Raw genomic sequence first — 60,948 nt, forward strand, 5'->3', positions numbered from 1 at the left:
AGAGGACCTGTGTGGCAGTTCCCTGGGACACCTGCAATTACCCTTCCATTGCCAGCACCTAAAAACAAGGCTGCTCCCATTCCATCTCTCCCACTCTGCAGCCAGCACGACCACACCACACCTCAACCTTTTTCCCCTTTACCCTAACTTTGATTTAATGGACATCTTTAGTTAGTAATTCCTGTGTGGCCTGACTCCTTTGTGTTCCTTCACAAGAGCCGAGGTCGTGACAATGATACACTTTTCAATTTAGACAAATTATGCATTTAACACTCACAGAGGATTTCTGATACAAACTATAAAGGATTTTAAAACACATGTACAATTCTTATGAACTGAAGGAATGCACCAATGAGTCACAAACAAAAGAGCCATCCATCATAGAAACCAAAGATTGAGGAATGAATTTCTAGTTCTTCGTTCTGTCATTCCAAACATTCTCCAGTGTTTTCTAACATTTATACCGTTTTTGTTACTAGTTGCTATCTGCATATGATGTTTTTCAGACACCTTTGCTGGGACAAAGTAATTCATATAGATAGCCTAATAGAGGTTCTCAAACTCTTTTTATGCCATAAGCCCTTACCATTAGCTGAGGGACCTGCGGTCCCCAGGTTGGGAACCCCCGGTCCAATAGCTTCTGGGGACAGAGATCGCTGACAGCCAAAATGAATGCAGCATGGGCTAACACTCTAAGCCACAAGTATCCCAATTATTGATTGATAAACTACACCTGTGACAGTGTTTGATGTGGAAACTGACAAAATCATTCTGGCTTGCAAGCTCCTTTGAACTCAGTCACAATGGTGCAAATAAATTTGCCAGTGTTGTCCGGTTCGGTGCATGCCAATTAACAGAACCCCGTTGTCTTGTGCTGATTAAACATGGGCTTACAAGACCTCGCTGTTTTTCTTTACAACAGGAGGATGAGCAAGGAAAATTAGTTAAAGATTTAAATTTGCTACAAACAACTCTGACCGTTTAGAAAGGTCCTGCAGCTGCACTAGAAAGCTGAGGTTAGCAATAAGCATTTCCGACCCTAGAAAGTGAATAGCTATCATATTAGAACATCAAGGTAGTAGAAGGGAAAAGCAATAAACACAATGCAAAGTAAAGTGTTTTGGTTACAAAGAAAACCTCAGTATAAGAAAGAAGTGTGAACTTTAGATGGTGCAGAGGAGATTTACCAGGATGTTACCTGGAGTAGTTTGTGAGGGTAGGATGAGCAAGCTAGGGCCTTTCTCTTTGGAGTGAAAGAAGAGGAGAGGTGACTTCATTGAGGTATATAAGGTGAGTAAGAAGCACTGACAGGCTGGAGAGCGGAAGACTTTCTCCCATGACTTTATCCCATAGAACACCCTGCCAGGGGTGGTGGTAGAGTCAGATACAGTGTAGGAATTTAAGAAATTACTGGATAGGCACAAGGTAGTAGGCACAAGAAAAGTAGAGAGATGGGTTAGACTGTCCTTAAATTTGGTTAAAATATTGAAGGACCTGGACTGCACTAGAGTGTTCTATATTCAGACTATAAGTCATAGGAGCAGACTTAGGCCATTTGGCCCATCGAGTCTGCTCTACCATTTGATTATAGCTGATCAATTTTCCTTTCAACCCCATTCTCCTGCCTTCTCCCTATAACCTTTCACGCCCTGACGTATGAAGATATATCAACCTCCGGCTTCAATACTCCCAGCGAACTGGCCTCCACAGCCGCCTGTGGCAACAAAGTCCACAGATTCACCACTCCCTGGCAAAATAAATTCCTCCTCATCTCTGTTCTAAACGGACGCCCCTCTATTCTGAGGCTGTGCCCTCTGGCCCCAAACTTCCCCACTACAGGAAACATCCTCTCTGTCGAGGCTTAGCACAACTACCAGCGGCCCAGGTTCAATCCCGGCTGCTGCCTGTAAGGAGTTTGTATGTTCTACCTATGACTGTGTGGGTTTCCTCCCACAGTCTAAAGACCTACTGGTTGGAAGGTCATTGTAAATATCAGGAGGGTTGCTGGGCAGTGCAGCTTGAAGGGTTGGAAGGGTCTATGCTGCACTGTAAATAAATATTCTAGCAAGTAAATGTGATGCAGGCAGGTAATAAGGTGTAGGGTCATGATGTGGTGGATTGTGAGGTCAAGAGTTCACTGTACAAGGGAACCATTCAATGGTCTTATAACGAGGAGGTAGAAGCTGTCCTTGATGGTACGTGTTTTCAGGCTTTTGTATCTTCTGCCCAGTGGGAGGATGGAGAAGAGAAGATATCTGAGGTGGACAGGGGTCTTGCACTAAATTAGCTCCACTATCAAGGGAGCAGGAAGGTCACCAAATTATAGGAAAGATGTCAACAAAATAGAGAGAGTACAGAGGAGATTTATTAGAACGTTACCTGGGTTTCAGCACCTAAGTTACAGAGAAAGGTTGAACAAGTTAGGTCTTTATTCTTTGAAGCATAGAAGGTTGAGGGGGGGCTTGATAGAGGTATTTAAAATGATGAGGAGGATAGATAGCGTTGACGTGGACAGGCTTTTTCCATTGAGAGTAGGGGAGATTCAAACAAGAGGACATGAGTTGAGAGCTAAGGGGTAAAAGTTGAGGGGTAACACGAGGGGAAACTTCTTTATTCAGAGAGTGGTAGCTGTGTGGAACGAGCTTCCAGAAGAAGTGGTAGAGACAGGTTCGATATTGTCATTTAAAGTAAAAATGGATAGGTATATGGACAGGAAAGGAATGAAGGGTTATGGGCTGAGTGCAGGTCGGTGGGACTAGGTGAGAGTAAGCATTCAGCATGGACTAGAAGGGCTGAGATGGCCTGTTTCCGTGCTGTAATTGTTATATGGTTATATGGAAGCGTAGACAGGGTCAGTGGAGGGGAGGCTGGTTTTTGTTAACCAGCCAAGACCCTATGCATGCCAATACATAAACAGCAAAATTAACCTTTACTTCCAGCAATCTAGCTCCACCTGATGCTGAGTTACATCCTTAGGATGTGGTGAGAAACATCCATGATGTCACCTGGGGGTCTTTGGGTGTCTCGGGTCTTACAACATCAGACACTCTTGCCCAGGCAACCCAGCCAGGGCTGATCGGGCCCTGGCTTGAGTCTCAGCAGCATTGGTCCACGGGTCAAACCTCTTGAACCACACCCATCTGGAGGATCAACTTAAGGAACCCCTAGTAAATAAATATTTTCCTTTTTACAAAACTATGTAGACTTTGACAATCAAAAGTATGCTGGAAATCAGAAATAAAAACTAAATGGTGGAAATAAATGGTCAGGCAGCAGGTATAAAGAGAGAATACTATACATGTCTCGCAATAGTAAACCACTTACCAATTTTAAAACCAGGATCTATCAATTTACTTTTAGTGTCAGGGGGGTAGAAGGGGAGCGATTAGGTTTGCTGCTTCTCTCGGAACAACTTTCATGTTCTTTCTTTGTTTCTTGGCTATCTGGAGAAGACAGATTTCAGACTTGTATATGGCAACATGTTTTGATAATGAAATGAGCCTTTGAACCTTTGAACTTTGAACCTTCAAGTTTAAACCAGGAGTCCTGGGAAAGAGAGAAAACAGGTTGGTTTTCTGGTCTTGTGCTGGAGGCAAGTTTATTAGAGGCTTTTAAGAGATGTTTGGATAGGCACATGGATGTAAGGAAGATGGAGGGACATTGCCAAGGTGTAGGTAGGTCGGAGGGATTAGTGTTTGGGTGCTTTCGATTTGTTTTTTAGTTGGTTCGGGTCAGCACAACATTGTGGGCTGAATGGTCCATTCCTGTTCTGTACTGTTTAAGTTGCAGAGAGGTCATGTGAGAAAGGGACAGAGAGGGGGGAGAGAGGGCGGGAGAAAGGGAGACAGAGGTCGAGGGAGAGGGAGGGAGAGAGGGATGTCGAGGGAGAGGGAGGGAGAAAGGGAGACAGAGGTCAGGAGAGAGGGAGGGAGAGAGGGAAAGAGAGGTCAGGAGAGAGGGAGGTCGAGGGAGAGGGAGGGAGAAAGGGAGACAGTCAGGAGAGAGGGAAAGAGAGGTCAAGAGGGAGGGAGAGAGGGAAAGAGGTCAGGAGAGAGGGAAAGAGAGGTCAAGAGGGAGGGAGAGAGGAAGGTCGAGGAAGAGGGAGGGAGAAAGGGAGACAGAGGTCAGGAGAGAGGGAGGGAGGGAGAGAGGGAAAGAGGTCAAGAGGTCAAGAGAGAGGGAGAAAGGGTGGGAGAGAGGGAAAGAGAGGTAAAGAGATAGGGAGAGGGAGAGAGAGAGGAAGAGAGAAATCACCCACCCCATCCAGGTTGGATAATCTCTCTTCCTTTCTCCATCCCCCCCCCCCCCCCCCCACAGGGTACAAAAGCCCTGAAGGCTCAAACGTCGGCTTCTCGTTGTTATTAAGGGAAGAAATAATATATAAACTGCTGGAAGAGCTCAGCGGGTCGAGCAGCGTCTGTAAGGGGAGAAGGAACTGCCCAAGCATGATGAGCTGGAAACCCCGCATCCCTGTAGTGCACACAAAATGCTGGAACCATTCAGCTGCTTTTTATTTACTGGGATGCGGCGCCGCCCAGCAATCTCCTGCTCTAATCGGGGCCTCATCACGGTAAAAAATTAACCTGCCAGCCGGTACATCTTGGGAAGGAAGCCCACGGGATCAGGGGGAAGAATGTACCAACTCCTTCAGGCAGCGGCGGGAATTGAACCCGGGTCGCTAGTACTGTAAGGTGTTGTGCTAACCACTGCACTATCATGTCACCGCCCCCCAAGGTGGGAAAAAGAGTGAACAGCCGACGTTTCGGGCCGAGAACTTCCTTCAGGAGTGCTGAGTTCCTCCAGCAATTTTTTTTTCGAGCGTGTTGCTTTGGATTTCCAGCATCTCCAGAGTTCCTGGTCTCTGCTATATCAGTCGTCGTTAGTGCTCCATCTCTGAGATGCTTAATCAGCCAGAATTTATGTCTTTAGTAACAGCGTCTAACATTTCCTAACCACTGATCTTACACCAAGTGACCCGGGGCTTCCTGAATTGAAGGGCACTCTCGGCCTTTTCCGCGTTTATTTCGGACTCCCACCGACTGCCGGCCGATGTATCACAGAGTCATCATCTGGGGGGGGGAGGATGAGCACAGGAAACCAAACCAGGCTGACGGCGGGATGACAGACTGGGGAGTCACGGTCTCAGTGTCTGCAAAGGTCTCCACCCACCGTGGGAGGGGAGCCACTTCCCACGGAACAGTTCTTAGTCCCAGTGCGAAGCCTCTCGCGAACCCAGAAGGGCTGCGGACTCAGGGCGAGCCGCGTCGTGAGAGAGAAGCCGGCCCGCGATGGAGCTCGTCGTTACCGGGGTGATCGTCGCTCTCACTCTGGCCCTGCTCCTGTATTCCCGCCGGAGCAAAGCGAAGCCGAGCAGGCTCCCCCCGGGTCCGCCCGCCCTCCCGCTTATCGGCAACTCGCTGCAAATAGATAAACGAGCTCCCGATCGCTCTCTCATTCAGGTAGGTTGTGACTTTTTCCCCCCCGAACCTGCCTGTATATTTATGTCGATCTTGTTTCATTCCCAGAATAGACAGAAAATCAATTATTACTGCGATGCTAAAACTTTATGCGTTTCCTTTAAAAGTAAAGTTGAAAACTGCGTGAAGTAGCGCAAAGTTCCGTAAAGCAGCCAGTGGCCACGTGCAGCCACCTGGAATGCAGGTGTGACAAGGAGTATTTTGAATTTTTGCGATAATTTCCCAGTTTTAACCTGTATTTAAGTTGATTTCAGATTGGAGCCTGTCTGTGTTAACGAGATCCGCGAGCAGATTACTTGGGAACGTGCGGGGGGTTGGTGGGGGGGGAGGAGGCAATCAGAAATTAGTGGAATTTACTGTCCAAAATATTTTCCTCTTCGTCTCTTGATTTTGAGCATAACTTGCCTTTACGTATTCCTGTTGTACACGCAATACTGAAACCCCAAGACAACACACACACTCACACTCTCATACTCACACTCTCACACTCACACTCTCACACACACACACTCACACACACACACTCACACACTCTCTCACACACACACACACTCACACACTCTCACACACTCTCTCTCACACACACACATTCACACACACACTCTCACTCACACTCTCTCACACACACACACACACTCTCACACACACACACACTCACACACTCTCTCTCTCTCACACACACACACACACACACACACACACACACACACACACACTCACACTCTCACACTCACACTCTCACACACACACACACACACACACACACACACACACACACACACACACACACACACACACCACACACACACACACACACACACACACAACGCTGGAGAAACTCAGCAAGTCAGACAGTCCCAATGGACTGGCAGATCATTTATCTTTGATCCCCACCGGACACTTGGGGGTGGGGGCAGCACTTCTGGTGAATGGGGCTTGCCGTGGCCATTCCTGGGCGACTCGCCCACCTTCGGTCCCCGCCAGACACTCAGCTCCCCCCCACCCGTGCCTCCAAGGAGCTGTGTGCAGGCAAAAGCGGCTCCCGCCGGCACACCGCCTCGACAGGCCAGCTGAACCGGGTGAGGGAGGGTAGCCGGCGGCCTCGGATGCCGGTGAGATGGGGGGGGGGGGGGGCCTGCCTGAGCTCCGGCGGACTGGGCGGATGAGACCGGCAGTGAGATTGGGCGGCCGGGACGGTTGTACTGCAACTCTCCGTGGTCGGAGCGAAGCGACGGAAGATGTGGCGATCATTCACCGCAACCCAGCGTGTGAGGCTTGTTCGTACCACTGGTCCCGGACTCCCGGACTTCAGAGCGGGAAGCTACCCCGGCACAGCGGTCTTTCCACTTCAAAAACTCTCCCGTTCAGCTTTCCTGTCATCGTCTGACACGCCGGACAACCAGCACTATAGTGTAGAGTCAGGGGAGTGTGGGGAGAACAAGATGTGGGAATAATATTAGACGGCCATGATAGCCTCACTGGAACAGCTCTTGATGCTGCGTGGTGCCTGGACCCCGGTGAAAGTTGGAGGTCATTACTGAATTAAGCTTTTCGTATTCTCCGCTCCCGTGCGAGAGCTCACCGGGGCGAGCGCGCCTGGATTAGGAGCCTGAACACGCCCCCAGGATATCACCGCGTCAGGAATATCTGGGTCTCTCCATGCCTCTCTGGTTTCTGTGGTGAAGTAGTGTTTGTCTTCTTGGGTGTCTGTTTACCCATGGCATCCTGTGTGTTGGTGGGGGGCGGGAGGACTCATTCCTTCTTTACATAATCTGCAAAAGTCCCCATTTCCTAACAGCTGTCCACCTAGCAACACAGATTTTTAAGAAGTCCCGAAGTCTTTACTCATTTTTTTTGGTTTGCAGAGCTGACAAAAGAGTCCAAAGACCGTCGGAAGCTTTGAACCTGGGGCAGCAGGCTTCGTGCACGTTGCCAGCTCCTTTGAGTGGCAGAGCTGGGCTCAAAGCGCCCGAGCTGGAGAAGGAATCAGGCAAACAGATGCAGTTTACGCCGGCCCCCCTCACCCGCGGCCAAATAGCAACTTACACAACCTCTCCAGATGTAGTAATGGGGGGGACAAAGAAATGGCAGACCAACTTAGTACATACTTTGCTTCAGTCCTTACACCTGCAGAGATCCCTGAGCGTCAGGGAGCAGGAGTGAGAGCCATTGCTATTACAAAGGGAAACGTGCCAGGCAAACTCACAGGGCTTAAGGTGGACAAATCACTCGGGCCAGATGGACAGCATCCCAGAGTCCGGAAAGAGGGTGCTGAACAGATGCTTTCAAGAATCACATGGCCCTGGGGAGCTAGAAAATTGCAAAAGTCACTCCACTCTTTGAGAAAGGAGGAAGACAAAAGAGAAGAAATTATAGGCCAGTTAGCCTAACCTCAGTGGTTGGGAAAGTGTTGGAGTCTGTAATTAAGGATGAGGTTTCGAGGTACTTGGAGACTGATGACAAAATAAATCAAAGTCAGCCTGGTTTCTGTAAAGGGAAATCTTGCCAGACAGACCTGATGGTATTCTTCAAAGAAGTAACAAGCTGTCACAAGGGGGTGTTGGGAATGGACCCAACTGCAGGACACAGACACTGAATTACTCAGAACAGGATGGGACTGGTCGTAGACTAGGCTAGGGAAGCAGGACCAGGACGAGGGACTGGGAACAAGGAGCCTGGGCATGGACTCCGAGCCCGAGACTGGACAAGGGCTCAGAACCTGGGTCTTGACTTGGGCTCGGACCCCAAACCAGGCAAAGACGTGACGAGGCCTGGGGTCTTGGAGCTCGAGGCTTGAGGCTTGGGTTCTTGGAGCTCGAGGCTTGAGGCTTGGGTTCTTGGAGCTCGAGGCTTGAGGCTTGGGTTCTTGGAGCTCGAGGCTTGCATAACTCGGAGGCTGGAGCTTGGAAGCAGACTAGGAACTGTACATCAACATAGAGCAGGGACTTCTCCTTCAACAAGCCGGGACTCATCTTTAACAAGACATTAACGTGAGACTGGATAGTACGTAGACATAGAGCCAGGACTTCTCCTTCGACAAGCCAGGACTCAACTTTCACTCAACACCAAGGTGGGGCAGGACCATCCGTCGGGTAATGGCAGAACGGCCTGACTTACCCCACGGGGCGAGGACAGGAAGAGACAAACACCGAAGAAGGACAGACAGTTCCATCTCTGCATCGGGGCTGCTCCGAGTAGCCATTACGGCCGGCAACCTTGGCTGGCTACGGAAACAACCGGATCCGTACCTAGCTCGCAGTGGCTGACGGCCACCCAGCTGGCCCGGGAAACGGCCAAATCCATACCGCAATGACAGCTCCGACTACTGACAGCAAGGCTCCCAGAAGCCATGGTTCTCCAACGCAGCCTAAAATGGCAAGTGGCCGCTCTAGCCTTCAACCGGCCGTTTGCTCCCAGGGAAGCTTGACAAGACAACCCCCCCACCTCCCCAACCACACTCAACCCCAGGGCCACTCATATTCCCAGCCCCAGGATAAGCATCAGGTGCTTATGGTGAAGTCCAACCAAAACAAGGGATAGTCGGAGGACCCGGAGTCCACGAACTGGATCGTGAACCAGAATGCGGACCCGACCGGACCATGACACAAGCAGAGTGGACAAAAGAGGGGCAGTGGATATCACTTACTTAGATTTTCCAAAGGCTTTTGATAAGGTGCCACACATGAGGCTGCTTAACAAGATAACATCCTACGGTGTTGCAAGAAATATACTTGTATGGATAGAGGAATGGCTGACAGGTAGGAGACAGTGAGTGAGAATAAAGGGGACCTTTTCTGGTTGGATGCCAGTGACAAGTGGTGTTCCTCAGGGGTCAGTATTGGGACCGCTACTTTTCACATTGTTCGTCTTTGATTTAGATAATGGAATTGATGGCTTTGACTCTCTGACAGTGGTGTCTGAAAAGAGGATGCTGTCCAAGTTGCATGCCATCTTGAACAATGTCTCCCATCCACTCCATAATGTACTGGTTAGGCACAGGAGTACATTCAGCCAGAGACTCATTCCACCGAGATGTAACACTGAGCATCATAGGAAGTCAATCCTACCCATGGCCATCAAACTTTACAACTCCTCCCTCGGAGTGTCAGACACCCTGAGCCAATAGGCTGGTCCTGGACTTATTTCCACTGGGCATGATTAACATTATTATTTAATTCTTTATGGTTTTATATTGCTATATTTCTTCACTATTCTTGGTTGGTGCGGCTGTAACGAAACCCAATTTCCCTCGGGATCAATAAAGTATTTCTGTCTGTCTGTCTGTCTTGTGGCAAAGTTTGTGGACAATAAGAAGTTAAGTGGAGGGGTAGGTAGTGCTGAGGAAGCAATGCAATTACAGCAGGACTTAGGCAAATTGGAAGAGTGGGCAAAAAAGTGGCAGATGGAATATAGTGTTGGGGGGTAATGCATTTTGGTAAAAGGAACAATAGTGCAGACTATTATGTACACTTTGTAAATGGGAGAAGGTTTAAACATCAGAGATGCAAAGGGACTTGGGAGTCCTCGTGCAAGACTCCCAGAATTTACAGGTTGAGTCTGTGGTAAAGAAGGCAAGTGCAATTTTGGCATTTATTTCAAGGGGAATAGAATATAAAAGCAAGGAGATAATGCTGAGCCTTTATAAAACACCATTCAGGTTGCACTTTTGGGTCAATAGTTTTAGAACATAGTACAATATAGCACAGTACAGGCCCTTTGGCCCACAATGCTGTGCTGACCCTTAAACCCTGCCTTCCATATAACCCCCCCCCCCCCCCCACACACCTGAAATTCCTCCATATACCTGTCTAGTAGTCACTTTAAATTTTGGGTCCCTTATCTCAGAAAGGATGTTTTATCATTGGAGAGAATCCAGAGGAGGTTCACAAGGATAATTCTGGGAATGAGCAGGTTAATATATGAGGAACATTTGGCAGCTTTGGGCCTTACTCACTGGAATTTAGAAGAATGTGTGGAGATTTCATTGAAACCTACCTAATTTTGAAAGGACTAGGTAAGGTGGATGTGGAGATGATGTTTCCTCTGGTGAGGGTATCCTGAAATAGAGGGCACAGCCTCACAATTGAGGGGTGACCAGTTAGAACAGAGGTGAGGAGAATTTTTTTTAGCCGAAGAGTGGTGAATCTGTGAAATGCTCTGCCACAGACAGCGGTGGAGGCCAGGTCCGTGGGTATATTTAAAGCGGAGATTGGTAGATTCCTAATTGGGGCATCAAGGGATATGATGAGAGGGCAGGTGTATGGAGTTGAATGTATCTAGTAAAGTGGCCACTGGGTGTACCATCCTGGTCTTCTGCCCATCCACTCAAAGGTTCGATGTGTGGTGCATTCAGAGATACTTTTCTGCACCCCACTTGTCTCACATGGTTACTGTCGCCTCCCTGTCAGCTTGAACCAGTCTGATTTGATCTCACCTCTCTCATTTGACATGGTGCTTTCATCCACACAACTGAATGTTTTTTGTTTGTTTTGCGCACCATTCTCTGTAAACTCTAGAGGCGTTTGTACGTGAAAATCACAGGAGATCAGCAGTTTCTGAGATACTCAAACCACCCCATCTGGCACCAGCAATCATTCCACGGTCCAAGTCATTCAGGTCACATTTCTCCCCCATTATGAAAAAACAGCTGAGCCTCTTGACCATGTCTTCAGGCTTTTATGCATTTAATTGATCAGCCACGCGATTGGCTGATTAGGTATTTGCATTAACAAGCAGGTGTACAGGAATACCAAATAAAGTAGCCATTGAGAGTATATCACTAAACCTATATCATTAGTGGATCAAAATCCTTGGAACTTCCTACTGGCATGAGCAGTGAATAGTCTGCCAGAGGAGCTTGGTGGTGGGGGGAGGGGGGGAGTTCAGCTTGAGACCTTGCATCAGAACTGAGAGGGGAGCTGGCTGGTGTAAAGAGGAAAAGAGGAGGGTGGGAGACAAGGGGAGGGATGATGGGTCCATCATGAAAACCAACCTTCCCTCTATGGCAAGGGTTCCCGACCTTTACTTTTAATCCCCATCAGCTTTATCGTTAACTGAGGGGTCTGCGGACCCCAGGTAGGGAGCCCCTGCTCTCTGGCGACACAAAAGAGACAGCAGATAACCCAAATCTGGAGCTACACGCACAAAGCGGGAGGAACTCGAAGATCAGGCAGCAGATAAAGAGTCTCAACACAAAATGGGGACTGTCCGCTTCCCTCCATAGTTGCCCCTTGACCTGCTGAGTTCCTCCAGTGCTTTGTGTGTTCTCCCCTCCCTGGACTCTGTCTACACTTCTCGCTCCCTCAGTAAAGCAGCTAGCGTAATCATAGGCCACCCCCACCCCAAGCATTCTCTTTTCTTCCCCCACCCCCTTCCATCAGGCAAAAGATAGAAGAGATTAAGGATAGCTTCCATCCCATTCTCCTAACACTCCTGAACAGATTATGTTAATAATGAAGTCTTGACTTCACGGTCCAATTTGCCATGGCCCTCACAGCTTATCAGAACCAGAATCAGGTTTAAAATCACTGGGATATGCCCCCAGTCTTTGGGGGTCCTTGGACGTTGCAGCCTTCCTTGTGTCCTTGATGCACTATTGATTACTCCAAAAGACTGGAAGTAGAGTAAATACTGAAAGGCTTTTATTGGCAGTAAAACGGAGCACGTCCGTGCTGGATGACTGCCCTGGACTGTGGGAGGAGCAGTGACACAATCGCCTTTATCCAGGGGTCTGTGGAAGGAGCCGCAGGAGCGGTCAGCAGAGGGGCGCGCCCAGACAGATATACAAGGTTTACCACAGTCCTCATCGTGGCTTCTATGCACCTGCAGGATCACCAGGGATTGGTAGCTGTCCTATGCATCTGGTGTGTGGCCTTCAGGTAGCTCGACTCCTTCAGTCTGGATGAGTCTGCCTCTTTTCACCACCATCCGGCTGCACTTTTCCAGTCCGACTGGCATCCCGATGTCTCTGCTGTACCTTGTCAGGTGGATTAGTGAGTCAATGTCTCTGTCATTTCCAGCAGACAGCTTGATGCCATCCACGTACAGGAGGTGGCTGGTGGTCACTCCTCTCCTGAACCTGCACCCACGTCCACTCTCTGAGATGATCTGGCTGAGGGGGTTCAAGCCTATGCAGGCCAGCAGTGGGGACAGTGCATCACCCTGGTATATTCCACATCTGATGGACACTTGTGCTCTTGGCTTTGAGTTAACTTCTAGCATTGTCCTCCAATGGTCCATTGCTCTTGACGAAGGTCCTTTGCACCTTGTTGACCATGTACAGAGAAAGGCGTTCCAGGATCTGTGTGTGGGGCATTGAGTCGTGAGCTTTCTGGTAGTCAATCCAGGTTGTGCTTAGGTTGGTTTGTCAGGTCTTGGAGTCTTGCATGACCGATTTGTCTACCAGTAGTTGGTGCCTGGAGCCTCTGGTTCCACTACCAGTCCCTCTCCGAGCAGGGCTCAGGAACTTACACATGGGTTCCTTCAGCTTGCTGGCTCTGATGCCTGATAAGAGCTCCCATGTTGTCAACAGGCAGGTTACAGGCCGGCAGTTTGACGGTGTTGCTCCTTTGTGGGAATCCTTCATTATGAGGACCGTCCTTCCTTGAGTTAGCCAGTCAGGGTGGAAGCCTGCTTCAAGCTGCTGGTTCATTTGAGCTACAAGCTGTGTATGTAATGCTGTTAGTTTCTTCAGCCAATAGGCGTGGATCATATCAGGCCCTGGTGATGTCTAGATCTTCATATTTGCTCCCCGTTGCTGGACATTTATTGCTGTGATGGTGACTGGTTCTTCCTCTGGGAGACTGCAGAGGCTCACTTGTGGGTCTTTCAGCCACTGGGCACTGGTGTTGTGTGATGCTTCTCTCTCCTATACACTCTTCCAGTACTCCTCAGTTGCTGTTTTGGCACTTGTTGCTCTGGAAACGTGCGAATACTTTCCCTGGTTCTTTGGAGAAGAGGGCATCCGTTTGCCTGGCTTCCACGTCCCTAGGTGTGCCTCTGCAGTCTGGTAACCAGAGCTGTTAACCATTGCTTGGCTGCTTCCAGGGCTTCAGTTATGGACATGCCTCTGTACTTCCTTAGTAACAGAGGTAAGTCTTTGGTCTTCCCATCTTTCTGCAGCTCAGTTAGTCTGCTGACCTCCGCCCTTATGGTTTTCATCTTAGTCTGATCGTCATCTCCACAGGGAGTGGCTTATAACAGCACTCTCCACTGTATTTCATTTTGTCGCCCAGCATTTCTAGGACTGCTGCAGCCGATGCAGCAGCATTGGTGTCAGTCGTGCTGCAGTTGTGAGTAGAGCTTCGTTGGCTGCTTCTAGCATGCTGACTGATGGAATTTTATCACCTGGGGAACCGAGTTCGTTGATTGACAGTCGCCAGTTTAGCTATGATCCTCTCTCTGATTGCACCGGCCAGCATCGATATGCCCGGAGGTGAGACCCGAACTTGCATTTCCCTTGTGCAAGGTGATGCATCATCTGTGAGTCGTGGAGGTGGGGTTTGAACTCGCGTTCCCCGATGGTAGCGGTTCTGCGGTGATGTTGCCGCGGTGCAGCACGATTGTATGTCTTCCAGTTCAAGGTGTGGTAGCAATCCTCTGTGGACAATGTTTGATCACAGGGTAACCCGTTGTTTTGCCGTGAATGTCGGCTTCGTTGTCGCCGGAGTCCCCACATGCGCTTGATGTATCCTCTTTCATGTGGGTTGCTGTTAAAGTTGCATTCCACTAATTCCACGTTGTCCAGTCTCGTCCATTTATGGTTTGTTCCGGTAGCCAATTTCCCACCAGATGATCCCAGTTCCCCTACCATTGGACGGATCTTGTTAATCCAGGCGGTGTCGGAGCCGGCGTGACTCTTCGTGTTCTTGTCACTCTCATCTGGAGGGTTTTTGTGGGCAGATGTAGCACAGGCGCAAGGGGGTCCAGCCCAAGACCCCTACCAGTGCAGGGAACTTTTAATATAAATATTTAAAAAGTTCAATTAAATTAGTGCAAAAAGTCGTGAGGTAGTGTTCCTGGGTTCAATGTCCAGTCAGAAATCGGATGGCAGAGGGGAAGAAGCTGTTCCTGATTGTTGAGTAAATGCCTTCAGGCTTCTGTACCTTCTCCCTGATGGTATCAATGAGAAGAGGGCATGTTCTGGGAGATGAGGGTCCTTAATGATGGATGCCACCTTTTTGAGGCACCATTCCTTGAAGATGTCCTGGATTTGCCTACCTACGGCACACTTTCTCTCTAACTGTACCTTTCATTCTGCATTTCTCCTTATACTAACTTTTTTCAAAAGTGTTGCTGCCTCAGAAATTTTTTTATTTATGATAGACCACTTGAAGCTGAACAAAATACAACTTCAGACAATTCGTATCATGTAGGAGTTTGGTGAAACAAGAAATTAACTTTTATTGAATATAATGCATTTAATTACATAACAGTGCTGACGCTTTGCACCAGTTCAACTGATCTAAAAAAAATTTTGTTAATGATGTTCATTTGTACTCAGTGTCTGAGGCCTCTCGCCTAAGTGTCCAACAATAACCACCCAGCATTGATGGATTCCAGTTGCCCTGGTACCATTTCTCCTTGACCGAAACCTTTCACCGTGCTCGTCACCAACAGCACCAAGATTTGCATGGGAGAGCTCTAAATGGGAATGCAGAAAATGAATCTTTAGTGACATGTTGCACGTATGCTAGAAGCATGTTGTCAGCCAGCTGCACGTAGTTTGGTGCTCTGTAGTTGCCAAGAAAATTTTTAACAACATCCTGGAAAGCCTTTCATGTGATTTTCTCCTGTCCCACTAGAAGTTCTTTGAATTGCCTATCGTTGATGATCTGTTTGACTTGTGGATCAATAAAAATGCCTCCCTTAATCTTTTGCATCGTTTACTCTGACTTGAATTATGAATTGAAGTAATATAGGCGATATTTTAAAAAATGGTGTGTGACGGGGAAATTTCATGGTGACTTTCATGATCAGCAGCCTAAGAATCAATAAGATACACCCATAAGTATTCAGGAAGAAAACGTTTGTTGTTCAGTGTTATGTTTAGAATGATCTGTGTGGATAGTCTGTCTGTAACCCTGAATTCTTTATGAATTTGTTTCCTTTAGTAAAATGTGATTTAACAAAATGAACTCCTAAGTTGCTTTGCTGGTTTGAGTGAAAAAACTTACAAGTGTGTTTGTGTTATCAGGAAACAAACTATTTTCTTTGATGATAGGCAATTTGTTTTATGGCTGGAGGGGATGTTTTGATTAACAGGTGGAAACCAGAGCCGGATTAAGCTAGTGTGGGCACTGTAGCATATGTTATAAAGGGGCCCTAAATTTAAAAAATGCACTTAAATATTAAAACATAAATTATTTACTTGCATTGCAAAGTAATTCAATATTTTCATTTGCTATACAGCCAGATAATATGACAAATGTCTGACACTTCAGTAATAGTATTACTTACATGTAGGTATCAATTTCAAATGTCAGAAGTAACAAAGCTACGATTTAAAAGTTAGATTTTCTAGATTTAGCATGAGCAAACTTGTTGGTGATACTGGAAATGTCTATTTCATGCAGAAGTTCACGTTCACTGCTCATTAGAGTGAGATTGTTCAATCTGTTTCGACCCGTGGTGCTCCTTGGTTCATTTTTAATCCTTTTCAGTTTTGAAAATGAGCGTTCTCCACTGCAGTTGGTAACGATGAGTGACAAATAGATGCGCAAGGCATTTTCTACGTTTGGAAAACATGACTCCAAAGAATTGTCAGTTATCAAACGGTACAGCAGTAACTCTGCAAGTCCTTGTTTGGCACCAATATGAGAAGCAAGATTAGTTTTCAACAGTTCAGTAAACTGCTCAAGTTCTTTGTTAAGACTTTCTTCCAGATCTTCCGGATATGATTTCATAAGATTTGATGACCTCTTTATCAATTTATCAATGACCTCAGGTGTAAACAACTGTAACTGATGAAGGAATCCAAAAACATCATTCACCTTTAGATAAGCTTTCTGCCTTTTTGACAGGGCAGAAAGCCAGCTGTCAATAACGGCAAGAAATGTCCAGCTTTTAAACTTCTGAGAAGATTCAACAAGTGGATCAAGAGTGCTGGAACCACTGGAATCATCATACGCGCGATTTTGCTTGTGTTTTCTTCGAGTTTGCTGTTGATAATCTTCACACTTAGTCAGATCCTTGGCTTTTTGCTCAATGGCTGAAAAAGTAGACCGCATAGCTTGAATATATCCATGCAAGGATTCATAGAGCGCACAAACTGTGTTCAAGTCTTGGCCAGAAGATTGCAAAGAAGCACTGGTCATTTGAAAACGCTGTAATACTTGATCCCACGGTATGACCATTATTCTTGTTTCCGACTTCATCATGGTTGAAGGTAGTCCACGAGCCTGTTGTCGACACTCTGCCTTCTGATCATTATTATTTTAAATGTCATCCAAGACTAGTTTTATTGCAGAAAGGCTGAGTAAAAGTGCTTTTGTTGCATCTGCACGAGCTGACCACCTGGTACCTGACATTCTTTTCACAACGGGCAAATGAGCACCACCATCAGATAATGCAGCAGAAAGGAGATCCCACCGATAAAAAGAAACAGAAAAAAATGTGTACAGACGTTCTATAAATTGATAGAAAATTAATGCTTCTTGACAACACATTTTCCAACCAAATTTAGTGAATGCGCAAAACATGGAGTGTAATCCGCAAACTCGCTCAGCTCTTTAATCCGTGCTTGTAAGCCACTGTACTTGCCACTCATGTTGCTGGCATTGTCATAACTTTGACCACGGCAGTCTTTTATATCAATGTAATTTTCCCTTAAACAGTCAAGTAAACTTTGAGCGAGCTGTTCAGCACTATGACCTTCCATATCCAAAAACTTCACACATCTTTCAACTGGTCCAGACGGCAAAACATAGCACACAGTCAAAGTCAGCTGGTCCACATTAAATATATTTGGAGCAGAACCCAGATATGAAACAGAATAATACTTGTATTTCCTCACTTCACCGATAATGTGATCCAGTATGCTGGATCCAATCAGATTGATGAATTCCTCACATGTTGTTTTAGATAAGTATGATTAATGTCCCCTTCCTTGGTTTGCGTGAGCATTTATATGCTCTGCCAGAAAAGGGTCAAACTTGACCAGTAATTCTAACAACCCCAAGTAATTTCCGTTATGTGGAGAGCCAACAGTTTCAGCACTACCATGAAATGAAAGGCCTCGTTCTGCTAAAAACTTCACAACTTCAATCATTCACTCTAGAAGGGTGTGCCAATACTTTTGTTCAGTCTCCATTTCTTTCACAAGGTGGGACCAACACATTTAGCGACACAAAACTCAAAGTCTATCTTTCTTTTTAAGTCTTTTTATTGATTTTCAAACAAAACATAGTAACAAAGAAATACAGAGAGATTAGGAATACATAGTTAATAAAACAGTATATACAAGTATAAACTATTGATACTTGTTTATTGATACAAGTACAAATTATTGATACATTGGGAGATGTGCTAAGCCTCCCAAACTCGTCCTGTATTTACATTGTAGGAAAAAAAACCCAAATTTAAAAAAAATTAAAAAACTAACTGGCTTGCAAACTAAACTAAAAAAAAAGCTGGGCTATTATATTATAACAGATATAACCAGTAGTGTCAATAACTCTGCTCCTTTATCCAAATATTTAAGGGTAATAAAAAAGGTTCGGGAAAGGTCAATTTAGCTCATATGAAAGTGTTGAATAAATGGTCTCCAGGTTTCTTCAAACTTAATCGAAGGGTCAAAAATAACACTTCTGATTTTTTTCTAAATTTAAACAAGATATAGTTTGGGAAAACCATTGGAAAGTAGTTGAAGGATTCATCTCTATAGAATGGATCTTCTAGCCATTAATGCAATCGTCCGATGAGCTGATGGGGATAAGTAACTGTTATCCACCATTGGTAAGCCAAAAATTACAGTAATAGGGTGAGGATGTAAATTAATACTCAAAACTGATGAAATAATACCAAAAATATCTTTCCAATATTTCTCCAAAAAAAGGCAAGACCAGAACATGTGAGTCAAAGAGGCTGCTTTGGAATGGCATCTATCACAAATAGAATTAATGTGTGGTAAAAATGAGCAAGTTTGTCTTTAGACAAATGGGCCCTATACACCACCTTAAATTGTATCAACGCGTGTTTAGCACATATAGAGGAAGAGTTAACTAAATGTAAATTTTTCTCCCATTTCTCTATAGATAGGGAAAGTTGAAGTTCTTTTTCCCATTCGTTCTTAATTTTATCTGACATACCTGGCTGCACTTTCATGATTGTATCATAGTCTAATCCGATCTTGTATGTTCCTGAGCTGATTCAGACTACCTAAAATCAGGAAAAAAATTGAGGAATCGTGAACTGGGTCACACAAAACGGTTGCGTCGCACATTGTGGCAGGCTCAGTGCGGCGGCGCATTGTCCCGCGGCTTGGGAGCGTGAGAGATAGCACAAAGGTCACCGCGACACGCCAGGGAGCCAACCCACACCTGCACACACATATCATGCAGCATGCAGCTCCCCCAACATGAAAACAGCAGTGTTGCCAGATTGCCGTGAGAATACGGTGAGAGATGCTGATTTCACCAGACTGCAGCTTGCAAGCATTTAGTGCGGGGCCCTTGAAAATACGGGGGCCCTCAAAAATGCGGGGCCCATAGCAAATGCTACTTCTGCTGCTAGGTTAATCCGGCCCTGGTGGGAATAGGCTGGAGCTTTCAAAGATCAGATGTGAAAATGAGATAAGGATGAAGATAACAGAGGAATGTAATGTTATGCAATGGTGTCACCCAATCACTGTTCTTTGTGGAAAAAAAAAGTATTAAAGTGCTTTGGCATCAAACATCAAACAGAACATCAAAGCTATTTTTCCCTTGCAAGTAAAAATAATAAATGCACCTCATAACTTGATACACTCTGAATCTGTGATGATGTGTTATTGTACACTAGAAGACCTAGTTGAACATTTCACGACAACAGCATGCAAAACCAAACTCTTCACTGTATCTCGGTACACGAAATGATAGTAAACTAACTCCAGTACCAGTTCTGCCATTAGTGAATGCCTCTGCAGTATTCCAGGAGACACTGACCACACCCCCACCCCCAACCGTCTCTTTGTTCTTCCAGCTGGGCAGAAAGTATGGCCCCGTGTTCACCGTCTGGCTTGGCCCACGTCCTGCGGTGGTGCTGTGCGGCTTCGAAGCCGTGAAGGAGGCCCTTGTCAACCAGGCAGAGGATTTTGGAGCCAGGGGCACAGTTCCCTCCATCAGGAAAGTCACGAGAGGATACGGTAAGAAGTGGCCTGAGACGGATCCCGTGACCCCTGACCCGATAACAACAAAAACTTCCAGTTAGATTAAGTTGCAAAAGGTGTTTCACAGACAAGTTATCAGAATAGTGCAAACAAAATATAATTTCAAAGGCAAAAGTAAAAGTTAAATTAGCTTTTATGTACATTGAAACTTTGAAATTGTCAGGGTTTGCACTGGCAAATGAGTGAACCCAGTTGCAGAGGAATGATAGACTCCCATGTAGAGTCAGAAATGAGAGATTATACATAGGAATTGCAACATATGATCAACACGTACAAAAGCTGGATGAACTCAGCAGGTCGGGCAGCACCCGTGGAAACAAGTAGTCAACGTTTCGGGCTGAGACCCTTGGTCAGGACTGAAGAAGGAGGGGGCAGGGGCCCTATAAAGAAGGTGGGGAGAGGGTGGAAGGTGCCAGGTGAAAAACCAATCAGAGGAAAGATCAAGGGGTGGGGAAGCAGGGAGGGGATAGGCCGGAGAGGTGAAGGAGGAATGTAAGGGGAAAGCACTATGGGTAGTAGAAGAAGACAGAATCATGAGAGAGGTGATAGGCAGCTGGAGGAGGAGGCAGAGTGAAAGTGGGATGGTGGAAGGGAGAGGGAGGGAATTACTGGAAGTTGGAGAATTCAATGTTCATACCAAGGGGCAGGAGACTACCTAGACTTTATATGAGGTGTTGCTCCTCCAACCTGACTTTGGCCTCATCGTGGCAACATATCATTGGTGGCTCAACTGAGCAACACCATGAGACAAATCGTTCTCCAAACAAGGAACCTGCGATTATCGCTAATCAGGTGTCTGTTTGAACAGTCCAAGTAACATGGAATTCCTGAGCCTATCAAAGTGCACTTTACATTGTTAGACAGAAGGCACCGGAGACCGCTTTACAAAGAGTGACTCTCTTGAGAAAAACACAAGGAACTCTTGTGTAGTGGTTTAGGGTACAGGCCACCCAGATTCAATTCCTGCCTCTGCCTGTAAGGAGTTTGTATGTTCTCTTCATGACCGCATGCGTTTCCTCCCACGGTCCAAAAATGTACCAGCTGGTGGGTAAATTGGTCATTGTGAGTTGTCCCGTGATTGGGCTAAGGTTAAATTGGGGAATTGCTGGGCGGTGTGGCTCAAAGGGCCTGAAGGACTGTTCCACACTGTATCTCAATAAATAACAAATAAATAAATGATTAATTATTGTCACTAAACAACAATAAACCAATCCAGGTGCTCTGAAACCCTCTCATCCCTATGCTCTCTGGCGCCCCACAAAGGCCGGAAGAGCTTATTACAGAAATGTGTCATTTGTATCAGGGCCAACACAGTCCAAGATGTATAGGGGCAGCCCTCGTCTGCCAAGCTTCTGGCACCAGTATAGCATGCCCGCAACTGACTACCCATACATTTTTAGAAAAATATATCATCTTACAGTGCCAGGGAGGTTCCGGGTGAGAATTTTAACACTTAAGCATTTGCCGGCATAACATGCAGGGATAAGTGGAAGAAGAACTCAGAGGACTCTAAGTGGAGTCATTGGGCCGCCATCGTGATGGGTTTTTTTTTAAGCAGGCTTTTTTACTTTTACGAGGCCGAGTTGCCTGCTCGACGCTCAACCCAGCACAGATGGAAAGCGTGCAAGGGGGCCGGCTGGATTCGAACTCGGGAGCCTTCGCTCCGAAGTCCGGTGCTGATGCCACTACGCCACCAGCTGGCCTAGGAATAAGTGGACGGAGCAATTAAGATTGGGAATTTAAAGACCAAAACTTTTGAGATGGCAATTGATGTATGGCAGGAAGAGGTTATAAAGATAGGGTGGAGTGGAGTTCATGGTGAGATTTGCAAAGAAAGTTATTTTATTGTTTAATTCAATATCACTAGAAGAACCAGCAGGTATTACACACCTCTGACCTCCTCTAGGTTGCTAAAGAGGGTTGTTCAGGGTTAACAGATTCATGTGTGGGTCTTGACCAGGGAAGGAGGATAGGTTTCCCTCTCTCAAGGTCATCAGTGGTCTATTATGACCAGGATTTCCCACAGTCGCCGATGCTGAGATCAAATCTTTAAATCTTACAGTTGTTAGTCAGCTTGAGTGCCTTGGTGGGATTCGAACTCGTGTCTGTGAGATCAGTTGTCCTCAGTCACTGGGGCACCTTGGTGACTTGTGCTGTCACTTAGCCAATGAGAGCTAGGCAGGAGCATTTTGATTGACTTTTTCTGGGCAGAACGAGGGAGACAAGTTCAATTTCAAGTTTATGATCATTTCAACCATATTCATGTATGCCACCAAACGAAACAATGTTCCTCCAGGCCAAGGTGGACAACATAGCCCATGTAACACACACACACACACACACACACACACACACACACACACACACACACACACACACACACACACACACACACACACACACACTCATCTTTAGTCCCCTCCCACACTAAGTCGCCGTGCATCCAGACAGAACACTTCCTATGGCTCATCAATGAAAACAGGCAAAGACAGAGTCTTACCAACTTTTATCAAAGCAGCCTGGAGAACACTCTGTATCTGGGACGTATCATGGTTTAGTAAGGCATCTGCTCTACACGTGACCACTGAACACAGCAGAACATTGCATTCACAGCTCTGCACCAAACAGGAACCAGCCTCCCCCGACATGAACTGTCTCTGTACGTCTCCCTGCCTCAGTACTGCAGCCAGCATAATCAAAGACACCCCCTCCCACCCACCCTGGACGTTCTCCCTCCCATCAGGCAGATAACACAAAAGCCTGAAAGCACGGACCACCAGGCTCGAGAGCTGCTTCCAGCCCCCTCTATAACACTCTTGAATGATCCTCTTTTACAATAAGCGCCTAACAATCTACCTCATTATGATCTGCACTTTTTCAATAGCTTTCACGCCTCATTGTGTTACTGTTTTACCTCATTCTACTTCGATGCACTGTGCGATGATGTGATGTGTGTGAAGAGTACGCGAGGCAAGCACTGTATCACGGGTACAGTGAAAGTACGATTATTACCAACGCATGCATACAGGATAAAACTCTGAGATTGTCCTCCCACGGGCAGTCACGAAGCCAAGAAACACCATGGAACCCTTTCAAGAAAACATTAAGCACCCAAGGCACGAAAAAGAAGATCAAAATTGCGCAAATATCAAGAAGCAAGTGACACACATTGAATATCAAATATCAAACCAGGAGCCCAATCGTGCTCAGTTTAATTCAGTTCAGTATCGCTAGCGCTACCATTCTTTGCCAAAGCGCCCCAGTCCGCCTCGATCGCCCTAAGCAAGCTACTCAACGCCAGCAAAAAAAAAGCAACTGGAATCCAGGAACACGTGCAACGTGAACTTAATGGCTCAATGGCTTAATCGGAGAGAAGCAATGGAGTCGATCGTGGGCTCACTCCCTTGACGCCTCATTCAAAGAGAATTGAATTGAATTGAGTTGACTTTATTACTTACATCCTTCACATACATGAGGAGTAAAGATCTTTACGTAACATCTCCATCTAAATGTAATTTGTAATAAATAGCATTTACAACAGGACGGACAATATAACATAGAAATACAATTGTATCAGCGTGAATTAATCAGTCTGAAGAAGCTGTCCCTGAGCCTGTTGGTCCTGGCTTTTATGTTGTGGTACTGTTTCCTGGATGGTAGCAGCTGGAACAGTTTGTGGTTGGAGTGACTTGGATCCCCAATGACACTCTCAATGCCTCAATCGGAGAGAAGCAATGGAGTCGATCACGGGTTTGTGCCCTGAAGGCGTCAATTGGAGAGAAGCAACGGAGCTGATCACGGGCTTGCTCCCCGTCTCCAGGCTTTCAGGCCTCCAGGCCGGACGCTCCACACCAAACCTCACCGGACTCCCTTGAAGAAAGCAAAGCACCGAATCACTCAGTCGAACCCAAAACACACCATCAAAATGTAAATCACAGGTTCCAATTGCAGGCAGAATCATTTTTGAAAGAAGCAGTAGTTTTGTGAATCTTCTGCATGACGTCGCCATTGGTTCTGTTGTTCACTGGCGCATCTGGACTGTACGTATGCCAATAATAAACAGACACCAATACCCTTGGAATACCCTTCTCCTCTTCCCTCCCTTGTTTCCTCCTGCTCATTTCCACCCTCCCTTAACTCATTCCTTTCCCAACCTTCTGCCCCTCCCCTGCTTCTCTAACCCTCCCACTACCTTCCTTCTTGGGATGCCCGGACCCAATTGCTTCATTTATTCTTTGCCCCTTGCCCTCAGGGTCCAAGTTTCCACTGACCTGGGCACCGTGCTATCAGGAGGGAGGGCTTTATCACTGATGTGCGCACAGGAGCTGAGGCTGACTTCTTTGGATGGGTGTTTGGCCCAAGGCGTACGTTGTAACATGTGCCCTCTCTTACCTGTTGAGCGTCTGCATGGAATGCCTCAGCGTGCAGCCCTAGGCTCTGGGATCACTTCTCCTCAGGTTAATGAAGGGGATGAGCAAACTCTAGAACATCAATCTAGACCAGGGATTCCCAACCTGGGGTCCAGAGAACCCTTGGTCCATTGGCATAAAAAGCTGTGACCTGACCTAGAGTGAGACGGATTGGCGGAAGGTCAATTCCCCACCACTTCAAGTGAACTTACCAAGGGGGACAACAAAATATCTGCTGGAGAAAGTTAGCCTTGAAAGGCCTCAATAGAGTGGACGTGCAGAAGATGTCTCCTATAGTGTGAGAGTCTAGGACCAGAGCGCACAGCCTCAGAATAGAAGGACATTCCTTTAGACCAGGGATGAGAAGGAATTTCTTTAGCCAGAGGGTGGTGAATTTGTGGAATTCATTGCCACAGGTGGCTGTAGAGGCCAGGTCATTCGGTATATTTAAAGCAGAGTTTGATATGTACTTAGTTAATAAAGGGCGTCAATGGTTAGGGAGAGAAGGCAGGAGGATGGGATTGAAAAGGAAAATAAATCAGGCACGATCGAATGGCATAGCAGACTCGATAGGCCAAATGGCCTAACTCTAGTCCAATGTCTTATGGTCTTACAGGTCGAGCAGCACAAGCAAAGAACTGTTGAAATTCAGGACAAAACTCTGCATCAGTACAGTACCAAGATGAGCTACGTGTAGGGCTGGTTTTGGAGCCCGTTCCTGAAGGTGAAAGGTCAGATTCTGCCAAACAGCCAATCCTACCCCGGCTGCTGGTTGGTTTTCCCAGAGCAATACTGGACATAAACAGGCCCTTCAGCCCATCTGGTCCATGCCAACCCAGATGCTCATCCAAGCTAGTCCCATTTGGCCACGTTTGGCCCACATCCTCCTAAACTTTTCCAATCCCTGTACCTGTCCAGCAGTCCTTTAAAAGTAGTCATTGTAGTTGCCTCAACCATGTCCACTGGCAACCCACCGAATATACAGACCACCCTCTGTGATTTAAAAAAAAATACCCCTCAGATTCCTATTAGGTTGAGGTTCAGAATAAATTTACTATCAAAGAGCATCTATGTCAGCATGTACTACCCTGAGATTCATTTTCTTGCAGGCATTCATGCAAAAACAAATAGAGTCAATGAAAGGCTACAAAGACTGACAAACCACCAGTGAGTGAAAAACAAACTCTGCAAATACAAAAATCACAAATAAAGTAATTCAATCATTAATTTTTGGGTGGGTTTTGCCTATGGTGTTAATCAATTCTGTGATGGCGCGTGGCCAAGTGGTTAAGGCGTTGGTCTAGTTATCTGAAGGTCGCTAGTTCGAGCCTTGGCTGAGGCTTCGTGTTGTGTCCTTGAGCAAGGCACTTAACCACACATTACTCTGTGACGACACCGGTGCCAAGCTGTATGGGTCCTAATGCCCTTCCCTTGGACAACATCGGTGGTGTGGAGAGGGGAGACTTGCAGCTTGGGCAACTGCTGGTCTTCCATTTTTAAATTGGAAACTTTCCAAGGTGCAAATCCACAGTCTATCGAGACCAATGGAGGCCTACACAAGCAATAATTAATTCATTCATTGATTAATATCATAGATAGATAGATAAATAAATAATACTGAGAACATGAGTTGTAGATTCCTTGAAAGTTCAGGGTTGGGGTGAGTAAGGTTATGCACACCAGTTTAGGAGCCTGATGGTTGAAGAGTAGTAACCGTTGTTCAAGTTCAGAGCAACACAGATTGAGGGAGCTCCACATAGATGCTCCAACTTGGTCAACAGAAGGGCGAGGGAAAACCCCAGAAAATCTCCCTGCCCTGTCTAGCCATCTAGGGGGGAACCGTTTCCATATCTCTGTGCCTCTGACCCCACAGAGAATGCCTCTCTGAGTCACGCCACGCTCTCTGTCGTCCCGCCCTACAGGGATCGCCAGCAGCAACGGGTTTCGATCCCGCCAGCTTCGCAGCTTCGCCATCTCGGCCCTGAGGGACTTTGGCAATGGCTCCAAGAGCCTGGAGGATTTCATCCGGCAGGAAGCGGAGTGCCTGGTGGAGATCTTCAAGAAGAGTGGAGGTTAGTTGTTTCTCTCACTGTTATATTAATGCCATTGGCTGTAGGTTCATGTGCACCATCCTTCTTTCTATTAGCCCTTATGCCTCTGGTGTTTAAGGCAGCAACGAAGGTCCTCCCTCTCTGGTGGCGTTCCCAGCTTCCTTCCTCGTGTCAGTAGCTTCCTCTCGGTTTTCGCTACTGTCAGTCACACAAGTCCCGGGTGGAGACTCAGGAATACTGTCGCACTCAGATGTAGAAGGAATCTTCATTGCTGTTTCCATAACAATTTTGTTTTATCAGTCAGGGTTGTTAGCCCTGAGCTGAACCCCCAAACCTGGACCACTCTTAGTCTGACCTCTACCCTTTGACCTGTCTGGCATGGGCCCTTTCTCCAGCCAACACAGCTCTCTGGGTCATTGAGGCACACAAGCCCCTAAGCCACGACCAGGTTGTGCTCCTCTTAGAGATTGTCCCCAGGACACAGCATCCACTGCATGGGCTGAATGGCCTACCTTACAAGGACTTCCACATGGGATCTGGGCTTTATAGGTTTTTCGTTTATTTGATTTATCGAGATACAGCACAGAAAAGGCCCTTCCAACCCTTTGAGCTGTACTTACCAGCAGTCCCCCAAATTAACCCTAGCCTAATCACAGGACAATTTACAATGACCAATTCACCTACCAATCGGTCCGTCTTTGGACTGTGGGAGGAAACCGGAGCACCCGGAGGAAACCCACGCAGTCACGGGGAGAATGTACGAACTCCTTACAGGCAGAGGCAGGAAGAGGGTTACATAAATCATGGTACAGAAAACCCCCTCACCCTGTGATGTCATTGCAACCTTTTAACCTACTCCAAGATCAAAGAGGTTCTTGATTAGTAAGGGCAATTAAGGATACGGGGAGAAGGCAGGAGAATTGAGTTGAAAGGGTTAACAAATCAGCCGTGGTGGAGTGGCAGAATAGACTCGATGGGCTGAATGGCCTAATTCTGCTCGTATGTGTAATGCTCTTATGGACTCAGTCTTCAATGGTTCAATGGCTGCATTTAATATCAGAGAATGTTTACTGTATACAACCTGAAATTCTTACTCTTCGCCGACATCCACAAAACAGAAGAAAAACCCCAAAGACTGAATGACAGAAAAACATTAGAACCCCAAAAAAAAACCCTCCCCCTCCCACGGACAAGCAGCAGAGAAGCATCAACCTTCCCCCTCCCCTTACTTGTTCCAACAAAAAGCATCAGCACCCCCCATCACCCACCGTGCAAGCAATAGAAAAGCCGACAGAGAACTTGATCTTGTGTCCATCAGAAACTGCCACCATCTATAACCCAGCACCGTAGTGTGTCACAGGCGCTCTCTCTCTCTCTCTCTCTCTCTCTCTCTCTCTCTCTCTCTCTCACGCTAACAAGGGAGAGAGATATGTCACCACCCCATCCCACCCCCACACTGCGAGGGGTGACCAACAGCTTGGTGTTTCGATGTTATAGAACCATAGAACATTACAGCACAGAAACAGGCCTTTTGGCCCTTCTAGGTTGTGCCGAACCATTTTTCTGCCTAGTCCCACTGACCTGCACCTGGCCCATATCCCTCCATACCCCTCTCATCCATGTACCTGTCCAAGTTTTTCTTAAATGTTAAAAGTGAGCCCGCATTTACCACTTCATCTGGCAGCTCATTCCACACTCCCACCACTCTCTGTGTGAAGAAGCCCCCCCTAATGTTCCCTTTAAACTTTTCCCCCTTCACCCTTAACCCATGTCCTCTGGTTCTTTTCTCCCTTAGCCTCAGTGGAAAAAGCCTGCTTGCATTCACTCTATCTGTACCCATCATAATTTTATATACCTCTATCAAATCACCCCTCATTCTCCTACGCTCCAGGGAATAAAGTCCTAACCTATTCAACCTTTCTCTGTAATTCAATTTCTCAAGTCCCGGCAACATCCTTGTAAACCTTCTCTACACTCTTTCAACCTTATTAATATCCTTCCTGTAATTCAGTGACCAAAACTGCACACAATACTCCAAATTTGGCCTCACCAATGCCTTATACAGACTCACCATAATATTCCAACTCTTATACTCAATACTTTGATTTATAAAGGCCAATGTACCAAAAGCTCTCTTTACTACCCTATCTACCTGTGACGCCACTTTTAGGGAATTTTGTATCTGTATTCCTAGATCCCTCTGTTCTACTGCACTCTTCAGTGCCCTACCATTTACCTTGTATGTTCTACCTTGGTTTTCCCTTCCAAAGTGCAATACCTCACACTTGCCTGTGTTAAACTCCATCTGTCATTTTTCAGCCCATTTTTCCAGCTGGTCTGAAACATCGCTTTTCTTGAGAGTACCCCCGACTCAACAATCAACAGACTCTCCCCCACCCCTAATCAAGAGGGAGAGAGATCGCTTGAGTGGAGAGGCCTCCAACAGCCCGCTGTCTCAATTTGTTGTGACTTTACCACCAATTGAACACTTCCTGTTACTTATAGAACTTCCACTTAAAAAAAAAATGAATAGGATTAGATGTGAAACCTGTTTAGTTAATCTCTTGCCTTGGAATATCCCACGCTCAAGTCTTCTCCCACACCTTTTCTAAGTTACTTTCCCATAACTAAGTTTACCTTGGCACATCTGCTAACCTCGCCCTGACAGACTGCTGACTCGGCCCGAAATGCCAATCAGTTCAGAGAACTCAGAACTCAAGGTGTGTTCCACTTTATTCAAAGGGCTGGCCCTGTTTCTGGTCATTGTTAATCATTGTTAAAGGTGATTGCAACATTGTTAACTGTTTCCTGCTGTGACAAACACGTTTGCTTCAGTGATCAATGGCTGCAAAATATTCAAAGTTATTACTTTGGGGCTTTATTGCGACAACCCCGGTTTAACCCTAACCTCATCACCGGACAATTTACAATTACCACTTAGCCTGCCCGGTACGTCTTTGGGCTCAGAGAAAACCGACGCATTCCACAGTGAGGACGTACAGGGAATCCTTACGGAGGCAACTTGGGGTGGCGTGGTTAGCAAGACGCTTTACAGTGCAGGCGAGCCGGGTTCAATTCCCGCCACTCCCTGTAACCCAAAGGTTGGGGGCGTTGTGGATAGTGTGGAGGGCTGTCAGAGGTTACAGTGGGACATTGATAGGATGCAAACCTGGGCTGAGAAGTGGCAGATGGAGTTCAACCCAGATAAGTGTGAGGTGATTCATTTTGGTAGGTCAAATATGATGGCAGAATATAGTATTAATGGTAAGACTCTTGGCAGTATGGAGGATCAGAGGGTCTTGGGGTCCGAGTCCATAGAACGCTCAAAGCAGCTGCGCATGTTGACTCTGTGGTTCAGAAGGCGTACGGTATATTGGCCTTCATCAATTGTGGAATTGAATTTAGGAGCCGAGAGGTAATGTTGCAGCTATATAGGACCCTGGTCAGACCCCACTTGGAGTACTGTGCTCAGTTTTGGTCGCCTCACTACAGGAAGGACGTGGAAGCCATAGAAAGGGTGCAGAGGAGATTTACAAGGATGTTGCCTGGATTGGGGAGCGTGCTTTATGAGAATAGGTTGAGTGAACTCGGCCTTTTCTCCTTGGAGCGAAGGAGGATGAGAGGTGACCTGATAGAGGTGTATAAGATGATGAGAGGCATTGATCGTGAGGATAGGGCTGAAATGGTTGCCACAAGAGGACACAGGTTTAAGGTGCTGGGGAGTAGGTACAGAGAAGATGTGAGGGGTAAGTTTTTTACTCAGAGAGTGGTGAGTGCGCAGAATGGGCTGCCGGCAACGGTGGTGGAGGCGGATACGATAGGGTCTTTTAAGAGGCTTTTAGATAGGTACATGGAGCTTAGTAAAATAGAGGGCTATGGGTAAGCCTAGTAATTTCTATGGTAGGGATGTGTTCAGCACAACTTTGTGGGCCGAGGGGCCTGTGTTGTGCTGTAGGTTTTCTACGTAAGGAGTTTGTACGTTCTCCCCGTGACCTCTGGGTTTCCTCCCACAGTCCACAGGGTAGGTTTATTGGTCATTGGTTAATTGCCCCATGAGGGCTGAAGGCCTGAGAGGGCTCACTCTGCGCCATATGTCAATAAGATACTGAAATTGAACTCCGAACTCCAGGTGCCCCGAACTGTACGTTCTGTGGTGCCAGGTGAGAGATTGTGATCAACTGCTTTTGAAATCATGAAATCTGATACCATAGAAGATAGTCTTTCAGCCCATGGTTCTTGTGTCTCATGATTACTAAGAAATAAAATTGGCTTGGGTTCAAAAGCCAAAGTGAAAAGGCTTTCAGATAGCAGGGATAGTCTGGGGAATGACACGAAGACACAAACGTGGTCATGAAGAACTGACTCTCGGCAATCTCTAGCTGGTGGCTAATGAAACAAGGAAAACAACCAAATACTTAGTTATTCACCCTTTTCCTGGCAAGCGACCATCGCAGCCAATGGTCTGTAACTTCCCTTTGAGCAGTTCGACGTGGCTGAACCGAGGCAGCGGGCCCATCGCCGAGAGAGAGGGACAGCCGCGGTTCGGTCGACTTAAGCGCCGCGCCGAACCGGGACGGCGGGGTCCAGGCCCCCGGGGCCTGTCGAAGCGGCTGAACCTGACGTTCGGTCGGCGATCTCGGCGCCGGGCCGGATTGGACGTGTCAGGGTGTCGGGGGCCCCGAGGGTCGGGACGGTTCAGCCCGCTGCTCTGCTCTGCGCTGAACGAAGGGTCGGAGGACGGGCTCACCTGGTGGTCTTCGGTTTAGCACGCTACACGCCTGTTTATTGTTCGCATGATTTGTTTTTTCTCTTCCCTCTCTGCACACTGGGAGTTTGAGGCGCCCGATGGGACCCCTCTTCCCTCCAATCAGATTCCTCCTTCTCCAACCCTTGACCTTTCCCACCCCACCTGGCTTCACTTATCACCTTCCAGCTAGCCTCCTACCCCTCCTCCTATCGTTTTATTACCCCTTCCTTACCAGTGCTGAAGAAGGGTCTCAGCCTGAAACATCGACTGTTTACTCTTTTCCACAGATACTTGCCTGACCTGCTGAGTTCCTCCAGCGCTTGGCATGTGTTACCCTGGATTATCTGCATCTGTAGACTTTCTGCTGTTTACCATAAATTACACGTCTGCTTCCATCTTCTATAACTCTACCATACAAAAACGGGGAGCAAACAGGGGTCTACAAACTGGTTCAGAACCAGTAGAGAGGTGTATAATTGAGTCTGATGATAGAACACGTAGAACATGATTAGACAAATGGCTGGTACATATAAGAGGTTAGAATACAAAAACAGGGATGTAATGTGTTGAGGCTTTATAAGGCACTGGCGAGGCCTCGCTTGGGGTATCGTGAGCAGTTTTATGCCCATTTTCTAAGGAAGGATGCGGTGAAGTTGGAGAGGGTTCAAAGGGGGTTCATGAGAAAGATTCCAAGAATGAGAGGCCTATCATATGAGGGTGGGTTGAAGGCTCCGGGCCTGTACTCACCGGAATTCAGAAGAGTGAGGGGTGATCTCATTAAGACCTATCGAATGTTGAAAGGCCTCAATAGAGTGAATGTGGAGAAGATGTTTCCTGTGGTGGGAGAGTCTAAGACCAGAGGACACAGCCTCAGAATAAAGGGACGCCTATTTAGAGTGGAGATAAGAAGAAATTGCTTTAGCCAGAGGGCGGTGAATCTTTGGAATTTGTTGTCACAGGCGACTGTGGAGGCCAGGTCATTGGGTACATTAAAGTCAGAGGTTGATAGGTTCTTGATAATTCAGGGCATAAAGGGATACAGAGAGAAGGCAGGGGAACTGGGGCTGAGAGGGAAATGGATCAGCCATGATGGAATGATGGGCTGAATGGCCTAATTCTGCTCCTATATCTTGTGGTCTTAAAACTGGTTCCTGAGATGGCAGGACATCTTATGAGGAGATCGTAGATTGACTAGATCTGTATATTCAATTGAGATTAAAGTGAATTAAAGACCTTCTGGCAAGGTCTGACAGAAGGAATGCTTTGTGAGTCAAAACCAGGGGTCATGGGGTAAGGTGTCTAAGACAAAGGTGAAGAGTCTGTAGAATTTTTTTTACCACAGAGGGCAGTGGAGACCCAGTCACTGAAAAAGAATCAAGAACGTGAAACATAGATGACTAAACATTGAAAGCACCAAGGTGTATAGGCAGGGGTTCCCAACCTGGAGTCCACGGAACCCTCAGTTCCATGGCATAAAAAGGACCGGGAACCCCTAGTATATAGGGAGAGCATAGTGTTAGAACCTGATGCTTTCATGATCCAAAGATTCTTCAGAAGTCAAGAATGAGGCATAAAATTCATTGCTTACAATCATTTTATTAAATGAGTTCAACCCAGATAAGTGTGAATTGGTTCATGTTGGTAGGTCAAATCTGAAGACAGAATATAATACTAAAGGTAAGACTCTTGGCTGTGTGGAGGATTTGAGAGAACTTGGAGCCCATGTCCATACGACACTCAAAGCTACTGCGCAGGTTGATAGTGTTGCTAAGAAGACATACGGTGTGTTGGCCTTCATCAACCATGGGATTGAGTTCAAGAGCTGTGAGGTAATGTTACAACTATATATAACCTTAGTTAGACCCCACTTGGACTACTGTGTTCAGTTCTGGTCACCTCACTACAGGAAGGATGTGGATACTATAGAGAGAGTGCAGAGGAGATTTACAAGGATGTTGCCTGGATTGGGGAGCATGCTTTATGAGAAAAGGTTGAGCGAACTTGGCCTTTTCTCCTCGGAGCGACAGAGGATAAGAGGTGACCTGATAGAGGTGTACAAGGTGATGTGTGGACATTGATCGTGTGGATAGCCAGAGGCTTTTGTCCCAGGGCTGAGACGGTTAACAACAAGGGGGCATAGTTTTAAGGTGCTTGGAAGTAGGTACAATGGGGATGTCAGGAGGTAAGTTTTTCACACAGAGCGTGGTGGATGTGTGGAATGCACTGCCAGCGACGGTGATAGAAGTGGATACCATAGGGTCTTTTAAGAGGCTCTTAGATAGGTACGTGGAGCTTAGGAAAATAGAGGACTATGTGGTGGGGAAATTCTAGGCAGTTTCTAGAGTAGGTTACATGGTCGGTACAACATTGTGGGCCGAAGGGCCTGTAATGTGCTGTAGTCTAGAGAATGAAAAATGAAGGGAGGAACTGAGAGAACAAAGGAAAGATAAAGGAAAAAGCAGTTGCAGTCATCTCAATCTCAGTCCAGAATTGACAATTAACTCATAAAATAACCACTCAATACACTGGAGGAACTCAGCAGGTCAGGCAGCATCTAACAAAACGAATAAACAGTCGCCGTTTCAAGCCAGGAACCTTCTTCAGGACTGAGAAGGAAGGGGGAAGATGCCAGAATAAAAAGACTGGGTGGGGGGGAGGGGAAGGAGGCTAGCTGGAAGGTGATAGGTGAGGCCAGGTGGGTAGGAAAGGTCAAGTGCTAGAGAAGAAGGAATCTGATAGGAGAGGAGAGTGGAGCGTAGGAGAAAAGGGAAGGAGGAGGGGACCCAGGGGGAAAGCAATAGGCAGGTGAGAAGAGGTAAAAGGTCAAAGTGGGGAATAGAGGAAGGGTGGGGGGTGGGGGGTGGAATTTGTTCACCAAAGGAGAAATCAATCTTTGTGCCATCAGGTTGGAGGGTAGCCATGCGGAGTATAAGGTGCCACTTCTTCACCCCGAGGGTAGACTCAACTTGGAACAATGGATCAGCTCACTGGAACGGGAGTGAGAGTGTGTTAGAAACCTATAAAATACTGATTCAAGTAGCATTACAACTGCTACTGAAAACTGAGAAGATTCTCGAAAAACACAGAAGCAACTGTACCGTAATTTCTGGAAAATTCACTGAACAATTACATACAGCACTCTCGGCAGTCTTAGACATCTACTTATATATTTTTACATCTATATATATATATATATATAGAGAGAGAGAGAGAGAGAGAGAGAGAGAGAGAGAAAACCTAAGACTTTTGCACAGTGTTATAATATTGGTTAAAATAGGAAAGTGCTTGGGAAACTGAAATAAGAGTACTTAGCTCAGTATCAGCTCAGTAATGTGGGTGATTATATAAAACACGAGCAGGCATAAGGAAGGTAAACTACAAGGAAGATAACAATTCCACACCCCAAACCTACAGCAGATATACAGTGTTGTGACACGGCATCAGCTATTGACTGGTAGAGCAAGACCGAAGAAGCAAATGGCCCCTTCCCTTTTCTTCTCCCTCTTTCTCTATCCTACCATTACCCGTCCAACGCTGTCAGCCAATCAGATGCCAGCCATGCTGCACTAGTCCTGCTTGGAATCGTGGGACGTAAAGCCGATAAACGCCCAGGGCCTCCTGACCTGCCCCCACCCCCCCACCTTACTGCGAACAGAGGTAGCCATGAAAATGGTCGATAAATAGGATGCCCACTTCTATTGACCACCTGGCTTCACCTACCACCTGCTAGCTACCCTACTTCCACTACCCACCCCACCACAACCCCCTGTCTTTTTTATTCTGGCGTCTTCCCCCTTCCTCTCCAGTGCTGAAGAAGGGTCTCAGCCCAAAATGTTGACTGACTTTTCATGGACGCTGAGTTCCTCCAGCATTTTGGGTGTGTTGGTTTGGATTTCCAGCATCTGTAGAAGTTCTAGTGTTTGTTCTCTTCCCTGCCGCCTGCTCCACACTGAAGGTCACTCCAGGATCGTCTCTATGGTAACGCTCCAGTGCCGCCAGCCTTACAGCGTTTGAGGTCTGAGGTGGCCAAAGATCTCCACTATTGTCCAGTCCATCGTACCGGGCTCGACACGAGGGGTGCTCTCCTTCCTCACCATTGGCTACTCATTCAACCAGTCTGAATGCCCTTCTTACTCTCTCACCAGAGTCGCCCTTTGACCCCACGTTTCAGCTCAACTCTGCCACGGCCAACATAATGTGCGCCATTGTCTTTGGAAACCGTTTCGACTACCAGGATCCGAAGCTGCTCGCTCTCCTGAGGATGATCGACGAGAACATGAAGGTCATCAGTAGCCCCTGGGGGCAGGTGAGTCCGTCGGCCACCGGCTCCTCTCCTCTGCCTTTACCTGTCCCATCGGCCTCGGGAGATGGAGGTAGAGGGTTGCCCTGGGGAGGGCTGCAGGGGACTCATCCCCCATCTGCTCATGGCACACACAAACAAGTTACCCACCAGTTCACCCAGCTGTTTGAGAGCGTTAGGCCGTAAGATATAGAAGCAGAATTTGGCCCGTTGAGTCTACTCTGCCACTTCATCATGGCTGATCCAGTTTTCCTCTCTGCCCCAATCTGCCTTCTCCCCGTATCCCTTCATGCCCTGACGAATCAAGAACCTATCAACCTCTGCCTTAAATGTACCCAATGACTTGGCCTCCACAGCCGCCTGTGGCGACAAGTTCCACAGATTCACCCCCACCATAGGAAACATCCTCTCCACATCCACTCCATCGAGGAGTTAGCTCCATAAAGTTGTTGACTTTGTTTCCTATATTACAACCCTTAATGAAGTGATAGAGTTGATTCAAGAGTGCATTTTCAATTGGCCAGAGATTGAGAAGGTTAAAATACAAGAGACCTAGACAAAGTAGACGTGGAGAGGATATTTCCAGTCGTGGAGGAGTCTAGGATCAGAGGGCACAGCCTCAAAGCACAAGGATGTCCCATTAGAACAGACAGGAGGAGGCATTTCTTTCACTCGAGGCTGGGAAATCTTTAGAACTCATTGCCACAGACAGCTGTGGAGGAAAAGTCTTTGGGTATATTTAAAGCAGAGATTGATAGGTTCTTGTTTCGGAAGGGTGTCAAAGGTTATGTGGAGAAGGCAGGAGAACGGGGTTGAGAGGGACCATAAATCAGCCATGGGCCAAATGGCCCAATTCTGCTCCTATATCTGTTAGAACAATTTTTTTTGGATTTAGCACATTTACATTTAACAAATGACTTTGGCTACAGTCTCCACATCTGAATATGTATTGCGGATTTAATTTGGAGGGCAGCTCTGAACAATGGGTTCCTAAAAGCTGTGAATCCCAGTACAGACAATGCTGATTAAAACTTGTTTGGACGTCTGTGGTGTGCGTGCGAATCAGGAGGTATGAAGTTTGTGTTTGGTTTCAAAGACAGCATTGTCCATACATGTAAGTATGGAGTTGTCCTTTGATGTTTGGCACATAAAACACCAACCCCAGGTTGGGCCAGGGAGACATTTCCACCGAGAGCGTCTCCATATGATGCCTGCCACACCTTGTTTTGTCGAATAAAGGAGCAGCTTTGTATCTACCAGTAATTTTCTCCAATGACTTCATTCACGCAACAACAATGTCTTATGATGTAAATACAAGTTTCGTCACTTTTTATACAAAACAAATGCATACCAGGTGTTGGGCAATAGACCAGCCACTCACAACTAAGACCTCGTTCTGCCCCACCCGCCAGTAAACCAAAGGCCCGGTTCTCAGCTCACATTAATCACTTCCATCTCCTTTCTAGTTGTATGATCTGCTTCCAAACCTTCTGGACCATCTGCCAGGCCCACACAACAGGCTTTTCGAAAATGCAGATAAAATTAAAAACTTCCTGAGAGAAATGATCCAGCTTCACAAGAACACGCACGCCAAAGGAGAGCGCCAGGATTTCATCGACAGCTTCCTCCTCAGGATGAAGGAGGTAGGTGAAGGAACGGCAGAGTCAGTCAACCCTAAGAGGCCTAGCACAGGACGTGGTTTAATATTAGGCTGTAAGGAAGGGGTTCCCAACTTTTCTTTTTAAACTACGGACCAACAACATTAAGCAGGAAGTGTCCGTGGATCCCAGGTCAGGAAGCCCTGTTATAAGGGGACATAGATGGGAGGTACAAGTGGCTGGCAAGTAACATAACGGTTGGCTTGTGAGGCAGTGCAGAGGAGGTTCACCAAGTTGATTCCAGGGATGAAGGGGTTAAACTATGAGGAGAGACTGAGTCGCCTGGGACTGTACTTGCTGGAATTCAGAAGAATGAGAAGAGATCTTATAGAAACATAGAAAGTTATGAAAAGGATAGATAAGATAGAGGCAGAAAAGTTGTTTCCACTGATAGGTGAGACGAGAACTGGGGGAGATAGGCTCAAGATTCGTGGTGAGTGGACTTGGGACGGAGATGAGGAGGAACCACTTTTCCCAGAGAGTGGTGAATCTGTGGAATTGTCTGCCCAATGAAGCAGTGGAGGCTACCTCAGTAAATATATTTAAGACAAGGTTGGATAGATTTTTGCATAGTAGGGGAATTAAGGGTTATGGGGAAAAGGCAGGTGGGTGGAGATGAGTCCATGGCCAGATCAGCCAGGATCTTATTGAATGGCGGAGCAGGCTCGATGGGCCAGATGGCCGACTCCTGTTTCTTATGTTCTTATCTTAACAATACATTTCACTGCACTTTCCGATATACACATGACAAATAAAGCTGATCTTATTTTAATACCCCTGTAAGGAGATGTCTTTGGCAGTGATCAAGATGGCGGTTGTCAGTCGTGCCAGACGATGACAGGAAACCTGTGCGGCAGAGTTTTTAAACTGGAAAAGCCGTTGCACTGGGGCGGTCCCACTCTCTCGACCTCAAGACCAGTGGTACGAGCGAGGGTCACAAACTGGGGTCTTTTCTCAGTTGCGGTGGATGACCGTGACGTCTCCTGTGCCTTGACATTCCCTTCGCTCTCCGCGGGGCGCTGCAGTACCGCCTTCCTGGCCGCTGGATCTCACTGTAGATCTCATCCGCCCGGTCGCCAGAGCTGGCTTCACACGCTCGGACCGGGATGTTCCTATCTCACCTAGTTGAGCCCGCCTGTTGAGGCGGTGTAATGGGGTGTAACTGCTGTTGTGTGCAAAAGCTGAGTGAGGAAGATGACTTGGTCAGAATTGGTCTGTTGGAAGGCTACTTCTTGAGAGGGATTGTTACTGAATCTCTGGAGACCCTGAGAAAAATTGACTCATGGAGAACAAAAACAGGGAAGATACATTGAACAAACACGAGGAAATCTGCAGATGCTGGAAATTCAAACAACACCCACAAAATGCTGGTGGAACACAGCAGTTCCACCAGCATTTTGTGTGTGAAGATACATTGAATCTGTTTAGAACATAGTTTGGGCCACAATTGAACTGCTGCCCAGGTTTGATCACCTAATTTTCAGGAGGATGTTAAATCCTAGTGAAAATTCTGAAAATACCCCAAAACGTCGACTGTTTACTCTTTCCCATCGACGCTGCCTGGCCTGCTGCGTTCCTCCAGCATTTCGCGTGTGTTGCTCTGGATTTCCAGCGTCTGCAGATCTTTTTCATGTTTGTGGTTCTGAAAAGATTTACTGGAATGGCTCCGGGTGAGGGTTTTGGCTGCGAGGTTAGATTGCAGACTCTGGTGTTGTCCCTTAAGTGTGGAGCTGTACAGCAGATGACAGTAACAAACAAGAAATTCTGGAGGAACTCAGCAGGCCAGGCAGCATCTATGGAAAAGAGTAAACAGTCGACTCTTTGTGCTGAGACCCTTCATCAGGACGTTTTCAGAAACTTCACTAGGACCTTAAGGTCCTCCCGAGTCCTGATGAAGGGTCTCAGACTGAAACGTCGACTGTTACGCAGAGAGGGAAAATGGATCAGCCAGGATGAAATGGGAGAGCAGACTTGATGGACCAAATAGCCTAAGTCTGCTCCCATGGTCTTATAACTGCAGTCAGTAAGTACTGTCAGAGTTGTCAGAGAGACCGCATTAGGCTATTTATAGCCCAGCACCGTGCTTGGGTGTTCTACTGTGCAAATAGCAAAGAAACAACTCTGTAAAATTCTTATCTCCCTGGTTATTTTAAATAAACGTTATTTTTCTGCATTTATAATTAAAGAGGAACTGGTGAAGTGGGTGTAACCAAAGTTGCTGTTTTACAGGAAAAAGATAACCCAAGGTCAGAGTTCAATGACGAGAACCTTCTCCTGTCCACTTTCAATATATTCCTCGCTGGGACTGACACCACCAGCTCGACCATGCGGTGGGGCCTCCTGCTCTTCTTGAAATACCCGGAGGTACAGGGTGAGTAGACAAGGCACCGGATCAGGCCGGCTTCGGCATGCTGCCCGTTCTCCTCTTGGATTCCAGGGAAGCTCGGCGTCAGCCCCGAAACGTCGACTGTCTATCCGTTTCCAAGCCTGACCTGCTGAGCTCCTCCAGCATTTTGCTGTGCGCGCGCTCCTCTATCCGTGAGTTCGAGCCCCGGCCGGGGCAGCGTGTTGTGTCCTTGAGCGAGGCACTGAACCGCACATTGCTCCAGTCCACCCAGCTGAAAATGGGTACCGGCAAAATGCCGGGGGTTAACCTGGCGATAGACTGGCGTCCTATCCGGGGGGGGCGGAGTCTCGTACTCTCAGTCGCCACGGAAACCGGCCTAAGCACCGGCCTAATGAGCCTCTCTCCAAGGGCTCAATACTCACCTCCTGCCCTTGACTAAACTCTCCAGTACTCGGAGTACCCAAGGTGCCAGAGTTTAGGCGGGCTGGGAGGTGCTGTCCTACGTCATCCACTTGAAATAACCTTATATAAATATTTCCTTGTTCACAGAGTGCAGGGAACGTTTGTAGTGTTCTGGCTAGAAGCTATCACCACTGCACAGACAGCACCAGAGATCAAATGAGAGAGCGGCCCCGTTGTCTGTGCTAGGATCTGTTTTCACCACGTCGTTCCCTTGATGAGCTGCCTTGGCACTCTTCAGGATCTCCTGCCAAGTACTGATGGGCTTGGTATCTATAAAATCAAGCCATGCCTCTCTTAATGAGGCCATTCAGGCCATTTTACCCGTGCATATCTTTGTTGTTTTGAAAGCAGCCCAATGATCACACTCCGCTTCTTCCCAAATGCCTGCAGGTTCTTCCTTTTCAAGTATTCACCCTATTCCCTTTCAAAGATGTACAGTACATTGAATCGGTTTTGAGCAGTCTACTCCAGAGTTAGAAAAGTTGTGACAGATGAGATTCTCCTCATTCTCATTTTGGGCTCCTTATTTAAGAAAGGATGTGCTGACATTGGAGAGGGTTCAGAGAAGATTCACTAGAATGATTCTGGGAATGAGAGGGTTAACATATGAGGAACATTTGACCGCTCTTGGACTGTACTCCTTGGAGTTTAGAAGAATGAGGGGGGACCTCATAGAAACATTTCGAATGTTGAAAGGCATGGACAGAGTGGATGTGGCAAAGTTGTTTCCCATGGTGGGGGAGTCTAGTACGAGAGGACATGACTTGAGGACTGCAGGGCGCCCATTCAGAACAGAGATGCAAAGAAGTTTTTTCAGCCAGAGGGTGGTGAATCTATGGAATTTGTTGCCAAGGGTGGCAGTGGAGGCCAAGTCATTGGGTGTATTTAAGGCAGAGATTGATGGGTATCTGAGTAGTCAGGGCATCAAAGGTCATGGTGAGAAGGCGGGGGAATGGGACTAAAGGGGAGATTGGATCAGCTCGTGATGAAATGGCGGAGCTGACTCGATGGGCTGAATGGCCGACTTCTGCTCCTTTGTCTTGTGGTCTATATGGTCTTCTCACTTCCAGTGCTTCTGAAACAACTTTAACACTTGCATCAAAGAGCAAACATTTCACATGGATCCCACATTTGCACAACTTCTCAAAGGGGTACTTCCTCTCAAAATACACAGTCCTTCAAATTTAGTAACCCAGCCTCTCCCTTAGTTCCATCCTACTCCCTGGGCGGACATAGTATGATACAAGATTCAAGATTAAAGATTGTTTGATGTCTTTTCCAGGTGTAAAGGAAAACAAAATTGTTGTTACACCAGATCTGACACAGCACACAAAAAAAACCACAAAAGATAAAGATCTCAATTATTTTAAAAACATTCACAATAAATTTCTTACAACACAGAAGATCGAGAGATTTGATAGAGGTATACAAAGTTATGAGCGGTATAGATGGGTAAATGCAGGCATTTTCCACTGAGGCTGGGTGGAGAGGTGGAGAGTTTAGGGGGGGAGCTCTTTCACTCGGTAGGCGGTGAGAGTGTGGAATGAACTGGCAGCACAAGTGGTGCACGTGAGCTCGATTTCAATACTTCAGAGAAGTTTGGATGGGTACATGGATAGGGGTATGGAGGGCTATGGTCCCCGTGCAGGTCGATGGGAGTAGGCAGCTTAAGTGGTTTTGGCATGGACTAGATGGGCCAAAGGGCCTGTTTCTATGCTGTACTTTTCTATGACTCTATGTCTCTAAATCTAAATACAGAAGCTAGCTTATATACATAGATTGATTGAATGGCCATATAACCATATAAAATTACAGCATGGAAACAGGCCATCTCAGCCCTCCTAATCCGTGCTGAACGCTTACTTTCACCTAGTCCCACCGACCTGCACTCAGCCCATAACCCTCCACTCCTTTCCTGTCCATATACCTATCCAATTTTTTTAAAATGACAATATCGAACCTGCCTCTACCACTTCTACTGGAAGCTCGTTCCACACAGCTACCACTCTCTGAGTAAAGAAGTTCCCCCTCGTGTTACCCCTAAACTTTTGCCCCTTAGCTCTCAACTCATGTCCTCTTGTTTGAATCTCCCCTACTCTCAATGGAAAAAGCCTATCCATGTCAACTCTATCTATCCCCCTCATAATTTTAAACACCTCTATCAAGTCCCCCCTCAACCTTCTATGCTCCAAAGAATAAAGACCTAACTTGTTCAACCTTTCCCTGTAACTTAGGTGCTGAAACCCAGGTAACATTCCAGTAAATCTTCTCTGTACTCTCTCTATTTTGTTGACATCTTTCCTATAATTCAGTGACCAGAACTGTATACAATACTCCAAATCTGGCTTTACCAATGCCTTGCACAATTTTAGCATTACATCCCAACTCCTATACTCAATGTGTATATACTTCATATACTCCATAAAGTGACACTGGACAGTACAAAAGATGACTGAGAAGAAATGATGTGGTGGAGTTATGGAGTTAGCAGGTGGAGGTGTTGATCAGCCTTTCTGCTTGGGGAAGATATTGTAACTGTTTTTTGAGTCTGGGAGCCCTGGCGTGGATGTCACCTAGCCTCCTCCCCGAGGGGACTGGGACAAACTGACCATGAGCAGGGTGGGTGGGATCCTTCATGACGTCACTGGCCCTTTTCCAGCACCTTTCTGTTTATGTGTCCTTGATGGCGGGTAGGCTGGTGCCAGTGGGCAGTTTTTGACTTGCCTTCCTGTCCAGTGCAGTGCAGTTTCTCTGCTCCATGAAGCAGCAGAGGCTGTCTCATTAAATATATGTAAGACACAGATTGTTGTATTATGGTGGCATTAAGGGTTATGGGGGAAAGGCTGGTAATTAGAGGGTTTAAGTCTACAGCCAGATAAACCAAGATCTGATTAAATGTTACAACAGGTTCAACGGACAAGATGGCTGACTCATGATCCTATTTCTTATGTTCTTGATTCTCTTCTAAAAGCATGGTGCTCAGAAATGATTGTTCAGGTCGAAACTAAACAGTGTTTTTTTAATATATATTTAACAGCTTTTGTAATCCACACCTTTGCTTGTAGAACTCTGTTTTTTTTAGCATATCTTGATACTTGCCTTGACATGTTCAAATTCTTGGGCAGCCGCACTCCCGGCCCATTCTGATGCCGTTCCTCGGTTACAACCATTTAATCCCGCTCATCTCCCCCTGGGTGAACTAACTCTGTGCCTTTCCCAAGGCTTATAAGCCCAACCTCTGCGCCCCGCTCCACGTCTCCCCTCACGGACAATGATTTGTACTTTTACAGAAAGGATCCAAGGTGAGATCGACCGGGTGATCGGGATGGAGCGCACACCGTGTATCGGAGACAGAGAGAAGATGCCTTACACCAACGCAGCCATCCGCGAGATCCAGCGCTATTCCAATATTATCCCACTCAACCTCCCCCACACCGTCACAAAAGATACAGAGTTCCGGGGATTCCTGATCCCAAAGGTAATGCTTCCAGTGTTCTTTGACGTTCCTCTTAGGGGTAATTTCATTTTTTCCTGTCACTTGGGCACCCAGTGGCCCGAGTGCGGAGCGAGAGACACTGAAGCAGGTCAATAGTTCACAGACTTTAATGCCAACAGTGTTAAAGGGAAAAGAAAACAATAAACATTAGGTCAGACAGGGCCGTTAACTAAAATGCTCAAATGGGAAACGAAGCCTACACTGCGACTGAAAAGAACAAAACAAAGACCGGTAGTCTTCAGAGTCAGTTGACCCCACAGTCCAATTTCTCAGGCAAGGCAGCGAAGCGTTGCTGTGTCCAAGACCCGGACAAGCACCACGACGACAAGTGTGGAGTTAACTACTATCACAATTAAATAATAATTAGCTGACGCGTGCATATCCACGAGCGCAATTGTCGTGTCTACTGCAATGCCAAATCCGTGGTTGTGACACAGTGGGAAGCATCGTTCGCATCAAATCATGCAGTCCTGTGCAAACGTCTTTGGCACGTATGTATAGCTAGGGTACCCAAGACTTTTGCACAGTACTGTATTTGTCAATGTGGGATCTTCTCTTCCTTCTGGGATCTCCTTTCAAATCATATTCATGACCTGCTTGTCAAGATTTGGGACCAGGAGAAGATTCCAGCTGAACTCAGGGATGGCCTGACTGTCACACTCTTCAAAAAGGGTGACAAAGCTGACTGCGGAAACTATAGAGGCACCTCCCTCCTCTCTGCTCACCCGAATTTTATGCGACCGGCTTTCAGCTCTGGCGGGAGATCTCCTGCCTGAGATTATGTGGCTTCTGTTCAACCAGAGGAACATCTGATGTGATTTTTACAGCATGTCAGTTGCAGGAGAAAGCCTGGGAACAAAATCCCCAGCTTTCTGAAACAGCAGCTTTCAAGGTTCGTCCGGGGTCAAACAGGGCCATCATTACCCCAACTCTCTCTGCCATTTTCACTGCAACTGTTCTTCAACTCATAGGCCAAGACCTCCCCGCAAGGAGTCCCAATTCTCCATTGGACAGATGGTGGGCTCTTTAACCTTAGCAGATTCAAGGCGAAGAGCAAGGTGTGAACTACTTCCATTTTGGAGAAGACAAAGCCATCTTTATTCACTCCGAGGAGGATCTGCGGTGCATATTGGATGCTTTTGCCAGAGCATACAAGCTCCTGGGACTTGATCAAAACATCAAGAAAACCCAGGTCCTGCACCAATCTGCTCCTAAACCTCCAACCATCCAAGTTGACAACATCCTTCTGGAGAACTCCGATCATCTCCCATATCTTGGCACCCTCCTCTCTTCAAGAGCCAGCATTGACTTTGAAATAAATCGCAGAATAGGCTGAGCGAGTGGAGCTTCTGCCAGGCGGAGAAAGAGGGTTTCTGAAGATCGGGATGTCAAGACCAACACTAAGCTTAGAACCATAGAACACTACAGCACAGTACAGGCCCTTCAGCCCTCAATGTTGTGCCGACCCATATAATCCTTTAAAAAAAAGTACTAAACCCACACTACCCCATAACCCTCCATTTTTCTTTCATCCATGTGCCTGTCCAAGAGGCTCTTAAATACCCCTAATGTTTTAGCCTCCACCACCATCCCTGGCAAGTCATTCCAGGCACTCACAACCCTCTGTGTAAAAAACTTACCCCTGATGTCTCCCCTAAACTTCCCTCCCTTAATTTTGTACATATGCCCATAAGCTTCTGGCCTATAAAGCTATAGTCCCACCCTCCTTGCTATGTAGACAACATACAGCTGGCACATAAAATGCCTAGAATCTTACTATCAAAAACAAGAGAAAATCTGCAGATGCTGGAAATCTAAGCAACACACACAAAATGCTGGAGGAACTCAGCAGGTCAGGTAGCATTTATGGTAAAAAGTACAGTCGACATTTTGGACAGAGACCCTGCAGCAGGACACACTCTTCTCCAGAGACGCTGCTGTGTGTGTGTGTGTGTGTGTGTGTGTGTGTGTGTGTGTGTGTGTGTGTGTGTGTGTGTGTGTGTGTGTGTGTGTGTGTGTGTGTGTGTGTGTGTGTGTGTGTGTGTGTGTGTGTGTGTGTGTGTGTGTGTGTGTGCGCGCGCGCGTAACTTACCATCAGAGATGCCTCCGAAAGATTCTGAGAGTTAGCTGGAAGAACAGGTGCACTAACTCCAGCATCCTGGAGGAAGCTAACATTAACTCCGTAGGCACAATCGTGACTCAACACCAACTGCGATGGGTCGGCCATATGTCTGACTCCCGCCTCCCTAAACGACTCTTGTTCGGCCAACCCGAGGATGCAAAGCACACTCCTGGAGGGCAGAAAAAGTGGTTCAAAGACAATATCAGGACACACCTGAGGAAGTGCCACGTCAGCCTGAATGGAGAAATTAGCACCGGATAGGAAAAGCTGAGGGATTGCAGAGCTCGAAGAACACCTCCACCGTGCCACCGAGACTAAACGGCTTCAACGTGAGGAGAGCCTGGGAAGGGCCCGACCAGCAACATCCACCACCACCTCGATGACCTACACCTGCCAGCACTACAACAGGACTTGTGGGCCACGGACCGGCCTCTTCAGTCATCTCAAGACCCACAAGTGACCAGATCAACCAGCAGGAGAGAAATCGTACTCGACTACGAGTGACCGCTAATGATGGTTACGATGGGGCGGAGAGCCAGTTTGTAAATCTGGCAGGGGCAAAGGATGTTGGGAATGGCGAGGGTGGAGTGCCGGGGGAGGGGTGCGGGGCAGGTTGCAGAGAAGGAGTGCCAGGGTGGGGGGGGGGGGGTGGCATGGGTGTAGACACACTCGGCCCTGAAGACACCAGGCAAGGTTGTTTGATTCCAAACAATTGGTTTAGTGATCATTGCAGAATGTCTCTCTGGTGCTTCCCTCTCCCGTCCCCTTTTCCCAACCATGATTCCCCTCTCCCTGCCCCCTTCCCACTTTCAGTCCACAATAGAGACCCAGATCAGAATCAGGTTTATCATCACTCACATACGTCATGAATTTGATTTTTCTTTTGCGGCAGCAGTACAGTGCAAAATTACTACAGTACTGTGCAAAATTACTACAGTACTGTGCAAAAGTCTAGCTACTGAATATGTAAGTGCCTGAAGCTTTTGTGCAGTACTATAAGGTCACTTACACACTCCGATAGAAATGGTGACATCCCCAGTGTAATAAATCAAGAGGGAGAAGCCTGAAATGCATATGTGACCTTCAGCAGATCCAATATTACAACATCAGCTACAGAGGGGAGCTGGCTTAGGGGGACACAAAGTTCAGACAACTGTTGTATCACCGCAAGACCTTCCTTAACTCCTGACCCCCTTTTTTCAGGGAATGATCGTGATCCCGCTGCTCGCGTCCGTTTTGCACGATCCCTGCTGCTGGGAGACTCCGGAATCCTTCAACGTGGATCATTTCCTGGACGAGAGGGGACAACTGAAGCACAAGGAAGCCTTCCTGCCGTTCTCAATAGGTTTGGCACAAAGCTCGCTTCTTCAAGGCGTAGCCGCCTCTATTTATATTACTGCGTTGGCTTAGCACCAACGTTGAAATGGTTAAAAAAGCGTGAGCCGGATTCAATCCTGATCTCTGCTGCTTGCTACTTGGTGTTGCTCTGACCTCTCCAGAGATACACTACTGTGCAAACAGCTTAGCAACCCTAGCCACACATATGTGCCTAAGACTTTTCCATGCTGATAAGTAGGTCCTCTACTATTATAATCCCGACGCTGCCTGTGAGGAGTCTGGATACTCTCCCCCGTGACCATGTGGGTTTCCTCTGGGTGCTCCGGTTTCCTCCCACAGTCCACAGACCAGCCAGCTGGCAGCTTAATTGTAAATTGCCCCGTGATTAGGCTAGGGTTACATTGGAGTGTCGCTGGCCGGCGAAGCTCGAAGGACCAGCAGTATGGAGAACACAGTATCTGTATAGAAACAAACCTATAACACACAATATACAAGTACAGGTGGCCCCCGTTTTCCGAACGTTCGCTTTACGGCAGCTCGCTGTTACGAGAGACCTACGTCAGTACCTGTTTTCGCTAACCAAAGAGGATTTTCGCTTTTACGAAAAAAAAAGACGCCCGCTTTATACGTGTGTTTACCCTGAGGAAGACGACAATGACCGTGAAGCCTTGTGTGGGCAGTTGTGTGTGCATGCGTGTATGTGCATACACATGTAAGTACGTATGCACGTACATGTGTATGCGTGTACGTGCCGATTATTTTTCTCCAAATCGATTTTGGCTCACTGTCTTCCCAATTTTGCTAAGTGAAGCTACACCGTACGTACAATATTTCTACTTTATATAGGGTGTGTATTTATCATATCATTCCTGCTTTTACTATATGTTAGTGTTGTTTTAGGTTTTATGTGTTATTTGGTTTGATTTGGTAGGTTATTTTTTGGGTCTGGGAACGCTCAAAAATTTTTCCCGTATAAATTAATGGCAATTGCTTCTTCGCTTCACGACATTTCGGCTTACAAACGGTTTCGTAGGAAGGCTCTACCTTCGGATAGCGGGGGAAATCCTGTAACTGTAAAATACATGGACTGATTGTGAGTGCATAAAGGGACGCCCAGTGACGTGGATGGGGTGGGTTAACGGGTGGAGCTGTTGATCAGCCTGACAGCTTGGGGAGGCAGTAACCGTCCTTGACCCTGGCGATCCTGGTGCGGGTGCCTCCTCCCTGACGGGAGCGGGACAGACTGGGGTGGGGGGAGATCCTTCATGGTGTTACTGGCCTTTCTGTACATGTGCCCTTGATGGTGGGTAGGCTGGCGCGGTGAGGCGTTGGGCAGCTTTAACTACCCGTAGCACACAGTAATGCCACATGTTAGCACGCTCTCCCCTGTGCATCTGTAGGAGGTTGTGAGTACTGGTGTGCATAGACCAGCTCTCCTCAGCCTCCTTAGAAAGTTACTGGTCTCTATATATATATATATATATTAGACTAAAAGTATATTCTATGTAAGTACAGTACTGTGCAAAGGTCTTGGGCGCACGTATATAGTCAGGGTGCCGAAGACTTTTGCACTGTACCGTATTTGTCAATGCGGAGCGGAGAGCGAGTTTGTACATCTGGCGGGAGCAGATTGGGAATGGTGAGTGTGGAGTACCGCGGGAGAGGTGTGGAGCCGGGGTGGGGGTATGGCGCAGGTACAGACACGCCCAGCCCTGAGACACCAGGCAAGGACATTTGATCCCAAACAATTGGTTCATTGATCATTACAGAATGTCTCTCTGGTGCTTCCCACTCCCTTCCCCCATTCCCAACCACGATTCCCCTCTCCCTCTCTCCCTGCCCCCTTCCCACTCTCAGTCCACAACAGAGACCCATATCAGAATCAGGTTTATCATCACTCAAATACGTCATGAAATTTGTTTTTTTTGGCAGCAGTACAGTGCAATACATAAAATTACTACAGTACTGTGCAAAAGTCACAGGCACCCTAGATGTATACGTATGTGCTTAAGACTTTTGCAAAGTGATGCACTGTATACATTAAATATTTAGAAAATATATATTTAATCTATACTACATCAGTTATATAGCTTGAACGTACTGTGTAACTGTGGGTGCTATCTCAGCCTCCACCTTGTTTATCTTTTTGTTTGTTCTTTCATATAAGTGTTAAAGTTTATCTAGCAAAATAAAAATGTTTAGTTTTCACAGTGAGAAAGAACTTTAAGACTTATATCAAAGAACAAACATCTCTCAGTTCTCACATTTACTCAGCTTCTTAAAGAGGTACTTCCTGAGGAACTGAAACAGAGCTAAACCTCCTGCAACGTGCCACAGTTTGAATCGGTTCAGCCCATAGACAGTCAGGGCAGTTTAAAATACAATCTCTCTCTCACACACACACATGCACGCACGCACGCACACACACAAACACACACACACACACACACACACTCACACACTCTCACACACACACACACGCACATGCACGCACACATGCACGCACACTCACACACACACAAACACACACACTCACACACACACACAAACACACACACACTCACACACACACAAACACACACACACTCACACTCACACACACGCACACTCACACACACACGCACACTCACACACACACAAACACACACACACTCACACACTCACACTCACACACACACGCACACAAACACACACACACACACACACACACGCACACATGCACGCACACTCACACACACTCACACACACACAAACACACACACACTCACACACACACAAACACTCACACACACAAACACACACACACTCACACACGCACACATGCACGCACACTCACACACACACAAACACACACACACTCACACACAAACACGCACACTCACACATGCACAAACACACACACACTCATACACACACACACGTGCACGCGCGCACACACACACACACACACACTCACGCACACACACACACACAGACACACTCACAAACACACACACACACACATACGGCTTCTCAAAACTTCCAACTTTTAGAGTGCTGGAAGTGACTGAAATTATTGCACTGCCCTTAAAGCTGTCCTTTTAATGAGGGGCACGGATGAAAGGCTGAAAAGTCCCTCTAACACTTTGACAGGTTTCCCTTCCAGGTATTCCGGGACTCTGACCTTTAGCAGACACTCACATGTCTTTAGCATTCAACCATAATCATCTGAGCCAGTCCCATTTCCCCACATTTGGTCCATTTCCTTCTAAACCATTCCCACCCCTTTTTATACCATGGACCAATACCATTAAGCAAGGGGTCCATGGGCTCCCAGGCTGGGAAACCCTGCTCTACCCACTCTCCGCTGAACATCGACTGCTCCTCGATAGAGATCGTTAAGAGCACCGAATTTCTTGGTGTTCACCTGGCGGAGAATCTCACCTGGTCCCTCAACACCAGCTCCATAGCAAAGAAAGCCCAGCAGTGTCTCTGCTTTCTGTGAAGGCTGAGGAAAGTCCATCTTCCACCCACCATCCTCACCACATTCTACAGGGGTTGTATTGAGAGCATCCCGAGCAGCTGCATCACTGCCCGGTTGGGGAATTGCACCGTCTCGGTTCGCAAGACCCTGCAGCGGATAGTGAGGTCGGCTGAGAAGGTCATCGGGGTCTCTCTTCCCACCATCACGGACATTTACACTACACGCTGCATCCGCAAAGCAAACAGCATTATGAAGGACCCCACGCACCCCTCATACAATCTCTTCTCCCTCCTGCCGTCTGGGAAAAGGCACCAAAGCATTCGGGCTCTCACGACCAGACTGTGTAACAGTTTCTTCCCCCAAGCTATCAGACTCCTCAATACCCAGAGCCTGGACTGACACCAATTTACTGCCCTCTACTGTGCCTATTGTCTTGTTTATTATTTATTGTAATGCCTGCACTGTTTTGTGCAGTCCTGGGTAGGTCTGTAGTCTATATTTTTTTATAACCATATAACAATTACAGCACGGAAACAGGCCATCTCGGCCCTTCTAGTCCATGCCGAACGCTTACTCTCACCTAGTCCCACCGACCTGCACTCAGCCCATAACCCTCCATTCCTTTCCTGTCCATATACCTATCCAATCTTTTTTTTAAATGACAAAATCGAACCTGCCTCTACCACTTCTACTGGAAGCTCATTCCACACAGCTACCACTCTCTGAGTAAAGAAGTTCCCCCTCGTGTTACCCCTAAACTTTTGCCCCTTAACTCTCAACTCATGTCCTCTTGTTTGAATCTCCCCTACTCTCAATGGAAAAAGCCTATCCACGTCAACTCTATTTATCTCCCTCATAATTTTAAATACCTCTGTCAAGTCCCCCCCTCAACCTTCTCCGCTCCAAAGAATAAAGACCTAACTTGTTCAACCTTTCTCTGTAACTTAGGTGCTGAAACCCAGGTAACATTCTAGTAAATCTTCTCTGTACTCTCTCTATTTTGTTGACATCTTTCCTATAATTTGGTGACCAGAACCGTACACAATACGTAGCTCAGTGTAGTCCCACGCCGGCTGCAGAAGGGAATACCCCCGCTATGGACTTCCACGGCGCCGCCGGACTCAACCTCGCAGACGTAGCAGACAATGAAAGCTCCGTCGAACCCAGCCTCGCAGATGCAGCACACACCAAAAGCGACCTGATCGCAGCGGACTCCAAGTCTGTCGAACCTCCGAGCCTCCGATCATCCCCTCCGGCACAGCTTCTCCCAGCACCATCCTCTGCCGAGCGTATTAAGACAGCCCCGTCAACGGCCATCGGCAACGCAACCCCGAGGACTGGGGGCCTGTTCTTCCCAGCAGAGTCCCGGACCTCACAGCAGCAGCAGCAACGAAGAAGGTCTTCCTGGAATTTCCCAATGTTCCTCCGTGCTCCCACGTCCGTTTTCAATCGATTATGATTGCGTACGGCACCCCGCTTCACAAATAACGGATAATCAGCTCCGGAGTGGCCGCTGCAAGCTGCGTCGCGCCGCCATCTTGGATCTTTGTTGAGATGCAGTGTGAAATAGGCCTTTCCAGCCTTTCAAGCTATGCCACTCAGCAACCCCTAATCACGGGAGAATTTATGACAACTTCTTTGGGCTGTGGAAGGAAACTGGAGCTCCCGGATGAAACCCATGCCATCATGGGGAGAACGTGCAAAAGTCTTTTAATTCTCTTTCTCTGGGGAAAAAGGGCGAAGGGCATTAACCCCTTCTTTGCCCCTCATGATTGAGGTCCAAGCCTGTCCAGTCTATAACTCTGGCCCACGAGTCCCTGCGACGTTCTCGTAATGTAAATACGCGAGAGTCTGCGGATGCTGGAATTCTGAAGTGACGCACGCAACACGCTGGAGGGATTCAGCGTCCGCGGAGAAGAGTGAACAGTCAACGTTGTGGGTCGAGACCTTTCTTCGGCTTCGGGACTGGAAAGGAAGGAGAGAAGTCACAAAGTAAAATGGTTGGGGGGGGGGGGAAGGATCTGGAAGGTGATAGTTGAAACCAAGTGGGTGGGAAAGGCAAAGGGCTGGAGAAGAAGGGAATCTGATAGGAGAGGACAGTGAACTATGGGAGAAAGGGAAGGACCCAAGGGGAGTGATAGGCAGGTAAGAAGAGGTAAAAGACTAGAGTAGGGAATAGAGGAAGAGTGGAGAGGGAGGGGGAAAAAATTACTGGAAGGAGAAATCAATGTTCATGCCAGCAGGTTGGAGGCCACCCAGACGGAATATAAGGTGTTGTTCCTCCACCCTTGCCACAAGAGGAGGTCATGGACCGACGGGGACGGGAATTGGAATTTTGTTTGGCCGCCGGGAAGCTGCACACTTGGCGGGTGGAACAGAGGTGCTTTCTTGTAAACGGACTTTGTTATCCTATCAGCTTAATGACAGTACACCCAGAACTGTACATAATTCTCTGGGTGCGGCCTCGTCAGTATCTCATACAGCTGTGCACTTCATTGTACAGCAATGTAACTTTATAACTGTGAAATACTTGCCACTGTAGCATGCAGTAAATTATATATTCAGGGCTCTGCAGCTTTGTATATATAGCCCTGGTCCCTCATTTCCCTATGATATAGAAAAGAATGTTTGGCCCATTGAATCTACACTCACTGGCTACACTTTATTAGGTACACCTGCTCATTAACGAAAATATCTAATCAGGTGGCAGTAATTCAATGCATAAACGCGCTAACCATGCCAGCTTTCCAACCCGGTGTCCGCAGACCCCTTGGTTAATGGTATTGGTCCATGGCCTAAAAAGGCTCGGGAACCCCTGGTTTAGGGGGATATGAGCCAAACACGGTCACATGGCACTAGGGCAGATGGGAATCTTGTTTATCACAGACTAGTTAGCCTGTGATATATGACTCTCACACTATGCCTTAGATAGACCATTAATTCTTACCTCGTTACTGTTAGCCTCTTCCAATTCATTAGTCCTCAGACCGTGGGTCTCGGATAAGCAAAGCTGACTTCCCAATGTCCTACTGTCACAGCGTGAGCCTGAGGGATGCCCTGTTAACTGTTGTTCTGTTCCTCGTGCTGGTCTGGTTCCAGACTGGCATTATGCTCTTCCAGGGAGTTAACCGCAACTGACGGCCTTCCCAAAACAATTTCCGGTTCCGAATCCTGTCATCAATCAGTGCCGGAGATTCACTCCTTTGATTAAACCGTTAACAACCCCCCGATTGAAGTAAACGACGAGCGCTCTTAAGAGAGAGGGAATTTTTAAAGGGATTTGAGGGGGAAACGTCTTCACGAGGAAGGTGGCGTGGGTACAGTTCAAAGTAGGCAACACACACAAAATGCCGGTGGAACGCAGCAGGCCAGGAAGAAGCACTATATAACCATATAACAATTACAGCATGGAAACAGGCCATCTCAGCCCTTCTAGTCCGTGCCGAACGCTTACTCTCACCTAGTCCTACCGATCTGCACTCAGCCCATAACCCTCCATTCCTTTCCTGTCCATATACCTATCCAATATTTTTTTTAATTGGCCACCGGGAAATCGACGTTTCAGGCGGAGACCCTTCGTCAGGACTAACCTGAAAGAAAAGATAATAAGAGATTTGAAAGTAGGATGGGGAGGGGGAACTCCGAAATGATAGGAGAAGACCGGAGGGGGTGGGGTGAAGCTGAGAGCCAGAAAGGTGATTGGCAAAAGGAATACAGAGCTGGAGAAGGGAAAGGATCATGGGACGGGAGGCCTAAGGAGAAAGAAAGGGGGAGGGGAGCACCAGAGGGAGATGGAGAGCAGGCAAGGAGAGATTGTGAGAGGGGCAGAGAGAGAAAAGGAGGGGGGAATAAATAAGGAATGGGGTAAGAAGGGGAGGAGGGGCATTAACGGAAGTTAGAGAAATCATGTTCAAAGTAAAATTTATTATCAGAGTACACATATGTCACCACATACAACCCTGAGATTCATTTTCCTGTGGGCATACTCAGCAAATCTATAGAATAGTAACTATAACAGGATCAGTGAAAGGTCAACCAGACTGCAGAAGACAAGAAGCTGTGCAAATGCAAATATAAATAAATAGCCCCGCGCTGTAATGGAGTCGAGTTAACCGCTACGGTATAACGCCTCACCTACCGCACTGTACTAGTATACGGAATGTCTCTCCGGCTGGTTTGTGAACGAATGTTTTTCCACCCTATCACAGTCCACATGACAACAATAAACCAATCACATCTCCCAGCACAGTGCGGTTATTGTAAAACTATGCACTGCAGTCAGCGGTGCATCCTGGCAAAGGAGTGGCCTCAGACTCAATGGGTGAGGTCATGGGGGTGAGGCCAGCCCGGGGGTGGCTATAGGGGAGGGAGTCACAGCTTGAGACTCCCTCACCACCATGTTGTGCATGATTTTAACATTACCAAAGTCTTTAAGAAACATAAAATTTGACCGGTAGGTTCTGATTTCTCACTGAGCTACCTGCGTGTGTGTGTCTTGCAGGGAACCGAATGTGTATCGGCGAGGAGGTGGCCCAGACGCAGATCTTCATCTTCCTAACCACCCTGCTGCAGAACTTCACCATCCGCTCCCCGCTGGAACCACCTGCCATCAACGTCAAGCCCCTGTCGAGCGGCTTCTCAACGCTGCATCACCCCTACCGGCTGTACTGTGTTCCTCGCGAGCCGGTCAGAGGGCCAGTCAGGGAGTGACGCTTGGAGACACCCCAACCCCACGAAACCTTCCATAAAATCTCACCGTGCGGCAAAAGGAAAGCACCGGAGGTGCTGGAAACACCCAGTGGCTCAGGCGGAGTTTGTGGAGAGAGTATCTCTGGACTGTGGGCAGGTCACAGGGAACTGGAAGATAGCAAATGTCACACTTACTTACTGCTCATTACTCTGCTGGCAGGCGTTCAGGGCATTAATGAAGGTCCTCCACCTCTGGCCGTGTTCAGGGCTTCCTTCATCGTGTCAGTAGCTTCCTCTCGGTTTTCACTACTGTCAGTCATCCCAGTCCCGGGTGGAGACTCAGGAATACCGTCACACTCAGATGTAGAAAGATTCTTCATTGCTGTTTCAGTACCAATTTTGTTTTACCAGTCAGGGTTGTTAGCCCTGAGCTGAACCCCCGAAACTGGAGGGCCGGTAGGCCCACTCTTAGTCTGACCTCTACCCTTTGACCTGTTCGGCACAGGCGACCCTACCAAGAGCCAAAGCATAAAAAAGGCCCTGGCCCCAGCCAGTGTAGCTCTCCGACGACCCCTCGGAGAGATCTTGGCCTCCACCCACCCTACTACAGATACACCCTTTTCTCTCCTTAATCCTTGCCTCTCCTGCAAAACAAAACAAGATTTTATTTCTCCCCGTTTTAACAGTTCCGATGAAAGGTCGTCAGTCAGAAATGTTTCTCCACCCGCTGAGAGTTTCCAGCGTTTTCTGTTTTCAGTTCATATTTTCAGCAGCTGCAATATTTTGTTATTTGTTTATTGTATATTGATCTGTCTAGCCATGTATTTTATTGGCTATTTTTGAGATGTAAATATTAAAATACACCATGTCTTTGGTTATGTACGTAAGACCCTTTGGAATTAAATTTGAAGAGGAAAATTATTAAGTCAAAACCCAATTTTTTAAGACTCCTTTTTGGATGTTCGTTTACTGTCATAGAACACTACAGCACAGAAACAGGCCCTTTGGCCCATCTAGTCTCAACCTAGTCCCATCGACCTGTCCCCCGGATCATAGCCCTCCCAACCAAATTTCTCTTAAATGTTGAAATCGAATCTGCATCCACCACCTCCACTGGCAGCTCATTCCACACTCTCACCACCTCGGAGTGAAGAAGATTCCCCCTCATGTTCCCCTTAAATATTTCACCCTTCACCCTTGACCCATGACCTCTAGTTCTAGTCTCACCCAACCTCAGTGGAAAAAAGCCTGCTTGCATTTATGCTATCTGTACCCCTCATAATTTTGCTTAACTCTATCAAATCTCCCCTCATTCTCCTATGCTCAAGGAAATAAAGTTCAAAGTACATTTATTATCAAAGTATGTATATATTTTACATCCTTGAAATTCATCTCCTTGCAGGCAGGCACAAAACAAGGGAACCCAAAAGAACCCATTAAAAAAGACCAACAAACACCCAGAGAGAAAAAAAAAACAAATTGTGCAAACAATAAAAGCAAGCAAACAGCATTCAGAATGAAAGTGAGTCCTTAGACACAAAGCCTGGAGCAGGCCCGCAGCCTCAGCCTCTGTTCACCAGTCAGCAGAGGAAAACATCGCAGAGCCCAGAACAGGCCCACAGCCCCAGCCTCCGTTCACCACACAGCAGAGCAAAGTGTCATGACACCTGGAGTAGGCCCGCAGCCTCAGCCTCCATTCACCACACAGCAGTGGAAAACATCGCAGAGCCCAGAGTAGGCCCACAGCCTCAGCCATACTGCAGTGAAGAGCTGAACAAATGTTACAGAGCAGTGAGAAGAACCGGTCTGAACCTCACCTCCGGTCCCGACACCCTGCCTTTTCAATCCATCCTGCCCAGCATTTAGATCGTCCAAACACCAGGTCATAAAGTCCTAACTGATTCAACCCTTCCCGATAACGCAGGTCGTCAAGTCTTGGCAACATCCTTGTAAATCTCCCCTGCACTCTTTCAATCTTATTGACATCGTTCCTGTAGGTAGGTGACCAGAACTGCCCACAATCCCTCAAATTAGGCCTCTCCAATGTCTTATACGACATTATCATAACATCCATTAACATTTCTTACTCCAAAAATTATTGTAACATAGAGAACCGAAATGAAGTTTATTGATTGATTGATTGATTTAGAAACAGTGTGGAATAGGCCTTTCCAGCCTTCCGCACTGCACTGCCCAGCAATCTGATTATTATTATTACTAGTATTGTCACCAAACAATTGATACTAGAGCGTACAATCATCACAGCGATATTTGATTCTGCACTTCGCGCTCTGAAGTACAAATCAAAGTAAATATATTAAAAATGTAAATTATAAATCATAATTAGAAAATAGAAAATGGAAAGTAAGGTAGTGCAAAAAAAACTCCAAGAGACAGGTCTGGATATTTGGAAGGTACGGCCCAGATCCAGGTCAGGATCCGTTCAGCTGTTCCCAAATCTGGCGGTACGAGACTTCAAGCTCCTGAACCTTCTCCCGGAGGGAAGAGGGACAAAAAGTGTGTGGGCTGGGTGGGTCGTGTCCTTGATTATCCTGGCAGCACTGCTCCGACAACAATTAATAGCAATTAATGCAATTAATAGCATTAGAATGAAACTTTCAAAACAACACTAACAAAAGTTGGCAGTTCACCGAGGGATCAGAAGTGGAAATTGTTAGCAATTTCAAGTTCCTGGGTGTCAATATCTCTGAGGATATATCCTGGGCCCCAACATGTCGATGCAGCTACAAAGAAGATACAACTGTGGCTATATTTCATCAGGAACTTGGCAAGACTTGGCATGTCACCAAAGACATTTCGCAAATTTCTACAGGTACCGTGGAGAGAATTCTAACTGGCTGTATCACCGTCTGTTATGGTGGGCTACTGCACAGGATCAAGGTAAGCTGCAGAGAGATGTAAACTTAGTCAGCTCCATCACGGGCACTAGCTTCCGTAGTATAAATGACATATTTAAGGAGTGATACCTCAAAAAAGGAGGCATCCATCATTAAGGACTCCCTCCTCCCAAGTCATGCCTCGTTCTCACTGCTACCATCAGGTAGGAGGTACAGAAGCCTGAAGGCACAAACTCAGTGATTCAGGAACAGCTTCTTCCCCTCTGCCATCTGATTTCTGACTGGACATTGAACCCATGAACACTACCTCACTACTTTTTTTAATTTCTATTTTTGCACTATTTAACTATTTCATATCTGTACCTACAGTAATTCATGATTTTTTTGTATGGCATTGTACTGGTGCCGCAAAGACAACAGATTTCACGACACATGCCAGTGATATTAAACCTGATTCTGACCGTGTATATCATAACCCACCCCTGGATCTTACTGCTTGGACTGGGATCATGTTAGTGGGGCTAGAATTTTGCTCTGCGGGATGTTAGTGAACTGGTGGTTAGATATGGCCCTTGTGGCTAAAGGGATCGGGGGTATGGAGAGAAAGCAGGTACAGGGTTCTGAGTTGGATGATCAGCCATGATCATACTGAATGGCGGTGCAGGCTCGAAGGGCCGAATGGCCTCCTCCTGCACCTATTTTCTATGTTTCTATTCAGGGTGGATTCCACCATTCAAAAGTTTGAATCAAAATCAGAATTTTTGAATTTTACTTATTGAGATTTAGTGTGGAATGAGTTAGTCCGACCCTTTGAACGATGCTGTCTAGCACCGCCCGGTTTAATCCTAGCCTGATCACAGAACAATTTCCAACAACCAATTAACTACCAACCCATACGCCTTTGGACTGTGGGAGGAAGCCGGAGCACCCAGAGGAAACGTGCAAACTCCTCACAGACAGTGCACTGACGTGCGTCACGAAATTTGTTGTCTGCCGCAGCAGTGCAATACATAGCCACAAAAAAAACTGTAAATTACAATAAGAAATATATATTTTTAAAATAAATTGAGAAAGTCGTGCAAAAAGAGAGCAAAAAAATAGAGCTTTTCCGATCGTGTGTGGTTGTCCCTCCACGTGGGGGGTGGGGGCGATGGAACCAGTTAGAATGCTCTCCATGGAACATCTGAAGAAACTTGTGTGAGTTTTTAGTGTCATTCCAAGTCTCCTCAGACTCCTAATGAAACAGAGCCACTGCCGTGCCTTCTTTGTAATCACTCTTGAGTAAATTTAGTGATAACGTGAATCATCTGTTGACGACTGATGGGATGGCAATTCAATTGGACAGTTCTGCACCGAGACGGCAGGAAAGAAACCTGCTGACTTTGGCACCTGGACGATGAGACACACCCCAACATGAGTACTGGAAACAAGTCGGGAAACTGGAGGTGTGAAATCTTTCTCTTCTCCTTTTTAACAAGACATGGGGGCTTTCTTAAGATCGTAAGATATAGGAGCTGAAGTAGGCCATTCGGCCCATCAAGTCACGTCCCCCCCACTCCCCTGCCTTCTCCCCATACCCTTTGATGCCCTGGCTAATCAAGAACCTATCTATCTCTGCTTTAAATGCACCCAGTGACTCGGCCTCCACAGCCGCTCGTGGCAACAAATTCCACAGATACTCCACAAATTCCACAGATACTCCACAAATTCTTCCCAATCACCGTGGACTGCCCCCATTAACTGTTTCAGCTAAAAGACTAAATAAACTCATCATAGAGGCTGGGTCCTTCCTTGGCTACAACCCCAGGACGAGGTTGTGGGAGAGGAGGCCAATAAACAAACTGAGACCCTGGGTACATGGAGCTTAGGAAAATAGAGGGCTATGCGGTAGGGAAATTCTAGGCAGTCTCTAGAGGAGGTTACGGTCGGCACAACAGTGTGGGCCAAAGGGCCTGTAATGTTCTGTAAAAATTTCTATGTTATCCATTATGAACAATTTGCCTATCCTCTCCGTGACCTACTAAATAAGCAGCAGAGTACCCTTTTGAGCAGACTCTTTCAGCTCCGCTGTCACAAGGATCGTTTCTTCCCTACCAAATGCAACAAACATATACAACAGTTCATCTCTGTGTGACAGGAGAACACACGTCACAGCACAATGGTCTCTGTTTTATTATTCCTTTTTATTATATCATGCTACATAATTGCGAATTATTGCACATTGGTAAATTATTATTGTGCATATCATTATTTTGTACTTTAATATCGGTTAAGTCTGCACACTGCTAAGTGTGTTTTTAAATGTTTCTGCTGTAATGAAATAATTTCCCACTTGGGATCAATAAAGTATTTATTATGATTATGATGATGGTGATGATCATGATGGCGATGGTGATAATAATGATGATGATGATGATGATGATTATGATGATGATGATGATTATTATTATTATTATAAGATGCACATCTAGTTTCCTGCTAGTAATCTGAGTGAAACCACATGCAAAAGTTCACACACTCAGGCCCAAGGAATTTGTGGCATGTCATTTGAAATCTTATTTGACTACTCAGGTTTAAAATGCTCCCACCTACATGAGTTTTTCCCAGCACAGTGTTTGGAACTCCTTTTCTCTACTTTTTTTTTAATCTTTGATTCCTCTAACGGCCCCTCACCATTCCCTACACTTGGGCAAACCTACCCACCATATGAACCCCAGCCCCTGAGCCCGCTTCGATAACATACAACAGTACGGCACAGGTGCAGGCCCTGTGTCCCTCAATGTTGTGCCAAACCAGCTAAACAGTAAATCAAAAACTCCTTCAAAAAACTAATCCTTCCTACCTACACAACCTCCACATCCTCCATCTTCCTTACATCCATGTGCCTACCTAAACATCTCTTAAGAGCCTCTGGTGCATTTGCATTTTCCACCGGGCAGCACATTCCAGGCTTCTACCAACTCTCTGAGTAAAAAACTTACCCCTCATATCCCCCTTCTACTTACCCCCTCTCGCCTTCAATGCATGCTCTCTGGTATTAGACATGTCGTCCCTGGGAAACAGATACTCCCTGTCCACTCTACCTGTGCCTCTCATAATCTTGTAAACCTCCATCAGATCTCCCCTCAGCCTCCAGCGCTCCAGAGAAAATAACCCCAGTTTATCC

At 46.9% G+C, this 60,948-nt stretch overlaps 1 protein-coding gene across 1 annotated transcript; it reads left to right on the forward strand.

The window, feature by feature from the left end:
• The first annotated feature begins 4,988 nt into the window (after positions 1-4,988).
• Positions 4,989-55,856, forward strand: LOC140716492 (cytochrome P450 2B4-like). The gene is made up of 9 exons (XM_073029276.1): positions 4,989-5,459; positions 19,656-19,818; positions 26,174-26,323; positions 35,195-35,355; positions 36,816-36,992; positions 39,237-39,378; positions 43,107-43,294; positions 46,638-46,779; positions 54,737-55,856. Exons 1-9 carry the CDS (start codon positions 5,289-5,291, stop codon positions 54,943-54,945), a joined length of 1,503 nt encoding a protein of 500 aa, XP_072885377.1. The 5' UTR covers positions 4,989-5,288; the 3' UTR covers positions 54,946-55,856.
• Positions 55,857-60,948: the final 5,092 nt, after the last annotated feature.

The sequence above is a fragment of the Hemitrygon akajei genome, chromosome 25 (genome assembly GCF_048418815.1).
Source record: "Hemitrygon akajei chromosome 25, sHemAka1.3, whole genome shotgun sequence".
NCBI classification, from domain to species: domain Eukaryota; kingdom Metazoa; phylum Chordata; class Chondrichthyes; order Myliobatiformes; family Dasyatidae; genus Hemitrygon; species Hemitrygon akajei.

Excerpts from the sequence above, each read along its gene's own strand:
- LOC140716492 (XM_073029276.1), top strand. The coding sequence starts at position 5,289 with ATGGAGCTCGTCGTTACCGGGGTGATCGTCGCTCTCACTCTGGCCCTG. Across the intron at positions 35,356-36,815 it reads TCAGTAGCCCCTGGGGGCAG|TTGTATGATCTGCTTCCAAA; the intron begins GTGAGTCCGTCG and ends TCTCCTTTCTAG. Across the intron at positions 43,295-46,637 it reads GGGGATTCCTGATCCCAAAG|GGAATGATCGTGATCCCGCT; the intron begins GTAATGCTTCCA and ends CCCTTTTTTCAG.